The 72,089-nt window shown below is 34.0% G+C and overlaps 3 protein-coding genes and 1 long non-coding RNA gene across 4 annotated transcripts; 2 read left to right on the top strand and 2 right to left on the bottom strand.

Annotated features, from left to right (window-relative positions):
• The first annotated feature begins 6,839 nt into the window (after positions 1–6,839).
• LOC105775506 (uncharacterized) lies at positions 6,840–9,186 on the top strand. Its single transcript, XM_012598015.2, has 3 exons — positions 6,840–7,319; positions 8,320–8,628; positions 9,127–9,186. The coding sequence occupies exons 1-3, from the start codon at positions 6,840–6,842 to the stop codon at positions 9,184–9,186; spliced, it is 849 nt and encodes a 282-aa protein (XP_012453469.2).
• Positions 9,187–9,543: 357 nt separating this feature from the next.
• On the top strand, positions 9,544–10,242 carry LOC128033978 (uncharacterized). The gene is made up of 3 exons (XM_052622478.1): positions 9,544–9,775; positions 9,869–9,951; positions 10,039–10,242. The coding sequence occupies exons 1-3, from the start codon at positions 9,544–9,546 to the stop codon at positions 10,240–10,242; spliced, it is 519 nt and encodes a 172-aa protein (XP_052478438.1).
• Positions 10,243–35,662: 25,420 nt separating this feature from the next.
• Positions 35,663–38,590, bottom strand: LOC105776587 (beta-amylase 1, chloroplastic). The gene is given in 5 exon segments (XM_012599317.2): positions 35,663–36,456; positions 36,459–36,654; positions 36,743–36,853; positions 36,952–37,162; positions 37,811–38,590. Coding segments are annotated over 5 exon segments (1,749 nt in total). The 5' UTR covers positions 38,434–38,590; the 3' UTR covers positions 35,663–35,848.
• Positions 38,591–50,059: 11,469 nt separating this feature from the next.
• On the bottom strand, positions 50,060–52,293 carry LOC128034129 (uncharacterized). The gene is made up of 3 exons (XR_008190240.1): positions 52,232–52,293; positions 51,678–51,762; positions 50,060–50,312 (listed from the first exon to the last, which is right to left on the bottom strand). It is a non-coding gene; the product is annotated as an uncharacterized LOC128034129 (long non-coding RNA).
• Between the last annotated feature and the right edge of the window lie 19,796 nt (positions 52,294–72,089).

Genomic DNA, 72,089 nt, shown 5'->3' with positions numbered 1-72,089 from the left:
CAATGGTCCATTTGCAACGGGTCCATCTGTATTTTATATTGTTTTAATTCAATTTTTATCATTGTTTTAATTTATACATTATATTTGGTTTTGGTTTCAATTGAATACATAATAGAACGACGCCATTTTGGAAGGATTAATTTGTACGCCAAAGAGGATTTGTGCGTTTAATTGCTGCAATAGTCCCTCTGATGTTAAACAGTTCTCAATTTGGTCGTTTGCACATTTGTTTCAAATTCGCCTCTGGGATTTTGTTTCAGTTCTAAATTAATCTATTGTTTTTTTAACTATTAAATTAATTGGTTTATTATTATTATTATTATTATTATTATTATATTTATTATTATTATATGTACATTATTATTTACATTAGGTTTTACTTATCTAGATTAAAATATATATATTAATTTTAAGATTTATTCATTTTATTTTCTCCTCATAATTCTTTCTTTAAAATTCATCTAAACATTTTATTCATTTTAGTTCTATTATTAAATTATTTCAAATCTTCACATTAATTACTTTTTTATTTTTAATGTAAAATTTTGTGTACATACTTTTTTTAATTCCAAATTTCTTTTCTCTGATTATTGTTTTTATGAGTTACATTTTATTTTTCTTTAGAATAATAGTTTTTAAATGTTGATGTTGATATTTGCATAATGTATGATTGAAATTATTGTTATACTTGGTTATGTTTATTTATTGTTCATTACTCATTGGTGTGCATTTTATATTCGAATTTTGCATGGTTCGTTGCCGCTTAATCACACTACATTTTTAAAAGAAACCGTGTTTCATTAAAAACATTAAAATCATCTTATTTCGTAAATTGACAAAATACTCGGTATTTGCGATTCTCGAGAGGATTGTTCCCTAACTTACTGGGCTTCGATTTTTTTTCTATGAATTTAGATAGCAAAGTATTTCTTTTGCAATAAAACCATACAAATTCTAAATAAAGTTTTTCGGGATTTCAAAATGTTGAATCCTAACTCACTGGATGTGAAATTTTGTTATCTCGAGTTAAGGATTTTAAAATAAAGGCAATATTCGGTATTTCGAAAGTTCGAGAAATTGAACCTTAACTTACTAGATTCTGATTTCTCGTTTGACCCAAATAACCAAATATCCTTCTCAAAAGGCATGAATTTTAAATTTTAAAAAGACAAACTTAATTTCGAAGATTGGACTGTTGCACCCTAACTCACTAAGTGTGACAATTTATTTCTTTGAAATGGGTATGTCTTATCATCCAATTCGATTATTCAAGTTTTCTTTTCAAAGGATCATATTTTAAAATCTTTTCAAAATTTCAACACTAAGACATTAAGCAATCAATTCGGTACCAATTTTTGGGCGTTGCGAGGGTGCTAACCCTTCCTCGTGCGCAACCGACTCCCGAACCTATTTTCTCAAAATTCGAAGACCAAAATCGTTATTTTAGTAAAACAATATATTTTAAAATCTCAGGGTGACCCGATCACACCTCAATAAAAGATCGGTGGTGACTCCAATTTTCATTTTCAAGTCGACTACTAATTTTTGTTTTCAAAAAAAATGGTTTCGACAGCTTGGCGACTCCGCTGGGGACCTTTGAGAGTCAAGCCGTAAAATTGATTTTTTTGTCTTATTGTTGAAAATTGAACATTTGATCTGAAAAATTATGATCCTCTCATTGCATTTGTTTGTGGTATGATTACTATAAATTGAGTTTTATATCTTGGCATTATATTGCATAAAGACTGTTTAGTCTTACCCTTTTAAGTGGGAGTGAGAAGCTACTCCTTCGTGAGCTTTTCACCTCCGTGCAGGATAGTGGATCACTTTCGGGATACATCCGTAGTTATGTCTTCGTGAGATTTTCATCTCCGTGCAGCAATAGGGAAATGTATTCCCCTGAACCGAACTCGGTCTGTATGAGCCTATAATGGGTGAAGATCGAGGAATCTGCAGGTTTGGGTACCTTGACTTTAGAACCAAACCACATATAGAGGACCTAGGAGCCTAACTTAAGTAGAATTATCCCAAACTTTAGTGATTACCCAGATAGGTGCTTGATTTTTCTTGTACTTGCTTTGAATTTTGTCCATGTGTTATACTGACTTGTTTGTGTTTTGTTGGTATTTTTTGCATGTCACTGCATATTTCAAAGAGTGTTGATTTAAGTTCGGTTACTAAATTAGAAAATTTTCATGGAAAATGAATTTCTTGATAAAGTGGAAGACAATGCCATTGTTTGTATATGGTCAGAGAAAGTGCAATTGGAAAAAGGAGACAGTTTAACTAAGGGGTATGTGTCAGAGCTGGGGGATTACACTCGTATTTGTGTGACGCAAAATAGTCTTCAAGAGTTAAATGAGATATGGGATCGGTGGAATGATGAGACTAAGTAGTTGTTTTACTCTAATTATAGGGACTTGCCATATTTATTCAATATTAGGGTGGATGAACAATTGTTTCGGCATATTCCAGAGCCACATATGTCCTAGCTTTTTGGAATAAATTGATGAACATTACGGGGATGAGTGAGCAGTGGATCATGGCCAAGATCAAATAGAAGGGTGAGTGTAAATGTATTCCATGGAAGAATTTGCGAGACTTAATTCTAGCACATCCAGATGGGAAAAAGAAAGTTGATGTGTTTGCCTTGAGTATTTATGGGTTGGTGATTTTCCCTAGGGCGTTAGGGCATGTTGATGAAGCGGTTTCAGATCTTTTTGATCGACTGGATAAAGGGGTCACGCCTGTTCCTGCAATTTTGGCTAAAACGTTTAGATCCTTAAACGCATGTAGACAAGCTGGCGAAGGCAGATTTATAGGATGTGCACAGTTGCTGTTAACCTGGTTCCATAGTCATTTCTGGAAGGTGGATAAAATTTCGTACCGAGTTTTCTCCGAACATTACTCCCCATTAAAAGAGATAGTGGCCACGCCAAGAAAGGATGACATATCAGAGGAAAATTGGATGGCAATTCTTCAAAATCTCCAATAAGAGGATGTTGAGTGGAGAGCTCATTGGTTGATTCCTGATAGAATTCTTTACCGATACGGGAGCTTTGATTGGGTTCCGTTGCTTGGAATTTGGGGAGCCGTTGGGTATGCACCTTTGCTTGTATTAAGACAATACAGTTCAAGACAGTTTGTACCGGTAACACATGGGTTAGCTCAGTGTGAGTTCTTGTACCTAGGAGATAATTATAAGAAGAAATTAAAGGAAATTTCTCAGGCTTGGAATCAGGCTCGTAGGATGAAAATGCTAGTTGTGGGCCCAGTGACGACACCTGAGTACGGTGAGTGTCGAAGCAAGAAAATTAATGATAATATTCCAGAGTTAAATTCAGAAGATGTTCGATCAATGGAAGAATACTTACAAGTGATCCCATCAGAGCTGGAAATTATAAAACAAGATTTCGAAAGGAAGAATTTAGAGCTTGAAAAGAAGATAGAGTGGTTGGAAAAAGAAAAGATACATTTGAGGTTAGATGTTGACGTTCAAAAGTTAGAGGCTGAAAAATTAAGGAAAGGAAATAATAAAGCAGAGGAGGAATTAGATAGTTTAAAGACGGATTACAAGAAGTTACGACTATCGATGAGAACTGCTAGGCTGGGAAAGACTTCAGAGTAGTGGCGACAAGAGATCCAGGAAGAAAGAAACAAATTCGATCGGTGGGAAAGAAAATTTCAAGAGACCCAAGTACAGAAAGAGACTTTAGAATGACAGGTGTTAGAAACCCAAAGCCATCAAGAAGAACTAAAAGCTAGAATAGCAGAACTCGAGGGATCGCTTACTCTGTACAGAAGTCATAATTCTGTGGTAGAATTAAAGGCAAGTTTGAGCAAGATCGAGGAAATGAAGAAGAGGATAGAAGAATTAGAGTGTACATTACAAAGCTGTGAGCACCGGATTGAATTCCTTGAAGAAAATAAGGAGTGTTGGAAGGAACAACTTTATTACTCGCAGAATCAAATTGGGAACAGAGATTACATTATGGGCAAGGCTGTGGCTCAGATTCGGGAGGTAGCTGATCATTTGCAAACATTGGCAATTCAAGTTGAAGTATTAAGCGTAAAGTATGAGCTGGAATCAGATCAGGTCAAGAGTTAGCTTTGTTGTTGAAGGAAGTTAAAACTTTGAGCATTAGGGCAAAGCCATATTTGTAATCCATTTTATGTAAAGAATTTTGTTTATCAATAAAGTTTTCTAAAAGAAATTGGATCAGAATCGACACCCTTTTGCATTCATTTCATGCATGTGCATTATATAACATCATATGCATTCAAGATTATTAACAGGTTTTAATTGGTTAAAATTACGCCTCAGTTAATCTGGAAACCAACAAAAACTTACCAACCAAGCACCGTTACAGTACCCGTGCAAAGTCAAAAATTATGGATCAAAGATTGGAAAACCTTGAGCGACTTCAATAGGAAATGCAGGCTTAACTACAGATGCAAATGAAGGAGCAATTGGAAAAAAATTAATAGGATATGACAGAAAGGATGCTAGAGTCTCAAAATGATATAATGGCTAAGTTGACACAGTTACTGACTAGTGGAGTAAATAATGGGAAGGGTCCTATGGTTAATGATGAAGAAGAAGACAAGGATGGACCTCTATATCCTCCAGGATTTACGCCTTCGTATGTGCAAATTTAGGCTAAGGTGCATCCGCGCAGATCCTCTGTTTCAATTAGGCCTCAGCAGTTTCAAGCTGGTGTTGAAAGGTCGATGAACTTCCAGGCTGGATCAGGTTCTAACCCTGGGGATAACCCAATTAATCTTGCTATCTTGGATTTCGATGAAGTAGCGGAGAAGGATAAAGTAAAGGAAGAATTTCCAAAACAGTTTGAGGAGAAGTGGAAATGGATTGAAGAGAAATTTACGGCAATGGAGAGCACTGAAAGCTATCATGGAATAGATGCTAAAGATCTGAGTTTGGTCCCGGATTTGGTGCTTCCTTATAAGTTCAAGATGCCAGAATTTGAGAAATATAGTGGGACCAGTTGCCCTGAAGCCTATATTACCATGTTCTGTGGGAGAATGACTGGGTATATTAACAATGATCAGCTATTAATACATTGTTTCCAGGATAGCCTCACTTGGGCGACATCTAAATGGTACAATCAGTTGAGTCAAACCAAAATTGGTACTTTGAGGGATTTGGCACAGCCTTTTATGAGGCACTACAGTCATGTATCAGAAATGATGCCTGATAGAATCACCTTGCAAAATTTAGAAAAGAAATTGAATGAAAGTTTTAGACAGTATGCACAGAGGTGGAGAGAGATTGCGGTTCAAGTTCAGCCGCCACTCTTAGAAAAAGAAATGGCGATGTTCTTTATCAATACATTGAAGGCCCCGTTCATTACACACATGTTGGGAAGTGCTTCAAAGAATTTCTCAGATATAATCATGAACAGTGAAATGGTTGAAAACGCTATCAGAAGTGGAAGAATAGATGGTGGGGAGAATAATAGAAGGTCAGTCCCAAAGAAAAGAGAAAACGAAGTGAACAATGTAAGCGCATACAACAAGTCAATTACAGTAAATCAACCAAGGAAGGTGGTTGCTAATCAACAAGGCTCATCGAAACAAGAATTAGGAGTGAGGCAAAATACTGAGAAGCCCCAGTTCATGCCAATCCCAATGGCATATAAGGAGCTGTATCAGAATTTATTTAATGCACATGTTGTTGCTCCTCATTACTTGAACCCTTTACAACCCCCGTATCCCAAATGGTATGATGTAAATGCACAATGTGACTATCATGCGAGAATTACGGGGAACTCAATAGAGAATTGCACTACCTTCAAGAAAGTAGTTGAAAGACTCATCAGTGTGGGTGTTGTCAAATTGGATGACTCATCTAGCATAGAAAATCCGTTACCCAATCATAATGATAAGGGAGTGGATATGATGAGGGAAAATATAGGAGAAGGAGTCAAAACCGACATTGCTGAAGTAAAAACTCCATTAAAATGGGTCTAGAAAGAGATGGCAAGAAGAGGCTTAGTCATTACGTGTTCCGAGAAAGATTGGGAGAATGAAAATTATTGTGAATTCCATCATGAAACGGGACACGAAATCCAGAGATGTGAAGAATTCAGAGCTTTGGTCCAAAACATGATGGATAACAAAGAGATGAAGTTCTATGAAGAAGTAGAAGAAAAAAGAAGTATATGCGCATCGGACTCGACAAAAAAGACCCCGAAAATAAATCATCCTATGGTCATTATTTCACGCCCTAAGAATAATGAGGCTAGGGTTCAAGTAACACCAAAAATTGTAATTCAAAAACCATCAAATTTCTCTTATAAGGATAGTAAAATGGTCCCGTGGAATTATGGATGCAATGTGGCAATCTCGGGAAAAGAAGCTGCTGTCAATGTTGTAAAAGGAAATCAGGAAATGAGTTCTTATACGCTTAATAGGAAGCGTTATGATACCCAAACAGAATTGCTAAGAGAAAAAACTTTGATGGTAGAACTGAGGAAGGAGAAGGCAGTTGAATCTGAGCCATTGGTTAATGAGCCAATAAAAGAAGAAGAAGCAAAAGAGTTCTTAAAATTCTTGAAACACAGTGAATACAGTGTTGTGGAGCAATTACACAAACAGTCAGCTCGCATATCTGTATTAGTTTTGCTCTTAAGCTCAGAAGTACATCAAAGTACATTGATGAAAGTATTAAATGAAACATATGTGGCCAATGATATTTTTGTCAATAAGCTGGATCGCTTGGTCAATAATATAAGTGGCGGTAATTTTATCTTTTTCAATGATGATGTAATACCGTCTGGAGGAAGGGGCTCCACTATAGCTTTGCACATTACTACTTGATGCAAAAGTACACACTGCCGGAGGTTTTGATTGATAATGGATCAGCACTGAACGTATTGCTTTTATCCACTCTCAATCGACTACCTGTGGACAGTTCGCATATGAAAACATGCCAGAATATAGTAAGGGCATTTGATGGAATAGAAAGGAGGGTTATGGGAAGAATTGAAATACCATTAATGATTGACCCAACTACTTATGAGGTGGACTTCCTGGTAATGGATATTAAGCCTTCCTACAACTGTTTATTGGGGAGACCGTGGATACACTCGGCAAGGGTAGTACCTTCATCGCTACATCAGAAGGTGAAGTTAGTATCAGAAAGTCGATTGGTAACAATAAGTGCGGAAGAGGATATCATCGCGACGGTAACTAGTGATGCACCTTATGTGGAGACCAATGATGAGGCAGTTGAATGCTCTTTTCGGTCCTTAGAGTTTTTGAACGCAACGTTTATTGCTGAAGGAAACAAAATTTTGGTACCAAAAATATCCAAGACCACAAAAATGGGTCTATAATTGATGGTAGGAAGAGGAGCCTTGCTAGGGAAAGGATTGGGAAAACATCTTCAGGGAAGAATTGAGGCACTAATGCTGAGGGACAAGTTTGATCGTTTTGGTTTAGGTTACAAGCCAAATATGAAACAGAAGAGGAAAGAAGTAAAAAAAAGACAAGAGAGAAGAAGGGCACTGTTGAGTGGAGATGAAGCCAAATGGGAGCCTTTGACTTTTCCCCACATATCTAAAACCTTTATGTCGGGAGGGTTTATTTATCCTGAACGAAGGGTGTTCAGAAAAGAAAGTATTGAAGAAATGTTGGAAAATGTTCATATCAATGCCATAGAAACAACTGAATGAAGGACCTTATTGGAGATCCGCCCTTACGAACCTGGGAGTGAGCTAAACAGTTGGACTACGGAAGAAATCCCTGTAGTCTTTAGAGCTTATTCAAAGTAATATTCAGAACATTCTTGTTGTTTTTAGCCTAAAAATGATAGGAAATCCTTTGTGAAACAGGCTCAATTCTGAATATCATTATTCTAATAAAATAATTTTGGCATTCATTTCGAGCAATTATTATTTTATTCTTTTCATGCAAGTAAATATCTTTTTCATTTCCCTGAGATTTTCTTCCAAATTATTCTTTCATTACATTTATAACCTTATAATTATCCATAAATTTATATATAGTCTTTGGTGTACCCCCCATAGGTCCTCAAATATCAATGACATGAGTGATGTTGCTTCAAATATGAAGTCTCATTTTGAGCAAGACATGTGTTTAGAGGGATCTCATGACTTGTTGAGAATGGTGGAATAAGAGGATAAACAAATCTTACCTCATAAGGAATCATTAGAAATTGTGAGCCTAGAGGAAGGAAAAGAGGTAAAAATTGGAACTGATATCACCGCAAAGACAAAACAAGATCTCATTGAGTTACTCCGAGAATTCAAAGATGTTTTTGCATGGTCATACCAGGATATGCCCAGGCTAAGTACTAGCATTGTGGTGCATCGTCTTCCTATAAAAGAAGATTGTAAACTAGTTCAGCAGAAGCTCAGGAGAATGAGACCCGATATCGTGCTAAAAATAAAAGAAGAAGTCAAAAAGCAGTTCGATGTCGGATTCTTACAAGAGGTCAAATATTCAGAATGGGTAGCAAACATCGTTCTTGTTCCTAAAAAGGATGGGAAGGTACGAATGTGCGTGGATTACAGGGTCTTGAACAAGGCTAGTCCAAAAGACAATTTTCTGTTGCCTCACATTGATACTTTGGTAGATAATACGGTAGGCTACTCATTATTTTCTTTCATGGATGGCTTTTCTAGATACAATCAAATAAAGATGCATCCTGAAGATATGGGGGAAACCACATTCATTACCTTATGGACAACATTTTGTTACAAAGTAATGCCCTTTGAATTGAAGAATGCGGTGGCAACGTATCAAAGTGTCATGGTGACCTTGTTTCATGACATGATGCATAAGGAAATTGAAGTCTATGTTGATGATATGATCGCAAAATCTAGAACTGAAGAAGAACATGTTCGAGTCTTAAGAAATTATTCTTAAGATTGAGAAAATTTCAGCTCAAGCTTAACCCAAAAAAAATGCACATTTGGAGCCAGATCAGGGAAGTTGCTAGGTTTCATAGTCAGTAGGAAGGAGATTGAGGTTGACCCAGATAAAGTTAAGGAAATATGAGACTTACCTCCACGACGCACTCAGAAGGAAGTCCGAGGTTTCCTAGGAAGACTGAATTACATTGCTCGGTTCATATCACAGCTGACTGAGAAATATGATCCAGTGTTCCGTCTTCTGAAGAAACATAATCCAGTTGAATGAGACGAGGAATGTCAGAGGGATTTTGACAAGATAAAGCAATACCTGGCTAATACTCTGGTGCTCTCACCGCCTAGTCCAGATAGGCCCTTGATACTGTATTTAACGGTGTTTGATAATTCCATGGGATGTGTATTGGGTCAATACGATGAGACAGGAAGGAAGGAAAGGGTAATATATTATCTCAGCAAGAAATTCACTGATTGTGAAATGAGCTACTCATCTATTGAGAAGTTGTGTTGTGCATTGATTTGGACAACTCGAAGACTAAGGCAGTACATGTTGTATCATACGACTTGGTTGATTTCAAAGTTGGATCCTTTAAAGTATATGATGGAATCAACAGCTTTAAATGGGAGAATGGCTAGATGGCAGATTCTGCTTTCTGAATTTGACATAGTATATGTAAGTCAAAAGGCCATAAAGGGAAGTGCAATAGCTGATTTTCTAGCCAGTAGAGCCTTGGAGGACTATGAGTGTTTGAACTTCGATTTTCCAAATGAGGATTTGATGTATGTGGCAAACACTGAAGAAAATCCCCAAATTGGTCACATATGGAAGCTAAATTTTAATGGAACTTCAAATGTTATGGGTAATGGAATTGGGGCAGTCTTGGTATCCCGAAGTGGAGATCATTATCCTATTGCTATCAAGTTGGACTTTGATTGCACAAACAATATGGCAGAATATGAAGCATGTATTATGGGCATTCGTGCAGCTATTGAACATAAAATCAAAGTGCTAAAAGTATATGGGGATTCCGCATTGGTGATATACCAACTCAAAAGAGAATAGGAAACTAGGGACCCTAAGTTGATCAGTTATAGAAAGTTGGTTCTTGAATTGATTGATGAGTTTGACGACATTTCTTTCTGTTACCTCCCACGAGACGAAAAGCAGATGGCTGATGCGTTAGTTACTCTAGCTTCGATGATTCAAGTGAACAGGTTAGAGGTCATGAAGCCTATTCAGATGAGCATCTATGAGACTCCGGCTCATTGTTACAGTATTGAGGAGGAGGGAAAGGATGATCATCCTTGGTATCAGAGTATCCTATAATATGTAAAGAATCGGGAGTACCCTAATCAAGTGACAGAGAATGACAGGAGAACATTGAGAAGAATAGCCATTGAATATGTCTTGGATGGGGAAGTGCTATACAAAAGAGGGAAGGATCAAGTACTACTAAGATGTGTGGATGCCGTAGAGGCTAGAAAGATCCTGGAAGAAGTCCATGAGGGCATTTGCGAAACGCATGCAAATGGTTTCACGATGGCCAGACAGATCATGAGATTTGGATACTATTGGTCCACCATGGAAGGAGATTGCATTAATTATGCCAAGAAGTGTCATAAATGTCAAATTTATGGAGACAAAATATATGTACCTCTTTCACCTCTTCACGTTATAATTGCTCCGTGGCCGTTCTCCATGTGGGGCATAGATGTTATTGGGCCAATATTGCCGAAGGCTTCAAATGGGCATCGTTTCATCTTCGTGGTCACTGATTACTTTACCAAGTGGGTGGAAGCTGTTTCATATGCAAATGTCACGAAGTCGGTGATTAGGAAATTCTTGAAAAAGGAGATCATTTGTCGATATGGAATGCCTGAAAGGATCATATCCGATAATGCGTTGAATTTGAATAATAGCACAATAGCGGAGGTTTGCAGTCAATTTAAGATCAGACATCATAACTCGTCGCCATATCGCCCAAACATGAATGGTGCAGTGGAGGCGGCCAATAAAAATATTAAGAAATTTATGGGAAAAATGACTGAAACTTACAAGGATTGGCATGAGAAGTTACCATTTTCTCTCTTGGCCTATCAAACATCTGTTAGGATCTCTACTGGGGCAACACATTTTTCTGTAGTTTATGGGATGGAAGCCGTTTTACCCATTAAGATAGAAATTTCTTCCCTCTAGGTATTGGCTGAATTAAAATTGGATGAAGGAGAATGGGTTCAATCTCGATATGATCAGTTGAACTTAATAGAAGGGAAAAGGTTAAAAGCCATTCAGCATGGTCATATGTATCAAAAACGAATGATGCGAGCCTATAATAAAAAGGTTCGTCCCAGAGAATTTCATGAAGGGAATCTGGTGTTGAAGAAAATTCTTCCTATACAAAAAAATTTTAGAGGAAAATGGATGCCAAATTAGGAAGGTCTTTATGTTGTAAAGAAAGCCTTTTCTGGAGGAGCTTTGATTCTAAGTGAGATGGATGGTAAAAACTTGCCAAATCCTGTAAACTCAGATTCAGTCAAGAAATACTTCACTTGAAGGAGAAGGGACCAAGGTCAAAACCTGCAAAAGGCGCTTTGATTCCTAAAAAAAAAAAACCAAGGTAAAAACCCACAAAGGGCGCTTTGAGTCCAAAAAAATAAAAAAAACCAAAAATAAAAAAGAAAATGGAGAGACCAAGGTGAAAACCCGCAAAGGGCGCCTTGAGACCAAAGGGGATTTTTGTTGAAAACTCGAAAAGGGCAGCTCAAATATTGATCAGAATTGGGGCATGAGGTGATTAGAGCAAACTGAATTTTGATTAGATTGGGTCTTGTGGTGATCTTGCTATACTTGAATTAACAGGAAAGGGTAGGCGACATCTTCGGGCATCGACAAATTACTGTAGGTCTCCTAAACACATGTCAAACTCAGAATGGTCTTCAAAAAGTTTGTACAGAGAAGTTCAAGCTGCGATTGAGTCCACTAAATGGCCCTATTTTGGCCATTTAGTGTTTATATTAAATTTGTTGTTCTTGGAATACTTTATTCTTTTTCAAGTTACACATTCCCAATCAATTTCTTTATTATCTTTCTTTACTATTTTTGATAATTTATTCCTTTCGAGTTATGCTCAGAACCAACTTTATTCTTATCCATTGTTATGACCTTTTTGCAAGCATGTTGCATTGGAATAATGATTAATGGACTAATAAAACTTTCACAAGGGAAGTTTTGCATATTACTTTAGAAGTTTCTAAATAATACAGGAACCTGAAACATGACTATTGTTTAGAACGCACCAAGTTTAAAGGTTTGAAATCTGAAAAGGAAGAGTTTAAATTAGGACTTTCTCTTTGGATTATGTTGTCAAAAACATTGATTGAACAAAATGACAAGATGTCGTGTTGACGACAAAGCTTAAATAAACAAGCAAGCAATGATCACCAGGCAATAAGAAGAGGTTTCCTCGGAGAATAAAGCCTTCATTTGTGCATGAGCCTTGGGTACGACACCCTGGGAATGGTGTAAGGGACAAGATAGATTTAGATTTTGTATCCTTGAATTGTGATAGGAGAGGATTGAGGAAAAACCATATAGTTCTACCCTTTGGTTATAACGAGAGAAAGATGGTAGAAATTTTGCATCCCAGTGGATTGAACTTGGAGGTTTACAGTGGGGGCAATCTAACTAGGTGATTCTTCAGAAAAGTCAGCCGAGCAAGAAGGCGTTGTAACACGTCACTGATAAAACCTTAATAAACTTTAAGTAATGGCTACCTAAGCGGGATCATTCTCGACAAAATAAATAAATAAAATTATGCATTCATTCAAATGTCATTCATACATGTGTAGTTAGGAGCATTTGATTCATTCTGATCATGACATCCTAATCACTAGGCATAATTAAGTTCATAAAATGAATTATATAGGTCATGTTCCTCAGAGAGCAGATCGATGAAACCACAAATCCTATCTCCCTGAAGTAGCAGTGGAGTGCATTGAAGATAACCAGCCTTATCTCCCTGAGCAGCAGTGGAATAGGTTAAAGATAGCAGATCTTGTCTTCCAAGACTAGCAATAAGTAGATCAAGATACCACCTTATCTCCCGAAAGCAAAGAAGGAGTAGGTTGAAAATTATAGATCTTATCTCCCTAAGCAGTATTGGAGCAGATCAAAGACGACAAATTTTATCTTCTCAAGGCAGTAGGGAAGCCGATTTAGGCCACCAACCTTATCTCCCTAAGCAGCAGTGGAGGAGGTTGAAAATTACAGATCTTATCTCCCTAAGCAGTAGTGGAGCAGATCAAAGATGGCAAATTTTATCTTCCCAAGGCAGTAAGGAAGCAGATTTAAGCCACCAGCTTTATCTCCCTGAGCAGCAGTGGAGTAGGTTGAAAATTACAGATCTTATCTCCCTAAGCAGTAGTGGAGCAGATCAAAGACAGCGAATTTTATCTTCCCAAGGTAGTAGGGAAGCAGATTTAAGTCACTAGCCTTATCTCCCTGAGTAGCAGTAGAGTAGGTTGAAAATTATAGATCTTATCTCCCTAAGCAATAGTGGAGCAGATCGAAGGCGGCAAATCTTATCTTCCAAAGACAGTAGGGAAGCAGATTTAAGCCACTAGCCTTATCTCCCTAAGCAACAGTAGAGTAGGTCGAAGATTGTAGATCTTGTGTTCCTGTACTGGTAGTGAAGCAGATCGGAAGCACCAGCCTTATCTCCCTGAGCAGCAGCGGAGCAGGTTGAAAATAGCAGATCTTTCCTTCTTGTATTGGTAATGAAGCAGATCGAAGCCAATAATCCTATCTCCCTGAAGTTGCAGTGGAGCGGATTTAAATAATAAGTCTTATCTCCCTGAGGTTGCAGCGGAGCAAACCGAGAAAGTAAGTTTTATTCCCCTGAAGTTGTGTTGGGGCAGACTGAAGATGGCAAATCTTATCGCCCTGAAGTTGCAATAGAGTGGATTAGAATATAGATCTTATCTCCCTGAGGTTCTAGTGGAGTGGATTGAAGCACTAGTTCCTATACCTCTGAAGATGCAGTAGGATGGAATGAGGCTACTTGAAGAAGAAGAAGAAGAGCACCAAGATCCAATTCGAACGGGCAAAAATTGGCCATTTCTAAAGTCTTTGCTCCGTTCTCGTTACACGACAACGAGCAAAGAGGGGCACCTGTAATACCCAATTTTAGCCCGAGCCCATGTAGATTAAATAAACAAATAAATAAAAAAACAACGAATAAAATAAAATTCAGTCCATTGCCCATTTATATACAAATAAATCAAAATTACCTTAGCCCAAACCCAATACAATAGAAAACCCACTAAACCTAACCCGAATTACAATACACCCCAGCCCAATAACCAAAACCAGCCCAGATTGTTTTCATTTTCAGAAACTTTAAGGGTTCTAGAGTCTCAGCCGCCACATGAAGAAACCAGATTCTGCCGCGCGTGGATGCCAAAAGTCATCGAGCCTCTGCCACGCGCCTCCAGTTGTACTTGCAACTAACAAACAAGCATAGGCCAACAAACACAAAAAAAATGAAAAAACGAAATAACAAAATGAAAGATAACATATTGTATTTCAGTATTTTATTTTATTTTTTATTTTATGATTATAAAATGCCAAGCAAGGCACTGTAAAAAGGATTCACGGATTGAATACAAAAAATAAAAATTCAGAGAAAACAAAAAGATTCGAAAGGTGAATAAACTCTTTGCTTTTCTTCATTTTTTTTCTTTCTTCTCTTTTTTATTCAAACGCAGTAAAAGAGAAGGGGTTAGAAAGCTTATCTAGACGTCGGACTTCGCTCGCTTCATCAAAATCGAAGTTTGAGAGGGGGTGAGTAGTTTTGCGGCAGAAGGAAAAGGGCCTAGGGTTCCTTCTTTTTTAATTTTTGTTTTAAAAATGATAAAAGTTACTAATTAGGGTTTAATATGGCATTCATACACGTTGAGAAACGATGTTGTTTGAGGCTAATTGAGTTGACCTCAAAACGTCGTAGTGAGCTCAGACCCGCGCGGTGACCCAATCCGATGGAAGAATCCGCGCGTTTTGTCTCAATGGTCCATTTGCGCAACAGGTCCATCTGTATTTTATATTGTTTTAATTCAATTTTATCATTATTTTAATTTATACATTATATTTGGTTTTGGTTTCAATTGAATACATAATAGAACGACGCCGTTTTGGAAGGATTAATCTGTACGCCAAAAAGGATTTGTGCGTTTAATTGCTACAATAGTCCCTTTGATGTTAAACAGTTCTTAATTTGGTCGTTTACACATTTGTTTCAAATTCGCCCTTGAGATTTTGTTTTAGTTCTAAATTAATCTATTGTTTTGCTTTTTTTACTATTAAATTAATTGGTTTATTATTATTATTATTATTATTATTATTATTATTATTATTATTATTATTATTATTATTATATGTACATTATTATATACATTAGGTTTTACTTATCTAGATTAAAATATATATATTAATTTTAAGATTTATTCATTTTATTTTCTCCTCGTAATTCTTTCTTTAAAATTCATCTAAACATTTTATTCATTTTAGTTCTATTATTAAATTATTTCAAATCTTCACATTAATTACTTATTTTTATTTTTTAATGTAAAATTTTGTGTACATACTTTTTTTAATTCCAAGTTTCTTTTCTCTCATTATTGTTTTTTATGAGTTACATTTTATTTTTCTTTAGAATAATAATTTTAAATGTTGATGTTGATATTTGCATAATGTATGATTGAAATTATTGTTATACTTGGTTATGTTTATTTATTGTTCATTACTCATTGGTGTGCATTTTATATTCGAATTTTACATGGTTCGTTGCCGCTTAATCACACTACATTTTTAAAAGAAACCGTGTTTCATTAAAAACATTAAAATCATCTTATTTCGTAAATTGACAAAATACTCGGTATTTGTGATTCTCGAGAGGATTGTGCCCTAACTTACTGGGCTTCAATTTTTTTCAATGAATTTAGATAGCCAAGTATTTCTTTTGCAATAAAACCATACAAATTCTAAATAAAGTTTTTCGGGATTTCAAAATGTTGAATCCTAACTCACTGGATATGACATTTTGTTATCTCGAGTTAGGGATTTTAAAATAAAGGCAATATTCAGTGTTTCAGAATTTCAAGAAATTGAACCCTAACTTACTTGATTCTGATTTCTCGTTTGACCCAAATAACCAAATATCATTCTCAAAAGGCATGAATTTTAAATTTTAAAAAGACAAACTTAATTTCGAAGATTGGACTGTTGCACCCTAACTCACTGAGTGTGACAATTTATTTCTTTGAAATGGGTATGTCTTATCATCCAATTCGATTATTCAAGTTTTTTTTTTCAAAGGATCGTATTTTAAAATCTTTTCAAATTTTCAACACTAAGACATTAAGCAATCAATTCGGTACCAATTTTTGGGTGTTGCGAGGGTGCTAACCCTTCCTCGTGCGCAACTGACTCCCGAACCTATTTTCTCAAAATTTAAAGACCAAAATCGTTATTTTAGTAAATCAATATATTTTAAAATCTCAAGGTGACCCGATCGCACCTCAATAAAAGATCGGTGGCGACTCTAGTTTTCGTTTTCAAGTCGACTACTAATTTTTGTTTTCAAAAAAATGGTTTCGACAATTTTCATCACCAATATCATCCGATTATAATTAACTACTTATTTAAAAAATAAATTGAGAACAATTATGAGAGAGCACAAACCGAATTTGTTGCTCATTGTTCGTTGTTTATCTTTCCATTGTACTACGAAATTCCAACATCCATTTCAACTTAGTTCAAGTTAAAGTGTAAAACCATTATTAGATCTTCAAAAATTCAAATATATGTACATTCAAATTAAACTTATTTTACATATTTTTCAATTAAATCCTTATTTCGCTAATATCCGAATTTTTATATTTTATAACTTACTTGATTAAATTTATATCTGATTTCGTAAAAATACTATAGGGACCTCATACTATCATTAATCACTATCAACCCTCAAAGTCCTTAATAGTTTAAACATAACCAATAAACTTTAACTTAATTTAACAACATTTTAAGTTAATCCATTTAATTTTTCAACATGTATATAATATAATCAAGTTCACATTATCAAGTATTTCATAATTTCATATTCAATTATCTTTAGTAATTAAAAAATCCAACAATTAGGCTATTTATATCAAGCTTTCTACATGGAATTTCTATAAAAAGAAAATTGAAGAAAACCCTTACCTATTTTGTTGGATATGGCCAGCCATGGTTGTTGAAAGCCATTTCTTTCTTTTTCTAATTTCGGTCATATGAAGAAGAAAGGATGATCCTCCCTCTCATTAAGGGATAATAATGTTAATGGCTAGATTTAGGCGGTGCCACACTGCCACTAACATGAATTGGCCCATGGTTTGATTAAAGGATAATAATCTCCTTGGTATAGTGGCACTTTTACGGACTTGATTGAAATCCCAATTTTTCAACATAGTTGTTGTAATATTTTTATATTCTATTTAATTAATTATTAAATAATTTTATTTCTAAATTTTATATTTGACTCTATATTACTCAATTAAATTCTATCTGATTAGCTCAAATTAAATAAATTTAATCTCAAAATCGAATTTTTCAACAAAATTAGATAGTTGACATCACAACTTCCTTAGCATGTGCTCGACAACTTCGCATGTGGAAGAGTTTGAGAGATGAATTGGATTTTTCTGAATTCTATCATTATTGGGGTAAATCCCAGGAAGGCTGACGTACTGCAGTTCATTCATGACATTGAAGCTGAAGATCCTTGACAACTTCCTTTGGATTTTTGCCAAAATGGGGGGTAAGCAGCAGCTGAGGGGAGCAGTACTAAAGTTTTTATGATTTTATTTTCTGTGTTTGATGGTTGTTGAAATTACAACTTTATTTATTATTTGATTTGGACTGTAAGTTTTATTTTTGGTTTGGACTTTCATGAACTTTCATAAAGTTGGTTTAGTAAGTTTTATTTTGTAAGGGAGATAAAACAATGTTATGTTGTTTCTTTCTTTTTTGGCCTGATTATCCCTCAAGAAGGTTTGCTATTGATTCTATTTTGTTAAAAATGCCAACAAGTCTATGGCTTAAATTGTGATCACAAGGCTAACCATAACTTCTGCCACAACTTGAATTTTGGCTACCGTGTTTGTATTCCATCCTATTCTTGTAAATTTGCAGCAATGTCTTGTATTTTAAGTCGAAATTTTTGTCATTTGAAGTCTAATTTTTCTAGACCCAATTTCAAGGACACCATGTGTAATTTCTAAAGAGAAGATGAAGAGTGTGACGCCAAATTCAAATACGGAGATAACTTTATCAATACATGATGAATCAAGACTTCCTTGGTAAAAAGTTTGGAGTATACTATTATTTATAAACTTGCTCAATTGATGAGCTAATATTTTATGCACCAAAAAGATGCTTAAGATGATTCTTATAAATATTTGTTAAGTCATTGATAAGTCAAAACCTAGATTAGATTGTATAAAAGTGAGGCAGCAACTTGAGAGAAATGAGTTGGGTTTAAATTTTTATTTTTTTATTTTTGTATTGTAAAGGTTATAGTTGGGAGGTTATCTGTAACACCCCAAACCCGGCACAGATGTTAAGGCCAAATTTGGGAATGTTACAAAGAAGAATTGTAAGTTCAACCTTATCATGTTAAAAACCTCGTATAATTTGTTACTAAAAGGGTCCACTTATTTAAAAACATGTTACTATACTCAATAGTGAAAACCATCGATTGTTTACTCTTTTAAATAAAACAATATTTTGCAGCAAAATTTTTAAAAGCCATTATATTTTAAAAACCACGTATGTTTTCTCAAAAACGATTGATTGCGTAAAACTGTTGTTTTCGTAAATTGTTTTGTCGGACGTCATAGGAAAATTCAAAACAAATCCAAAATTTAAAACCCAATAGTCCAGAGAGTCCCTAAATTTAAAAACTCTCAAAATCCAGAAATTTAAGTAAACTTTTTAAGTAAATGAGGTTTACGAACATGTGATCACAACTGAGCCTCCGTCGCACCGACCCACCTAAGCCTAAGGGTTACCTGAACAGAACAGACAAACAGAAAGTGATTTTTGAAAACTCAGTGTGTAACTTTAAGGAAACATAAATTCAAATTTTATTACATAACAGAACAGATACTGTAACGCCCCAAAAACCCAAGTATTTATTTTTGCATGTTTGTAACACAAATATATGTCTGCTTTAGTGGTTATGTGTTCTGGGAGTGTTTGAGAAGTCTTAGATTCAAGCTTTGGCTTGGGAATTTTTTTTTTAAAAATTGAATAAACCCCTATCTCTAGCCAATAGACTTAAAAATAAATGTAGATAAAATATGTCCGAATGGGCCTGTTGGTCTGCTGAATAAGTGGAGTGTTGGTTGTGTTTGAGGTCCTGAGTTCAAATCCCTACGCAAATAAGGGATTTATTTTGCTACTGTGTTGTGGGAGGTGTTGGAGTTTTACTGAAACATTGAAGTGGTTGAGGAGAATTCAAATTTAGTGGTTGAAAGGAGGTGTGATCAGGTGAGGAGATTTAATGAGGGATTTTAAGAGAAAATCAAAGGAAGTGAGGGGAGAGGGAGTGTTGTGCCGAATTGGGACTCTGAGGCACTCATGAATTCGGTTAGGGGGTGTTCTGCTCATTTTCGGTTCTACTTTGTTTCCTAGTTCTCTCTGTCGATTTGGTGTGTTGCTCAAATACCTTTCTTTTGCTGCCAATTTTCTACCTTTCATCCCTATCGATTCATTCTTATTCTGCTAATTTATTCTTCTCAATTTCTTTCTTTTCCAGAAAGCCGTTGTCGAATATTGCTTGGTGTACGATTGCTTATCTTTTATTCTTTTGGCTTTGTCCCTTCTCACATAGACGTTTTCCTTTCTCCTTTACAGATTCTTTTCTTCTTCTCCTTCCCTTTTTGTGTGTCTCTTCCTTTCCTTATTGCTGCTGTTTTTAGCATTCCTGCTCTCTGCCGAATTGTGGTCACCCTGGTCTCTTTCTTTTTGGTTTTATTTCTAATCGATCATCCCTTTCACGTAGATCTACATTTTGGTATTAACCAAGGAGATAGTGATCTTTCTTTTCCAACGATTTGAGGGTGTAGGGCCTCGATTGCTCAAACAAGGTAAGTGGTTGTCAGCCAAGTAGATAAGTAATTTAAATAAGGTTCGTTTTAAATTCGATTGGCATGCGATTAATCGAGTGGTTGTGGTTGAATATAGGTTTTGGAGTGCTCGTGGACGATGTGCACTTTTTCATAACAAGGTGTGTAACCATTACCCAAATCATAAACCTGCCAAAAGCCAAAAAATATGACAATTGACGCTACACGAGCATGCGCTCGCTCATGTGGTAATTTGAACATATAAAATGTGGGCGTTAAACTGTTGAAGCCACCATGAGCAATTCGTGGTTTTTGGCCGTTATGGGCCATAATAGGCCAAAATAGGTCATGTGGGCCCAATGGGCTTGTGCATCCACACGAGTAAATCACATGAACGTGTGGAGATTATTGGGCCAAATTGTGTGATTTTCATGACCAAAACCCATTTTTGGGCTATGTGGGCCACACGGGCGTGTGGACCCACATGGGCCCGCATTATGGGCCTTGGGCTCATTTTCACTATTTGACTGTTAAGGTTGCACGGGTCGCCTGAGACTACTGTGGACCTACTGATGGGTCGATAAGTATACCTAGACCCTAAACTGTTTAAAGGCAACTTGGGTTTTCAATAAACGGAAATTAATATAGAACGGGTTTTTCAATGAAATTATGTTTTCGGAGAACACTTTAATGTGATATCGCCAGATTCGGCCATAACGTCTAGGCTGGGTTTGGGGTGTTACAGATACAGACATAAATCCTCCACAGAATCATATTATCAACAGAATCATACAGATACAGATATGCATAGTCCTAACCCCATCCTCTACACACCAACTTCAACCATCCGAACACACCACGTAGGATATAAAACATCCACCCAGCCCCACACACCACATAGTGTCTATACGACACTTTTCAGAATAATCGCAGCCGTGCTGCCAGTATATTGGTGAGATATCGCCTCACAGAATACTTCAACCACATATCTCATATCCCACCCTACAGTCAGATATAATATATTACCATATGATACAGAATTATCAGATACCAGATACCAGATACCAGGATTATTATATCAAACATGCTCATAAAACAAATAATAGACATGCATTTACATAGTAGATCATACATTTTGCATTACATTACATGCATTTAGGTATTGCTTATGCTATATACCATACAAACAGTTTATCAAATCTCATGCTTTAAGGCTTATCTAAGCTCATATCGACCCTAAAAAAGGCCCAAAGTCGACCGGAACAACGTGTATGGCCCTAGGGAAAAATTTTAAAATTTGGGCTCACATGCTCGTGTGGCCCATACGCCCAAATGACCCTGTCAGTGTGGCCCACACGGCCTGGCTCACGGTCCACACGCCCAAATCGGCCTAGGCCATATGGCCCATACAGCCACACACACCCATCACACGGCCGTATGTCATACACGGCCAACCACATGGCCAAGCACACGGCTGTGTGTAGACTTGATCATGGGTCAGGCCACCCGGCCCGGCTAAAAGGCCCGCCTGAAATGTGGAGGGTTTGGGCAAAAATATAGGCCCAAAAAATAGGCTTGGACAGAAAAATAAGGTCGGGCCTCGGGTAAGGCCTTTTTTGCCCAGGTCATGCCCGAGCCGAATTCACTAAAGGACAAAAAAATCTGCTCTTTTTTTTTGTTTTTGAATGTTATTTTCTTGTTGTTTTCTCCTAATTTTGCTACCATTTTACTATTATGTTACAACTATTTTGTTGTTATTGTTTGGATATTGTATAAAACTTATTTTATTGTTAATTTTGTTATTATTTTAAAGGCATTTGTTAATTTTGTTATTATTTTATAGGCATTTTCTTATTAAGTTGCATTTATCTTAGTGTTATTTAAGTCTACATTTTTTTAAATTTATTTTTAATTTTTTGGGAAATATTTATTTTGATGTTTTTAGTATTTTTAATGTACTATATATATTAAAAATTATATAAAAATAATATAAGAAATTAATACGAGCGAGCCGAGTCGAGTCTGGGTTTTATCATTTTTATTCGGGTCAGGCTTGGGCAAAACTTTATGCCCATTTTTTGGGGTCGAGCGGGGCCCAGGCCTAGTAAATGGGCCTAAATTTTTAGTTGGGCCTGGCCCAGCCCATGAGCACCTCTAGCCGTGTGGTCTCGACAGGCCAAATTTTTGGCTTTCGCCGATCGACACTTTCTCACGTTCCCGTTACACACTTGGCTCAGTTTTGATGCTCAAACTCCCACAAGATAACCAGAACCTAAAACATCAATTGAAAATTACTAAATCAATAGTTGAAACAATTTATAGAACTAAAACCCTGATTCACTGAAGTGTTCACCTTTAGACGAATCAACGTTTCCCAAAACCTAACTCATCGAAGGATTAAGCACTTCTTGTAATTCCCCTAAACAGTCAATCAAAACTAACGTTTAAGCCATCATTCGAGTAACTGCAATCAAACTTTTCATAACAGAATTTTCTGAAACGAACAACAAGAATAAAAACGCTACTTACGAATTACCCAACTGCAGACCAATCACCCTCCAAAGTCCGTTCGAAGAACGCAAGGTCAATGAACCCAAACCAAAAAAAGAAAAAGAAAGGGAAAAGGAAGCAAAATTAAACCAAAATACAAAGGGAATTTTCTCTATCTCTCATTCCTCCCAAAATCAAGAACATATATACATGGTAAAATACAAAGATAGAAACCAAAATATTATCTCCTAAACTTTAGCATCTAATCTCCTAATTAAACCAAAATATTATCTCCTAAACTTTAGCATCTAATCTCCTAATTAAAAGAAAAGAGATATACACAAAAACTACCATACATATTTACAAAATTAATTCCAATACCCCCCTCAAGTTGGAGCATGAAGATCACGGATGCCCAACTTGCAAAGGAGAGAACGAAAAGATGTCTGACTAATAGCCTTGGTAAATATATCCGCAAGTTGTGACATTGTTGGAACATAGGTAGGTTTCACATTGCCTTGGAGAATTTCATCCCGAACAAAATGACAATCCACCTCGATATGTTTGGTACGCTCATGGAAGACCGGATTGTGAGATATATGAAGAGCAACTTGACTATCACAAGCAAGCGTTATTGAGTGCAGATGAGAGACTCCAAGACTACCTAATAATCCCTTTAACCACTTGAGTTCACATGTGGTCACAGCCATGGATCGATATTCGGCTTCTGCGGAGGATCGAGACACCGTGTGTTGTTTTTTTGTCTTCCAAGATACCGGAGAAGTGCTCAAGAAAATCAACCATCCTGTGAGTGATCGTCTTGTCAACGGATAACCAGCCCAATCCGCATCGCACCAACCGTACAACCGCAGATCACTTTTGCTACTCAAAAACACTCCTTGACCCGGAGTTCCTTTCAAGAAACGAACAACTCGAAGCGCTGCATTCCAATGATCAATGCGTGGTTGTTGCATGAATTGAGATAAAATATGAACACTGTATGCAAGCTCCGGTCTTGTGAAGCATAAATAAATAAGTCGTCCAACCAAACGACGATACGTTCTGGATCATTTAAAAAAGAACCTGTAGCAAGAGCTAACTTATGATTCTGCTCAATAGGAATACTTGCTGGTTTGGCTCCTAAAAGTCCAACTTCCGAGATGATGTCAAGAATGTATTTGCGTTGATTAAAAACAATCCCCTCTGGAGAACGCGCAACTTCCACCCCAAGAAAATATTTTAAGGGTCTTAAATCCTTCATATGAAAACAATCACTAAGATAAGATTTAAAAGACTCAATAGCTTCATGATTATTACCTAAGATAATCAAATGATCAACGGAGCCATCAGAGTGATGTTTTATTTTATACACCCATTTGCATCCGAGTGCCTTTTTCCCTTTTCGGAAGATCCTCAATCTCCCAAGTTCTTTGCTTTTCTAAAGCCTCAATTTCACTAGACATGGCATCACGCCATTTTTTGCTTCTAGCAGCTTCAGAATAAGATTTTGGCTCTCGTTCTGCGGTAATGGCTGCAAGAAAATTCTAATGTTGCACAGAAAATTTATCACAGTTCACATAATGCGCTATAGGATAGGGCTTACCTTGCGAATGCCGTGGAGGGGAGAATTTCAGGGATGGACTTTTCTTCTGAATGGTGTGTATGACAAAGTCCCGCAACCGAACTGAAGACTACTTTAAACGCCGTCCACGTCCCAACTTTTCCTCACCACTTCGAGTATCAATTTCGCTACTTTCATTTTTAGCCTGCTGCTCATCTACGTCAGTAGCTTGACTATCATTTGAAACCGCTACCTCATTCCATGCCTCGTCAAGTCCTTCACTTTGAGGGAGTGCAATTGTGTCGATCATGGACTGATTTGCAAAAGTCAGAGTAAAAGGAAATTGATCTTCAAAGAAAACAACATCTCTAGAGACAAAGAATTCCAGTTTTCTAAGTCATATAAACGCCAACCTTTCTTCCCATAAGGATAACCCATGAACACAAATTTTCTACTTCGGCTGGCAAACTTATCCCTAGTCTTACAAAGGCCAGTAACACAAAGATCCAAAAATTCTTAGGTGACCAAAATCGGTTGTCGACCATAGAGAGTCTCATATGGCGTCTTTCCATTTAAACCCGAACAGGAGTTCGATTAATTAGGTAACTGCGGTCAAAATGCACTCACCCCGAACTTGATAGGAAGCGATCCTTGAAATCTAAGAGCACGCGCAACATTTAAGATGTGCCTATGCTTTCTTCGACTCTCCCATTTTGTTGTGGAGTGCTTAGTACATGAAGATTGGAAAATAATACCATGTTCCACAAAATAATTCTCCATGCAAGTAAATTCTTTCCGTTGTCACTACGCACCATCTTTACTTGTTTATCAAATTGTCGATTGATCATAGTGAAGAAATTTTAAACATTGAAGGTACTTGATTTATTGTTGATCAAGAAAATCCACACACCTTGAAAAATCATCAACTATTGTCGAAAATATGATGCTCCACAAGTAGACAAAGTGTTATAAGGACCCCATAAATCACAATGTATTAATTCAAAAATATCAACTGCACGATGTTCACTTAAAGAAAAAACTTCTCTAGTTTGTTTTGCTCGGAGGCACACATCACAACATTTATTCAAAATCTCATCCCTACTATCTCTATCTACCTTCGAAACAAGTTTAGTCATCTGCATAGATGAATGACCTAACCGCTTGTGCCACATTTCTAACGAGTTACAGGCAGTCACCCTCATTGCCTTGATCCTTGGAATTTCCCGAAAGTAGTAGAGTCCATCCCTTTGTTCACCCGCTCCAATCAGTATCCTCGAGGTACGGTCCTGTATAACACATAATTCTTCAGTGAACTGGATAAAGCAAGAATCATTTTCCATAAGTTGTGACACAGAGATAAGATTGCATGTCAAATTCGGCACAAATAGAACATTTCACAACAATAATTCTCCTCCAAGAGCAACAGATCCTTCCAAAGTAGCCACAGATTCACTCCCATCCGGTAACCCAATGGGACAATTAGGAATTTTATGAATATTATGTAAAAATTTTAGATTACCCGTCATATGATTTGATGCTCCTGTGTCAATAATCCAAGATAATTTCTTACCTGTCATCTTCTCAGTCGTAGTTGATCTCATACCTTTTAAGGTTTGCAGCAAAACTTGCCACTGTTTATTGCTAAGCCCAGGCAAAGTGTTTGCTTCCGTATCATCAGTGCTAGCATTTGAAGATGATACTCCCCCTGTGTGGGTCCAGACAGCATTAGCTCACTGCCCCCCTCGTCCTCGACCGTTTGATTAACGTTGGCCTGAATTCTTGCCACAACTTCCACCCTTCACAGTTCCTCGGGGTCGATCTCCCCACTATTCAGGATACCCAATAATAGTAAAACAATTATCAATATCATGTCCGGGTTGTTTGTAATGGGAACAAACCCCCCTTCTCCTTACTTTCTCCACTGCCTCGACTTTGCACCGCCATAGCCATCACATCGGAGCGATCTTCCATCTCACGAGATATGGTCTTCACTCGTTCTTCTTGAATAACCATTGAATAAGCCTTGCTCAAGGATGGCAATAGATCGTTGGCCAAGATGTTGGATCTAACCGTGCTATATGTTCCATCCAATCCCATCAGGAAGTGGTGAACTTTTTCCTCTTCTCGTCGCTTTTCCAACTTGGCTAATAGTTGACAAGTACAATTCCCGCATTTACAAGTCGGCAATTGATCAAAAATCACCAATTCATCCCATATCAGTTTCAATTTTCCAAAATAATTGACAATAGTCAATCCTTTTTGCTTGCATTCTACAAGATCAGATCTGAGTTGTTGGATTCTTGGACCATTGGCCATTGAAAATCTCTCTCGGATATCATCTCACAAATCCTTAGCCACCTTGACATGAGATATGGTGGATCGAAGAGTTGGTTCAATGGTATTTCGAATCCACGAAACTAGCAACGAGTTAATGGTCCACCAATCTTCAACGTTGTCTGATGTATCATCTGGTTTTTTAATCGATCCGTCAATAAATCTGAACTTCTTCCTAGCACGCAACGCCGTTCAGAAAGAACGAGCCCATTCTTCATAGTTTTTCCCTTTCAATTGTACTTGAGTGATTGCAAGTCCAGGATTATCAAGCGAGGTTATATTGTACGGAGAAATTGTTTTTCGCACAACCGCCCCTTCACCGAATTTGTGACCGGAATGACCTTTCCCACCAGCCATTAGCAAAACTTTACACATTCAAAACCTACTCTAATACCATGAAAAAATAACAAGAATTGTGGGAATTTTCTCTGTCTCTCATTCCTCCCAAAATCAAGAACATATATACATGGTAAAATACAAAGATAGAAACCAAAATATTATCTCCTAAACTTTAGCATCTAATCTCCTAATTAAACCAAAATATTATCTCCTAAACTTTAGCATCTAATCTCCTAATTAAAAGAAAAGAGATATACTCAAAAACTACCATACATATTTACAGAATTAATTACAATAAAAATAAGAGAGACAAGAAGAAGAAGAAGAAATGTACATGGGAGTTGAGTGAAGAACATGAAACTGGAAGGAATTTTGGAATAAAACAAAATTAAAATAAAATTAACACTATCCCAACTCCCCCACTAACCAACCACAATCCCACAGAATCTAACCCACTACCTCATCCAACTAGTTTAGAGTATCAGTTCCATCCAACTTTTACTACACAACTGGCACACACTCATAGAAGCAAAAATTAACATTCTTTGCTCACACAAAGGGTTCAAACACAAGACCGTAGGGCAGGCTAACACATTACCACCTGAACTAGCAGACTCATTCTAATATGAGTTGCCCGGAAGTAAAATATAAGGCAAACCACTAAAGATAAGGCTAGGATCAAAAATAGCATATTTTCCAAAAGTGGGACTTAAACCCAAGACCTTAAGTACTCACTCAAATCACTTAACCACTAAAATAAATACTCATTTATGACAAAATTCATAAAAACAAAGTTAAATAAATCGGGGCATTACATTATCTGAGTAAGGCCCCATATACATAAGTCTGAGTTGCGTAAACATTTTTTGTGTTTATCTTTTTCATACAGTTGTGCCCATATCTCTTTCCATAGCCCCAGAGGCAAATCCAAGGGGGCTGGTAGAGGCCCCAACCTCCCCTAAAATGGAAAATTAAGCCCCTTAAAATTTTAAATTTGTAATGGTAAAATTGCACTTTAGCTCCCAGAAATGATTAAAAATTGATTTAACCCTTTAAAAATTATTAAGATATAAGATATTAAAATGGTAAATTTGTATTTGTATTATCATACAAATATACAATTTAATTTCAGCCCCTCTAAAAAATTTTCTAGCTTCGCCCCTACACAACCCCACTAGACAAACTATCAATAAAGTTATTTGGACATAGCTTTTAAGTAAAGTTATCTTTTGAAACAACAAGCCCTTATGCAAGGATGGATCCAGGGGGCGTGGGGGGTAGTCACCCCCTTGGAATTTTCAGATTTTTGAATTATATATATAAATTATCATGTATTTTAGATTTGGTGTCCACATTGTAAAACATTCGTCCCCTTGGCCAAATTATATTTCATATATTTCGCCCCTTAAGCCGTAAGATTATACTTTATATTAATAAAGTATTTTTCAGTTTTAATTATATAACTTTAATAATAATAATGTATGATGGGCCTTAAAAGACTAAACTTAAAGGCTCAATATGGACTTTAAAGCCAAATTCTACAATTAATTGATTTTGCTCATACTCATGCATATTAGGTTAGTGACTTTCTTGTATTTTGATGTAACGATCCGAAAGTCAATGGTGTTGGAAAAATCCGATTTCGGGACTCCGATTTCATAAATTGAAATCATAAATATTTTTATTAAATATTTATGGAGTTATATTCTTGGTGAATTGAATTTTGGAAAAATAATTTAATTTATTATTTATTATTATTTTAAACTTTTTTTATATATACTATTATCATACATTATTATTTAATTCTATAATGAATTATTTTATTTTCTTCCTATTAATCCAATATAATATATATTTTAACAACTTTTATTTTATAATATATTTTTAAAATCCACTTTTTATATATTTCATATGTAAAGATTATATGATAATATTCTTATACAATACTACTTTTGTATATATACACAATTTATATTAAATTATTTTCATTACATACATACATACATACATACATACATACATAATATACTATTGAATTCAAATTATATATTTTTACCTATTTTTCTATATATATATATATATATATATATATATATATATATACTTTATTTCTTTTAAATTCTCTATTTTTTATTTTACTTATTTCAACTCTTTACACATATTATAATATATATTATTATCTATTTTGAGTCTTTCATTCCATATGTATTATTTATTTAGACTAATATATATATGTATACCTTAATTTGTTATTTTGTATTTACATGTTATTTATATTCTTGCTATGTATTATTATGCCATGTATACAATTACGCTCTTATTTCTCGTTATCGTATCGTAAGCCAAATTCCAATGTATGTGATCATTATTACTTTTTTTTTCTTTATGTCAAGCCAATCAATTAAATACATTTTGAGTCGGCTTTATAATACTTTTCGAAGTTTCGAGAAATCGTGCCCTAACTTACGGGGTCTCGATTATCTTGTTAACTTAAAATGACCTTTTTTTATTTTCAAAAACATGTTTTCTTTAATAAAGTTAAAAGCAAACTACATGTTGTCTTTGGAACTTCGAGGGATCGTACCCTAACTTACGGGGTTTCGATTTTCTCGTCGAACTAAAAAGGCTAAACATTTCTTATTTTTCAAAATCGTTAAATTTCAATAAAGTTTTTGAAGGTTAGCTTATTTTTGAGGATTCAAATGTTGCATCCTAACTTACGGGGTACGACATTTTGTTTCCTCGAGATAAGAAAGTCTTTTACACTCATTCAAATTTATCCAAACGTTTTTTTTTCTTTGAAAAAATATGTCATTAATAAAAGGGGAATCATTTTTAATCTTTTAAAACTTTCGACATTCGACTTTAAGACATTAACTAGTGAATACGGTACCAATATTGGACGTTACGAGGGTGCTAATCCTTCCTCGTACATAACTGACTCCCAAATCCATTCTTTCTGAAATTCATAGACCAAAATCATTTTTAAGGTGATCCGGTCACACCTTAATAAAAGATCGGTGGCGACTCCAATTTTCATTTCCTTAAGTCTACTCTAATTTTTTTTTCAAAAAGTGGTTTCGACAAACTCTTTCCGTGTTTGCTACAACAATCGAACGAACATTTTTAGCAATGAAAATTGTGAATACATGACTTCGCAACAGAATGGAGGATGATTTTCTTTCAACTTACTTGGTGGCATACATCGAAAAAGAGATAGCTCGAGAATTTTCAACAGATTCTATCATTGATGAGTTTGATCTTATGAAAAAGCGAAGAGTACAATTTAGGATTCCTAGTATTGAGAAATAGGACTAAGGCCAAGTTTCTTAATTTAATTTTTGGAATTATAATGATATTTATGAAATTTTTTGTATGGTATATATTAGTTATTCTTTTTTGCATATTGGAAAGAAATGCTTAATTTTATATAGTGTGAGTTTTTTTTTTATTTTTTTTACAGTTAAATCATTCATGCTTTTTAAAAATATATATTAAATTGATTTATTTGATGAGAAGAACAAGTATCCAAGAAGAATTGGCACTTTTTTTACATTAAAAATAAAATGTCGTTTAAATTTAGAAGTTTCGTCTCCCTTAGAGTAAAATCCTGGATACATCCCTGCCCTCATGGAAGGGTATCTCATTAAAATATATATATATATCATTATGAAAGGAATATTATGGAAAAATACATCTATTTTATATCTATATAAAAGATCTTCCTATTAGTCATTTTCACTATTCTACTTGGAGGGTTGAAAGTTTTGTTGTATTTGGACAATATATTAAAGCCTTTTAAGGGAAAATGTTGTACACCACTTAAAACCATTGACGATTATTATTATTATTATTATTATTATTATTATTATTTGTTTCAATTTTCTTATTAATGTTTTCGAAATTACGGTGAAAAATGGAGCTGTAGCCATGGAAAATCAGATTTCTGATGACGTATCAACTATGACTATTTTCCATCTAAGGCAAAGATGGAAGATTTTGGGTAAGCAAGGTAAAGATGAGATTTGGGACTCCAAATGAAGATGGAAAACTGGATGTATGAAATTGAAGCCGGCGAGTAAATTCGTTTGTGAAGATCAAAAGTGAAATGGACTGCCATGAACATCAAATTGAAAGTAATCAAGCTTAGATAAGATATTGATACCATTAGTATTACTATTTTTGTTAAAAAATTCAATTAGGGGAAAATGTATATAACATGTGTTGTGAGATTTTTAGGGTTTGACATTATTATGGGAAGACAAAATGTCTCAAAATGACATCATGCTAGAAATAATATTATTAGATTATTTGTAATGATAATTGAATAACTTAATAGTATTAAACCTATATAAATATGCTCTTTAAAATCATTTCATTCTAACATTATTTTTGTATTAAGGATAAATCTCAAAATTGAACATGAATTTTCACCCAATTTGTAATGTTATACATGAAGTTTAATTTTGTGCAATTTTCACAAGCCACCAACATTATTGACAATATAGCAACATTTTACATTTACATAATGTATACACAAATAATTATACTAAATAAATTAATGTATTTATTTCTTTAAATGTATATAATTGAATCAAAATCTAAGTTTAGTGTATACATTTGAAACACAATCAAAATTTCATGAATATAATTGTATATTAGATCAAACTTCATGTATAATTTTAATATTTATTCCTATATTAATAATCCCATACTTTATAAATATGTCATAATTGTATAGTAAATTTTGTTTAAAATAAAATATAATTTATATATGTAGAAGGAAAAGTTTTGGACCAATAAGATTTACCTCTAATTAAATTAAGAGATAAAATAAAACATTTAAATCCTTTTATAGAGAATTCATTTTCTTTATAAATAATAAATAAAATAGCTTATGCCTTGTAGATCACTCAAATGAAGAGATTATATTCTATAAGAGCTATCTTTTACTTGTCTAGCTATACTATAAAAGAGGGTCACCTCCACGCATTCAACAAAACTTCACAAGTTCATAAATCTGAAAGTTTAGAAATCGAAGCCCGACGAAAAGGTTTTGAAAACTAGAAGTTCTCTCATAAATCTCTGAAGAAATCAAACAACTCAAAGAAATTATAAAGAATGTTGCATTAGTTCTAAAGAAAGCTACTCTTTGATCCTGTTGAAGTGGAATCATCCATCCACGCTCAAGTATAAATAACCCTTAGATTAAACCTCCTCTTAGTTCCTTGGCATCAACACAAAGGAGATAAATTTTCTCTTCAAGATCAAACTTTGATGACCATTGAAACAGACTCAACCATTCAAGATCAAATCTCGAAAACTCTTCGTTCCAAACTCTCTCTAAACTTATTTCTAAGATCAAGTCTTGAAAACTCTTAAAGAGGATTGAATTCATCCAAGATTAGTTCAAGACAACCTTTAAATCGAATCTCCATTAAAGAAAAAATCAAAGGATTTATCTAAAGATTATAACTCATAATTTGATAAATAAAATTCCTTGATTTCTTCCAAATTTTCAAATCTCATTGGCCTTGAAATTTTGTACAATATAAATATAGCAAATATGTAAATACATTATTATTTAATAGATATGAAAGTAAACTATATGCTCAAAAATGCTTTTTACTAGAAAACAAAACTTTTATTTTTTATTGGAAAAGCATTTTTTTAAATAGATTTTGGAAACAAAATCTCTTTAATTAATAATATTTTAATTGTCAACAAAATTACGAACAGCCAAAAGTAACACGAAATACATCGTCTACACCTAATTTAATTTGATCCATAAACTCTTCCATCATAATAAGTTAGTAACGCTTGGTGCAATGACAACATAATAAAAGTTCAAATTATCCCATGAGGCTTCTTGGAAACTGCATTGCCATTATTACTTTTCAGTAGGGCGAAGTCAGAACAATTTTTTAGGGGGCCGAATGAAATTTTAATTTTTTATAGTTTATATCTTTATAATTTTTAAAGGATTAAATCAAATTTTTATAATTTTAGAGGGCCAAAGTGCAATTTTACCTTTACTAATTTAAATTTTTAAAAAAATTTCGAGAGCCTAAATGATAATTTTTCATTTTAGGGGGACCGGGGCCCATGCCAGCCCCCCCTAGAATTGCCTCTGCTTTTCAGCCACTACTTTTATGTCTTGAAAACCTAATTTTTGTCACATAGTTAAGTTATCCTAATCCAATCAATATATCAAATATGAATAAAAAAAATGTCATTTTTTTAAATATTTATGAGATTAGGTAGGTTTTTTTTAAAAATTTTGTAGGATTATGTCGATTTTTGAAAACGTGTTAAACTGAACGCGTTTTTAACGTAAGTTGTAAGAAAACGTTGCCAGGTAGATGTGCTTTTCTATTCTGTCAACAAGACACTTTCAACTAGACGTGTTTTCTCATTATCTCTACTGAACCTGTTTAAAGTTTTTCTTTTAGAGTTTTTAGGAGGCACATTAGGGTTTGCGGGATAAAAGTTTAAGGTTTAGGACATTTTAATAGTGTTCGTGTTTGAGGGTTAAAACCCTCGAGTTTTTAGATTTACCAATTCAATTCCAATTCTTAATACCAATAAAATTATTTATTAAATTTGTTGGAGTGATATTTTAAATTTTTTTGTTAAATATATGGTGATCATGTAATAAAAAAACATTCCAATGAACGTAAATTTATTAGATAATTTTGAAAGCTATTGTAGAATTTTTTACAAAAAATTTTCCAGCACATCATGTAAAAATATTTTTTTATTAGAATAACATTTTGTTTAAAACTTCAATAAAATATATATTAAGGAAGGTGGAGATGAAAAATGTGCTAAATAGTGGTGAAGAAAAGAAGGAAAAAGGCAACCTCTTGAGCATTTAATTCATGTGACTTTATCACATTACCGTCCACAAAATTAAGAAAAAAAGGGGGGGGGGGGGGGGAGTAGCAAATGGTTAATCATGTGAAACCCTTTTTTTAATCCATGGAAAAAGTGTTTTTCATTTTCCTTTTTGAAGTCATGAAAGATGGCCATCTGACTCCAAAATGTAGACCTCTCTAGAACTCTTGCCAATGCTATAGAAAAGATCATGATTTGAGAAAAGTCGGTTCTTTGAGGGATAAATTTTCTCTACAATAATAGTGTTACCAATTTGGAGGATTAAAACGTGAAAGAAGAGGGAACATAACATGATTTGTTAAATAAAAAAAATGGGTAAAGTATCGTGAAAATATTTATATTAAGAGTTAAATTATATTTTGTCTCTTTTACTCAAAACATAAGTAAATTAACCGTTATACATTAGATTAAAGAACAAATTAATCCATTTGTGTCACTGTCTGATTAATTTGTTCTTTGATCAAACATATATTAATTAAGTAAAATATAATCTAACTCCTATTACAAGAGATTAAATTTGAGGTTTAATTTCTTTTGTAATTGAAAGATGGAAGAAATGGGATATATGTTTGATGGGAAACAAATCTGTTGTCATCATATAAAATGTAGAACTCTCTTAAGAGTATCTGATATTTAGACACTCCAATTTTGTTTGAAACCATGATTTTCCAATACCTCTTATGGTCACAGTTCAAAGAGAGTTCCTTTTGTTGAACTCGGATCTCAAACTTTCTTTCCAAAAATTTATCCTCCAAAGTATTCCACACTTCCTTTCGGTAATTTTGCATTCTAAAAAGCAATCAAATCCAACTATTTTAATTAATAAAAAAAGGTATTAGTACGGTGTGGTGTATTATTTTTTATTACAAGCAGTTTTAAAAAATTATCATATATTTTTTCTAAAAATAGTGTACCATATATATACTTTTTCTAAAAATAGTGTACCATATATTTTTACGTGGAACAAATACTCACCCTTCACTCCATATCCATTTTTATTCTTCATCTGTAAATAATTTGATTCTATTTTTTTTTAATAATTGAGGGTAAGAATGGAGTTGCTAGTAATTCAACCTAAGCTCTCCTGTCACGACATAAATGTTTTTGTCATTAGATTTAGAGGATGTTGACTAATTTGATTCTATTTTATAGTTATTTGAATATGTATCTGTATTTATCAATTTTATTATAAATATGATAAAAGTATCACAAAATCTCTTGTATTATACATTGGATTGCATTTTAGCCTTTCTACTAAATAAATGTGCAAATTGGCCGTTTTATGTTAGATGAGTGAGCAAAGCCACCTCTCTATTAAAATATGATATTTATATATAAGGTATAATAACAAATTCAATCATTAACTTTTACACATTTATTCAATTTGACTCATATTTTTTTATTGGAAGTAATTTTAAACTAACAAAACTAAAGGATCAAAAGACTTTAGTAACAAATTTTAAAAATCATTTACACTTTTAAAATTTAAAAATATTAAAAATCATAAAATTATAAACAAATTACAAAAATTAATTTTTTATATAAATTTTATAATTTTAAAATTATAAAACTAATAAGAAACTTTTAATATGTTCACACCAAATTTTTATAATTTTAAAATTAGAAACTTTTAATGCTTTAATAAAAATTTAATTCTAAATTTTAACAATTAATTTATAATTTTTAAAAATTTATGAGAGCTTAGAATTTTTTTTAATTTGCTAGCCAGGCAACTAGATTCGAAATTTTTAATTTACTTTCAATAAAAGAATAAATCAAATTAATTTACTTTCAATAAAAGAATAAATCAAATTATATAAATATATAAAATTGAAGACTAAATTTAAATATACAAATATATTTTAACAGTCGTTATAAACATTGTGATACTTTTACCATATTTATAAACGTAAAACCCTTTCTTTAAAAAATTCAAATCCTAATATCTTTTAAAAAAGGCAAATAAATAATCTAATGTATATCATCCTTGCTTAAAATTGGAAAGAGTTGGAACTAAATCGAATACCAAATTATACAACATGCATTTTTTCCCTAGCCACTGCATAGGAAAAAAATGTGAAAGGAAAAACTATATCATTTCAGAATCCTTGAGGAACTGTTATTAATACAAACTCTTTACTAAGCTACGCTAATGCATAAGGGCAACGGCGGCCTCCTGAATGAAAGGCTGCGTGACATGCACGAATTGTTCGGCTTCCCGCTCCACCTCTTCCCAACACCGACGAGCCCCTTTTCCCTCATTCATCTTCTTCACGAATGCAACAAACCGTCTCCAATTGTCCGGATGAAAGAGCGATGGGTTCATCCTCAAGTACGTAAATGCACACATCTCTCTATCAACTGCTGAGCCATCGACATTCAACGATGAAGCTCGTAAGATCTGCTCGTGGGCGTATTCATCATAACGGGGAAGTGCATTCTCCCCGGCAAGTGGAACATGTGCTGCTCCTGTTGCTAAAGCAACTTGCTTCACTAGCTTCTCAGGTGCACACAAGGCATCTTGGGGCTGCTCATGATCCCGCATCTCTATGCAAGTGAAGTTGAAAACGGCACCATGACGTGCTAGCATTTGTGCGATCGGGAGGTAACCATCTCGGAACCTTGTGTTATAGTACCCAGCTGTGAGTTCAGGAGCATGGGATCGGGTTCCGTAATGCCAGTGGATTCCCGCAACTTTCACAGAGATCTTCACACCTGCACCGTCAAAAATCGATGTTGCGGACGATAGAATTCTCGCCCGTGTTCTAACAGCATCTGAGAGTACCAGGTAAGGAAGAATTCACCATATGGAGTATTCCAACCACCACCTTCTTTCTTGAAAAAAGGCGTATCTTCTGGCCAATTGTTGTAGTGACCAGCATCAGTTGGGCCAGTGCTACCCCATTCTGGCTTACCCGCCGCTTCAGCCGCTGCTTTTAGGCTGCTAAGCATATACTGCATCAAATAACATCCGTATTATTAACACCAAAACAGAACCTAATCTGAAATAGAAACAAGAGAGAGCAGTGCAATGTCAGGGTACCTTATCATAACATTGGAAGGCTCCAATTCCAGGGAACTTCCATGTCCCATTCGCCTCCGGGTACGAAGGGTACCGAAGCTCACCTGCCGGACCCATTCCGACTTGGATTTCCTGTAGTGAAAAATAATGGTAATTCCTTAGCAGTTGAATTCTTCCAAGAGGATGAGACAAAATGGGATCAACAATTATTAGTAAATTAGAAGCATTACCACAATGGTATCACCAAGGAGGTGTTTGAAATTGTCCCTAAAGGCACGCATGAAATCAGCGTAACACTGAACAGGCGTACGGCCTTTCAAGACAGGAAGGGTATCGCAACCAAGTGAAAGGTATTCGTAGTTCCTTCTTCCCCATTGATCAGTGTATGCGAGGTCTGGGTCCTTCTCGATCTCCCCTGTAACCCACTTGGGCAAAGGAATACTGTACAAAAACAACCATATTTTTTCCTTTAAAAGAGTAGCTCCATAACATCAAATCAATACATCCCAGTATTTGATTCAATAAAGATTTAGATAAAAAATACAGGATTTGGACCACCGTATGGGGGCTTATGAAAATTTCCATACAAACCCCATATTCTCTGCCTGGAGAGATGGAGAGAAATGAAAGCTACCACCGTACCCCCGAGAAAATGGGTCCTTATCCTTCGTAAAAAAATGGTTCTGATTCATGAACTTTTAAAATAGGTTCTGAAAACTTATTTCCATATCTATCCTCAAATTTAACTTCTTTCGGTCCCCTTTTTACCCAACTTTTGTAAAAAGATGCAATGAAAGCTTACGTTATCCCTTCATCTAAAAAAATTTTTAAAAACGTTGGTTCATCTGATTGTCTCCGTCAAATTCAAAAATAAGCAAATGATTGACTTGTAATCAATAATTAATCAAACGTGTAAACTTTCTTTCTTCTTGATTTTCAAAAAGGGATCCCATCCCCACAAAAATTAATTTAAAATTACTATTTTTTTAAATAAAATTTTCATAAGCTGAGTAACGGGATCTTGAAGAAAAAGAAGGGTTTAAATTTTAAAAGTTAAACAGTAAAGAGAGGTAAGGAGGAGATACGAACGTGCAAGAGTCACCGACGTTGCCGCCACACTGATGGAATGACATGACAGCCTGGACTTTAAGGCCATGCTTCTTAGCCATCTCGAGAAGCTCGGCGTAGCCACCCCAATTATAAGCACCCGGCGCTTCCCTCTCCACCAGCCCCCACCAAACGTCAATCATTATCCCCTCCACTCCCGCGCTTTTCAGCGCGTGGAGACTCGCATTCATCGCCTTCTTTCTATTCACCGTATTCCCGTTCGTCACGCTATCCAACGGCATCATCACGTAAACCGGAACCCCTTTCTTCTCCTCTTTCTTCCCTCCCTCCTTCCACGCCACAGACGCCGATGACTCCTCAGCCGTCTCCAGCGGTGATAACGTCCCGAAAGCCTGGCAAGCGGCGGACAGAGACGGACTCATCATAGCCGGCCTGTTTTCCGCGCTTCGCGGCGTCAACGGTGGAGTTAATATTGGAGGGGACAGAGCTTCTCCTGGGGCGTTGCATCGGAGATTCGCCAATGGAACTTTCCGAACTCCCGACACATTAGCCGTCGCTGAGGATGATTGTTCTCCGGTGGTGACTTCAGCTGCAATTTGTGTCCCGGCTAGAGAACCAATCTGATGCGCCAAATTCAACGCCATTTTCTATTTATTCGAACTGTTCGCCTTTTCCGATTACCTGTCAGAGATGAGAAGAAAACAGGAAATGAATCGTACACCCTTTTCTTTCCTTTTTGTTTTGCGTAAATTTATTGAGTTGGGGAAGTTTCCCACTTTGAATGTGAGCTGAGGCTTGAAGGTGAGTATTTAAAAAAAATTGATGCTGGCCTGTCAATGGCCACCACCAAGTAAAAGAATTAATTTTTTTTTGTGTTGGCCTGTCAATAGCCACACCAAGTATAAAAATAAATTAATTTTTTTTTATGCTGACCTGCCAAATTTTTTTGATATTAGCCTGTCAATGGCCACCATAAAGTATAAAAAAATTAACTTTTTTTTTGTGTTAGCCTGTCAATGGCCACCACCAAGTACCCAAAAAAAATTAAAAAAATTTAGTGCTGGCCTGTCAATGGCCGGAACCAGAGTACGTGTTTTTAAAAAATTGGTCTTGGCTCACAATGGCCGGCACTGACTCGAGATTAAAAAATTGTTTTAGCCTTGTAATGGTCGGCACCAAACCTTATATATAGTGGGTGATTTAGGTTCTGATAGTGCAAATGGAATGAGAAAAAAAATTGAGAGAGCCATCAAAATGAGAGTGTTTTGTGGTATATCATCAAATGAGTTTTTTGTAGTGGATTGTAGATGGGATTTTTTCGTAGTGTACAACTGAATTTTAAGGTTTATGTTGTCATGTCCATCCTAAAGGTTATGCCATTAAGGGTTGAATGATTAATTGCACCATAGATGGTTAATCGAGTTGTCCAACGCAAATGGACATTATCTATGGTGTAATAGTGTTTATTCCGCAACTAGGTTGTGGTTGGAACCGGTTAGTAGAGTCTCAATGCAAAGGTTTCTTTTTAATTTTACTGATCGTTTCAGATATCCAATTATTCTGTACTGATGCAACGTAAACCTGATTCAAGCAGAAGACGATTAATTGTGAAGAAACTACTATTGAAAATAAATTGTATTAATTCTTAACAATGTTTGTATTTTTTTTATATCTGTAAATTTAATATAGTTGTTTAGAATTTAAGGTTTCATTTTTATATTTTCGTGTATTAATTTCTTAGAATTTTTTGTATCTGAAATTTAAATTAATCAGTAATATATAAAGTTTGAATTTAAAATTTTGTGTATTAATTTTACCCATCTGCTTGAATTTAAATTTAATATAGTGCATATTATTTTGTTTGAATTTTATATTGTTTTTGTATTAATATTGTAGAATGGTTGTATTTTATTGTGTATGTAAATTAAAATTGTCGATACTATTACGTATTCAATTTTTTTAAATATTTCAAAGTAATTTATTCAAACAAATAATTATTTTAGAGAAATTAAATTAATATTAAAAAATAGAATAATTTCATTATAAAAGAAATATTTACAGAATCAATTAAAAATAAAGTAAAAATTAATAGAAAAATTTTAAATTTTTCGCGATCTCGGTGACGTCCCTGGTGCCGGCGTGTAACGGTTCGGATGTCTCCGTCGGTGATGCCATGCACCTCGTTCAGGCGTTTGGTAATTGCTCGGTCCAGTCTCCGGTGTCTCGTCCGGTGTACTTAGAAAAGTAGAATAATCAAATACATCATAATCGGGAGTAAATGGGTATTGCGTGACCGGAGGTGCTGATGGAAAAATATCCTCAATGGTGGGTGTACGTGCTTCGGGATGGATCTCCGGATGGTATGAGGACGATTCGGATCGTGTCAAATGTTGAGGCTCGATGTCGTCACCAAAAATATCCTCGAATGATGGAGGAATTTCTCGCAGCGAATTCGGATCCAGGTTGTGTGATGATGAGCTGGATGCTTCATATTGTGGCTCGAGATCGGGGTTCAAGGTAGTATCGGACTCGATGTTATCGAATGGCGGAACTCGGTTACTACGCAATTATGTGTTCCTTGGTTGCCATCGAGAAGATTCCGGTTGCGCGTCTTTTTGGATCAGCATGTATTGACCTTGGAATATAAAAGGTTTCCCGTATGCCATATACCATGCTGCGTACTCGGGCGTAGGAGAGAACCGTCCCTCTAAGACATACAAAGGAGGGCGCCTCGAATGTCGCATATTCCATGGGAAAATATATGGTTCATGTTTTTGCGCCCAATTTAAAGCGTCTCAATCCGAACCCTTTTTGTCCATTCCGTGGACTTCTTTGAAGTCGACAGAAGGGTTCGGGATAGATTGTGCGCAACCGAACTGCCTCAAAACAGGCCTGACACCACAATTATCAGGCTTGATAAAAGTCATTTCGACTTTTTTTTTAGGCCATTCTCAGGCATATGCTTAGGTGATGCAGGCTAGGCCTGCAGATTAGTCATTTCTTTTCATTTTCATTTCATTTTAATTTTATTTCATTCCAATTTCATTTCAATTCCCATTTCAATTCCATTTCACTTAAATTATATTTTTTCAATTTAAATTTATTTTTTTCTCAATTCATATATATTATTTTAAATTTAAATTTAATTTTTCCTCATTTCATTTAAATTTTCTATTTTTCAACATAAATTTAATTTTTTTGTCATTTCTTTTAAATTATCTATCTTTCCATTAAATTTTTTCTCATTTTATTTAAATTAAAAGTGCCTCTCATTTCATTTAAATTTATCTTTCTTTCAAATTTAATTTAATTTTTTCTCATTTCATTTCAATGAAAATTTTACTCATTTAATTTAAATTTATCTTTCTTTCAATTTTCATTTAAATTTTGTACCATTTCATTTCAAACAAATTTTTTTTTCTCATTTCATTTAAATTATCAACCTTTCCATGTAATTTTTTTTCTCATACAATTTATCTAATTTTATTTCATTTACAATGTTTTTACAAGAACATGTGCTTAATAATATATCACTCGTCATCTTGGAGTCCAGCATTACGAGACGATTGACCGGAAACATAGACACGATGTGGGCATGTTGATCGGTTGTGTCCAGATGTTTGACACACAGTCCACAGTTTGGGTTCACCCGTCTCTCTGACATCCATGCCATTTCGAATCCTCGTCACCTGTGGTCGACCTTTAGGATGTCTGCAGAGACTACGGTCAGGCACCATCTCGAAAGGTGGAACTTCCCAGTTTGAGACATCGGGCATTACAGAAAATTCATTCCCCCATATACTAATGTGCGTTGAAACGTGTAGATCTCGTCTATGAATTGTTCAACATTTAAGTTTGCTCTCGCACACGCTGCATGAACATGTGCACATGGATATCGAAGAGTCTGAAATATCCCGCACTCGCGTCGTCTATTTCGTAGATCAACTGCGTACGACCTAGGTGGAAGACTCGAACGACGGCCGATGTACTCTTGAACTTGAAAAGTCTCCAAGTCGTAGGAATACAATTTAGCGTTCATTGTTTGTGCCCTTCAACTATTTTGCCGCCATGGCCTTTCAGATGGCCTCTACGTACACGTGCCCAGCCTCGATCTACTTAGCTTGTCTCAACCCCATCTTAGGCATTAATGTTGCCAACCTATAGAATGTTGCTGAGAACACAGCAGAAACCGGGAGATGGCGTGTGTGCCTCAATACAGAGTTGACCGCCTCTACCAGGTTGGTCGTCATCTACCCATACCGAAACCCCTTATCGTAACTTTGAGTCCATTGCTAGTTCTCCATGCTACCCAACCATGTCCGGAGATCTGTTGGTAAAGATGACATCTGAGATTCAAGCCTCGCGAACCTCTGCCTGAATCTTCGTGGTTCTAACTCATGAGCTGCATATTTAATTTGAAATCATCGTTTTAAAAATAACAACAAATTTGAAAAGTAATTTTTGAAATAAATACAAACAAAATACGATTTTAAAATAAAATACGAGTTGGTGGTGGCCATTGGCAGGCCAAAACCAAAAAAATTAATTTTTTAAAGCCTGACACAATTATCAAGCAATCATGAGTCCAAAATACGAGTTGGTGGTGGCCATTGACAAGCCAAAACCCCATTCTACTTTTCATTTCAGGTCATTTTGGTGATTGTTTTTTAACCTAGGTCATTTTTGTAAATATTAATTTTTTTTAGGTCACTTTGGTAAAATAGCCTATTTATAGAAACGAAATTTAAAATGATTAATTCTAAAAACTCGTGTCCTTTTCCCTACGTGGCGAGAGGAGGGGCGATCCACGAGGTAACGGCTACGATTGCTGGACTCACATGAGAATGGACGGTTAGATTAAATAAGTGTCGTGAACGCGTTCTTTTGGAGTGAGGGACTAAAAAATATGTTAGCGAATGAGATAGAGGCATGTGTTTAGAAGGGAACATTTACGTGTCCGATCCTTTCGGCTTAAGACATAGGATAAAATGATTTAGTGTTTTGTTTGTAAGGCTACTTAGACGTCCACGCAAGGGGCAGGCAGGGGGACAGGTGGATGGTTTTGAGGGGCGGTAGGACGGCAGATAATGTCACATTCTGTTGGTTTAAGACACATAGGGTCCATAATATCGGGTGATTCAACATAAATCAACGGTAGAAACCGAATTTAAGGTCTGGCCTGATTTTATATGATTGGGAATTGGTGGCTCTGATTCACTTTTGATTCTTGTATGGACCACCCTTGAATCTTGAATACATTACGGGGATTGCTGCCAACTTCTTGCTTAAGATTTATGACGTGAAAACGACCTATACCCCATAATTTTGAACTTCATAGGAAACAACATAAATAAGATAGTAATTAAAATTTAGAATATTTGAGAATTAAATTTTTATATCGGTGTAATATTTTTTTAATTCACATAATCATCCTTTAACATTGCCAAAAAGAAGAAGAAGTTATTTTATCCTTTTTATCCTTTTATTTAACTTTTCACCCTTTCTAATATGAGACTAAGCTAGAAAATTTTTAGAGAGGAGAAATTAAATTATAATTTTTATGACAATGAAAATACAATTTTATTATTTTAATAGTTTATATTTTAATAATTTTTAAAGGATTAAATCAAATTTTTATCATTTTAGGGACCAAAGTATAATTTTACCATTATTAATTTAAATAAAAATTTTAAAATTTTAAAGAGCCTAAGTAGAAAATTTTCCATTTTAGGGGGTCAACGCCTCTGCCAGCCCCTAGCTACTGTTCTAACCTCTAAATTTGTATTTCTTTTATCAAGTCACCTCAAAATAGATTGAAAATTAATATTTGTAACTTTGCTGACGTAGCATGCACTTGGATTGGCACGTGGATGACATGTCAGCATTAAATTATATCACGTGGATGACATATTTATTATGAAATAAATTTTAGTATCTAGTTTTAAATTTGGTAGACAATATTGATAATATGTTTTTGTGTTTGATTGATAAGTTAGGTTTGTATTATATCACAGTTGATACGCGGTTTAAGAATGGGTGATCAAAAATGATTTTGGAGAGTCATAAAGAGAGAGGTCGAGTGGAGAGAATTATCCTCCTGTTAAGGTCTGAAGGGCAGCTTTAAGAAGATTGTTTGTAGACCCTAACCAACAATATTCTTATTTTGGAAGTTAGTTAATAGGATCTTTGACACTAGCTATGATGGTAAGTGACATTTTAGAATAACAAATATTATTATAATAACATTTTTTTTATCTTTTAATATTTTTATGTAAAATCCTTAAATAAATTAATTTAAACCACTTATCACTAATAATGATCCAAGTAGCACTTGTAAGATTATAGAGTTTGTGATATGGGAAACGTCGAGTCCAACCTATATTCACGAAGGCCCTATCGAGACGTTCCTTACCAAAAAACTAGACCTTCTACCACATTCCCAAATAAAAACAGGTTTTTTTACACAAATGGCCTTAAAATTTTAATTAATTATAAAAATGACTCATTTTCTAATTATACATGTAAATGACTCAAATTTACAATAAAAATTGGTGGAGCCAAAGAGTTTGCCACGTCAGCAAACTAAATAAAAAAATTCATTTTTTGGTGGAGTCGTAGAATAACGCCACATGTATAAATACTAGAGAAATATTACTATTTCTGAAAAATTGGGGGCTTTAAAAATAATCCTTTTTTGGTGGAGCCATAGACTTTGGCACCACCATTTTTGTATGTGTTAGTGTCATTTTTTTAATTTTAAAAGTATAAAAAATGTTTTCTTATTGGTGGAGTCATTCTAAATGGCGTCACCATTCTATTATTAGGGTTTTTTTAAATGTGTTTTTTTAAATTTAAAATTTTTAAAAAACAATATTTTATTTGGTAGAGCCATATAGAATGGCGCCACCAGTATACTATGTATAATATATTTTTAAATGTGTTATTTTTTATTTTAAATTTTTAAAGAAATAATATTTTATTTGGTTAGCCATATAGAATGGCGCCACTAGTGTACTATATGGTTTTTTTAATGTATTGTTTTTTCAATCTACAAATTTTAAAAATGATATTTTATTTTGGTGGAACCATTCTTTATGGCTCAACCACCTTGGTTGTCCTACATATATAGATATTGTTGAGGTTTTTTTGTAATAGTTGAACTGGAAGAGAAGAAAAAGAATTTGTTGTGTTTAGTAGGAGAGCTCAAAAATTCTGGTAAAGATGAATAACTCGGTGTTTTTGGTGAATGTGATGTTGGTTGTGTATTTCAAAGTCGACAGAGAGTAGGGTTGCGATTCAATAAAACTGTGAAGCTGGAAGAAATGAAAATGAAGATCAGTGCGAAAATAGTTATATGTTGTGGAAGGGCAATGTCCAAATTATTTTACAAGTTTCCAATCTCTATAGATCCATTGAAATTTTGTGAGATGCAACTATTAGATGATGATGACTTGGGCACTATGATGGAAATATGGTGGTTGACTGGGAGTGAAAACCTCCAACAGGTTGAGTAATTTGCTGAGTTAGCGGACTTAGAGCCCGTTGAAATTGTTAGTCCAATAAGTCAACATCGCATATTTGACTTTGATCTTAATGTCGGATGGATAGATTAGTTAGACTACAAAGGGACATTGCAAATGCCTGAAAATCTAAATTATGGTGGGAGTTTGTATAACAACCTACCATTGGTCCCTATCTACAATTACATCCGGAGGTGATAGGTATTGAGGTAGACGTTAGAGAAGGGACCAATAATGGTGAAGATTCTGATCAGGATGTTGAATATTTTAGTGACACCGATATTGATGAGGTTCCAAACGATATCAACGATGAAGGCCTAGAGGAGGTTGAAGATGCTCACGCCCTTTTTTCAGTAACTTGAGTCGTGGCATTGTTTTATGAAATGACATTGGGGTGACATGTTGAGTGTAGATACAGATGCAACGCATGCATCTGAGTTTCTTGAGTATGTCAATATAGTCACTGCTCACAGATTGACATCAAATTTCTAGTTGAAAGAATTGTTCATTGGGCAACGATTCAAGAACAAGGTAGATTGTGTGTTTTCCATCAAACAGTATAGCATGAAGTGTCGATTAATTACAAGGTCACTAAGTCTACTTTGACATTATATGTTGGGGAATGTTGGAGAGCTAGCGATAGGTGTAGCTGGCGAGTTCAGGCTGCATTTATACAGATGACTCAACAGTGGAAAATACGAAAATTAGAAGGATGTCATACATGCACTGTCGTACGTATGACTTAAGTCCACTGGAAATTAGATACCAAAAGTATCTGCATCATGCCACTAGTGAAAGAAAGCATAACCATTCTTGTGTCGACATTTGATTGCAGTACAAAGTGTAGTACAGGAAAGCATGGTGGGCGAAATAAATGGTCATGCAGCAATTGTACGGCGATTGGGATGAGTCATACAATAAACTTCAGGTGGATTTCAATGATGGTGTAGTACGTCCTAAGAACTGTTGTGGGCTTGCAAACGTTGCCTTACAGAGGCCTAAATGAACTACTTGAATTGGGAGAGAGTTTTTCACCGATTGTTCTAGACTTTCGATCCATATGTTAGGGCCTTCTCCTACTGCAAACCACTTGTGCAGGTTGATGGAACGTGGCTTTATGGAAAATACACGCAGATACTTCTGATTGCAGTTGCGCAAGGCGGTAACCGAAATGTACTACCGATTGTTTTCTCCATCGTGGAGTCAAAGAACTCCAAATCATGAGAATTTTTCATTAGGAACTTGTGGAGGCATGTTGTCAGGAAAAACAACATTTGCATTGTCTTCGACAGATCAAAGGGTCTTGTTGCTGCAATTCGGCAATACGAGTTCCATGGAGGTCCATCTACTGCATTCGCCACAACGTTGTCAACTTCCACAATGAGTATAAGAACAAAGACTAGCGCAAACAAATCGTGAACACGGGTAAAAATATCGTATTTAAATTTGTATATGTAAATAATTCAAATCCATTTACTAAAAGGGATGGTAACGTGTTTTATCAAAATACATACATAGGGTACGAGTTGGAACCACATCAATTCAGACATAAGCTGGCAAGGTTAGAGACTGATATGGAGGGGTTCGATCCTTCTCTCAGGTAATAGTTGGGTAGAATGGAGCCGTGGAAATGGGCTAAATGTTTTGATGATGGGTATCGATATGGTCATATGACGACCAACCTCTTTGAGGCCGTTAATTCCATCTTAAGGCATACACGTCACTTGCCAATTTCATCAATTTTTTTAGCTACGTTTTACAGGCTGGCAACCTTGATGCCAAAAATGGGGTTGAGACAAGCAAAGCAGTTGGAGGCAAGACACGTGCATGTCGAAGGTGTCAAGAATGTCATGAAAGAGAACACTCAGAGAGCAAGGTCAATGAATGCAGAACTATATTCCTAGAACTTGGAAAATTTCTAAGTGACAGAGTACATCGGTCTTCTAGGTGAAGTGTGTGTGTTTAGAGGTTGGTCATTTGGGTGGGGTCCATCATATGTTGGTCCTCTGGGTCGGACTCCTCCATAGTGTGACTTCCACATTTGTAGTCGCGATTCGGTACTATCATAAGTTGTCCACCATATAAATAAATATGCCATCAGGCCATGTACCATTTCATGTATTCAATTGAGGGACTGAAGTCAAACATGCAGGAGTGCATCTCAGGCTGCCTATCGTACTGGGCATTCCATAGTGCTATATAACGCTGATAGTCCACAGTCCAATCCGCTTTGTCATTTCCCCTCATAGTATTACCATGGACATCAGTAAATTGTTATGGATCGACCAGCACAAATTATCTACACCCAAACTATCACATAACTCGATCGACATTGTACCACTCAATGGTTGAAAAGTATAGCATCGACGTGTTAATGTACCACACATGGGCTTCGGCGTGAACCCACTGTGGAATAAGGGTCGCAACGTTTGGTGTGGAATACGATATCTACAGGAATTGCACAATATAACAGAATGGGTTAAGTCACATACTGCAAGTGGATAAGTTAAACCAATGTATATTACTTTCTCTCCAGCGGACGCCTCTATCATCTAGCGGTAAATGATTAATGTATTGCTTGCGCCAATTTCCAAATATGTTGCCCATCTGAAACCAAAACAAACATGTTAGCACTTAAACTTGGGAAAATATTATCCACACTTATGAGTCGTTAATTGTTAAATATAATTTTGTCTTTACCTATTTACAAGTGACCACGTATATGGTTGGTGCCTAACTATCACTAGAAACGGAATCTTGTACAAAACTCAAGATTGCAGTAGCCTTACACACTGGCCATGTTGCTTACCCCGTGTTTTGTTGCTCGACAAAGCTCACGGTACAATATAGCCAACACTGTTGATCCCCAGCTGTAAGTACCAGCACAATTTAAATCCTCCAATAGAGGCAAGTACTCTAAGTGGACCCTATTAGATGTGTTGTTCGGCATAAGTACCCCAGATCAGTTGCATATTATAGGCTCGAGCAGCGCACATCACCTTATGCTCAGTAGTAGTGCTTAATAACTCCTTGAAATTTGCTCTCAACCATGCCAATGTCAGGCACGTGAAGTTCTGTTCGCCATCACCAGGGGACCGTCCAAGCAATCTGTGGCAAACTACTTAAGATTCCAACACTTTGATTCGGCCCATGACCACATCACCGTCAACTCGTAACCCAAGTTGCATAGCGACGTCCTCCAATGTGATCGTGCACTCCCCGTATGATATAATGAAGGTGTGGGTCTCCGGCCACCACCGCTTAACCAAGGTGGATATTAGGTTTGCCCTTAGGTCGAACCTTCGGATCAATGTGACGTCCTCAAATCTCGCAAACTGTAAGTATGGCATGACCTACTTATCCGGATCGTACTTGGGAAAATGAAACCGTGACCTCAAAACTTGGTACCCATCCTGTATGGTAATTTTTTTTTATAAAAATATGATAAACCAAGTATCTATATAATTTAAACATAAAATTGTCAATGTTTTCAAATAATTCTCCAATCTATTTTCTTCTTCGTACCTACTCTGTACTATATATCTATTTGTTTAACTCATTAAAGAAATTAAATTTTGCTAATAAAAAATAAATAATTCAAATAAGATCCCAGAAAAAATTAAAGAAATTATATATTTTATTTTTAGCATAAAATAAATTTAAAAATTAATTACAGATAATATATAATTAAATAAATTTTATTTAAGTTAAATTAAATGAGTAATTTTATTTAAATTAAATTAAATAAAAATATAATTACACCACGTGTCACAATTTTAATGTCTTATTGTATTATATATATATGATTAGTTTAAGATTTATACCATCCCTGCTAGAAGAAAATGATTAATGAAATGTTATTAAAAGGAAAAAAATAAAACTTGTTTTAAGCGTTGCTATAAACTAATATAAGCTAATCTAGTGATAACTTATATGTTCCGCATTCCTTAAAATGTAATATAAGCTATTAAATTTTATTTGTATCCAATAAAATTTTCAATATTATAATATTTTAAATTAGATTTGCATATTAGCATCTATTTTCTAAGTAAAATAATATTTACATTTTATCCATTTCAACATAGTATTTCAAATTTAGTAAATACACAAATTTAAATCCTTCAAAATTCTAAGTTTCATCCTATTATTTAGTGATAAGTGTGAAAAATAGAATGTCGTTAATGACAATGTATCGCAAAGAAAAGATAAAGAAAAATAAAGAACACACATATTTTTAAGTGGAAACCTTTTCGGGAAAAAAACCACGGGTAGAGAAGAAGATAATTCACTATGTCGAAGTCAAATAATTACAAAAGAAGTAGACATGTCTATTTATATGCTTGTAAAACCATATTCTAATAGAAGAAGTGTAATAAGGTTGAAATACCTTATTCTAATTAATATCAAATAGATGAAGTGTAATAAGGTTGAAAAACCTTATTCTAAAATAAAATAAAAGAAGTGTAATTCTATATGGATTTTACTTTTATTTTATTTTACCACTGTTTTACTTTAACAAGGATTCGGGTCACTCAATTTTAACAATAAGTGCAGAAACAAAAGAATAACTCAACAATATATAATATTAGATGAAATACATATGTATATACCGTGGTAAGTGTAACACCCCTTACCCGTGTTCCTTGCAGGAACAGAGTATGAGATATTACTAGAACTCAACACTTATATTTTTTTTTTATAAAAATTTCGGCAGCATTTCTGCTTATTTTTACATAAAACCCCTTGCAAATTTTCAAAGACAATTTCAAACAACTTCAATATTTCCAACCAATTACAGTTATATGTTCAGACATAATTTATCCATTAATAAACACCAACATATTAAACCGAACAATACCGAATATAAACATATTTATACCAAATTACATAAAGTCATCTATACATGCCATGTTTCCAAAGTATTAATTGCAAAATACCCAAAAAGTTGATGATAGTGTGGATGATTATCTGACGTCGTCCAAGTTCCGAGCTGATTGATGTCACTATAATCAAGGGAAAATAAAAATGAGTAAGAATATAGCTTAGTAAGTAAACATATGACCAATAAATAAATTCCTCACATAATTTTAATCACACATAAATTTCATTGTTTGTTCAATTTCCAGCAAGCTGTTTTTCTGCGTCATGGTCACTAATTTATTTTTATCTGGAGCTACATCGCTCCAAATTAAGTTCTGTAAATTTTCCCCGAAACTAGATTCATATAAATTTCCACCATAAAATTTTCAGAATTTTTTATTTGGCCAATTAGTACAGTTTATTCTCTAAAGATTCCCCTGTTTTACTACTCAACAGTTCTGACCTCTCCTTACTAAAATTTACTTAACTCGCTGTATAGAATTCAAACAATGTTCTCGTTTGTTTATATTAAAAATAGACTAATTAAGGAATCCAAAAATATAAATTTCAGGCCATAATTATTTTTTACAATTTATGGTGATTTTTCAAATTTGGAACAAGGGATTTCTAAATCAATTCAACCCTGTCTCAATAAAATTCAAATATCCCCAAACATACAACTCTTTTGCTTGCTCTATTTCTTTCATATGAAAATAAACTCATCCAGCTTCAATTTCATATATTATTCAACCTCTAATTCATTTTCCACCATTTATGGTGATTTTTCAAATTTGCCCATCTGTTATTATTCAAAATAGTTTTGTATTTAAATTGTTCTTTTGTATTTTTGATATTTCCTCCCATCTTACATATGGGTTGATTAAGTATCAAACCCAATATTTCTCCCATAAACTTGCCCACCATATATAAATATTCACCTTTCCAATTTCCTCGTTGAACATTCGGAATGTTATCCTTTATCGGTGGATTCTGCACTTAGCAACTACCAATGAGTTGGAGAATCAGCACTTAGCAACCCCTTTCACATTTAAGATACGGTGGGATCAGCACTTAGCAACCACCAATGATTCGGGGAATCAACACTTAGAAACCCCTCGGGGGAATCAGCACTTAGCAACCCCCTTCACATTTAAGATACGGTGGAATCAGCACTTAGCAACCACCAATGAGTCGGGGAATCAGCACTTAGCAACCCCTTTCACATTTAAGATACGGTGGAATAAGCACTTAGCAACCACCAATGAATCGGGGAATCAACACTTAGCAACCCCTTGGGGGAATCAGCACTTAGCAACCCCCTTTATATTCAATGTAATCCAGCCTATTCCGAGTGTTCAACCGGAAACTGTGTTTTTCAACACTTTACCACCTTTCCCAACTTAACCACACTTTTAGAATATTTGCCAAATATTTATTCTATGTTCAAATAAATCTCAACATATATCAAATAATATAAAAAATATGCATTATTTCACATGTTTACTTACCTTGGTGCAAAATATCGTAATTTTGCAATTTACTCCACTATCTTCTCTTTTCCCCGTTTGAGGTAGTCTTCTCATCTTTCTTGATCTATAATAGCAAATTTAACTCATTTAATGTTCAAATTTAATAAAATAGTCCTCCACCCAAATTTTTGAAAAATTACAATTTTGCCCCCAAACTTTTGAATATTTACACTTTTGTCCCTAAGCTCAGAAATTAAATTTCATCTCTTATTCTCATGTTTTACAACATGCTGAACACTTTTCCCTTCTATGGAAACATCAAATTCTCACTCTAACACATGCTTTTGAACATTTACTATTTTTACCGATTATGTCAATTTACCCGTTTTCGTTTAAAATCGCTTAGCAAAAGTTGTTTAACATAATTTCTTGCTTCATATTCCACCATAAAACAGCAAAATAAACACTTTTCACCTATGGGTATTTTTCCAAATATAAACCCTAGGTTAAATTATTGCTAGAATAAGCTAAATTAAGCTACCAGGACTCCAAAAACGTAAAGAACATTAAAAACGGGGCTTGGAATCACTTACTATTGAGCTTGGAAGCTTAAAAACCCTAACTATGGCTTCCCCCTTGCTGATTTCGTTCATCATGGAGAAGATGAGCACATTTTGCCATCTTTTTCCCTTTTTAATTCTTTTTTATTACTAAATGACTAAAATGCCCCCATTTAAAAAAAATCTATTTCACCCATTTCTTATATCTATTTTTGTCCATAAATTATATAATGGTCTAATTACCACATAAGGACCATCAATTTATAATTTCATAACAATTAGACACTTCTAACATGTAGAACTCAACTTTTGCACTTTTTACAATTTAGTCCTTTTGACTAAATTGAGTGCCCAAATGTCGAAATTTTCGAACGAAATTTTAAAAATTTTTTTCCGTGAAATTTTAGATCATAAAAATATAATAATAATAATATTTTCCCTAGTCAGATTTGTGGTCCCGAAACCACTGTTCCGACTAGGCCCAGAATCGGGTTGTTACAGTGAGGCTCGCAAACAAAAGAATAACTCAACATATATATATACTGATTTACAGATAAATACATGCAAAAAAGGGCTAAAAACAACCGAATAGAGATCAATTTCATGCAACCAAAACACGTAGAGAAAAATAGCACTGAGCAAGAAAAACTAAGAAACCAAAATGATTTTTTATTTAATTTATAAATAATTTTACTATTTTGTTGATCCTCGATGAAGTGTGATCTGTGTTTACTCGAGAAGACATTCTGATATCTGCATAATTGTAATATATATATTAAATATAATTAATTATTACATTACAATAACTATTTTAAATATAATATATGAACATCAAAATTGCTATATATACCTTGCTTGTATTTATGAGCTTCAAAAACAATATAACTCTTTTTTTTTTCTCTTCTCTTCTCTTTTTCCTCTTCTTCTACAAAATTTTAAGGGAGGACCAAAGCCCCGCCTTTCTTTTTAAATGACTGGTCGTCTCTTCTATTCTCCCCTTCTATTTTTTTAATCCATTAATTATTAAATTGACCATGACTGATCACATCACGTTAGCAATGTGACTGATCAGTATATTTATTTTTTAACCTTTTCATTTTTTATTTCTCTTAAAAATTCTCTAGGTTATTTTTTTTTACAAATAAATCATTTCTAATTTCTTTTCCAGTCAATTCAATCCCCCACTTTCTTTTTTTTCTCATTTTTTCTAAACTTCCTTTATTTTTGGTCTTCTATTTCTTGATTTCTATTAAAATGTCCCTTGATTTTTATTGATTTCACATTACATAAATGATTTACATGAAAATTATTTTTTACAAAATACTGTGTCTTACAAAAAAAAATAATTAAATAATTTTGTTCAAGATCGACATCATTGTGTCTTACAAATTCAAAAATAAATTGTTACAATAAGAGCGACTTTCTTGGTTCTATTAAATTGTAGCCCGAATGCTGCCGATCTTGATGATCTGACCTGTGCGGTTCAATTTAGGATTCCTTAAAATCTTCAAGCATACCATTAACCTAGGGAATCCCGAATAATCCACCTGTTGACTGCATAACCAATTTGCACCGTTACCAAATAAAAAACAGGCATCCAAAAATAACCATTAAATTTACCGGTGTCGGAGTTCCACCGGATTATCGTTAAACAAAACATACCTTCAAATTAAAAAATTTACTAAATAAACAAAAACACAAAAACACTCATCATCTCTCTCTCATTCATCCTGTAACAAAATATAAGTAAATTATTTTATTTCTTCAACTCAGATTGATATGCCGTTGGGGGTTATATATACCAAATTGGTCACACCAAAAAGAATGACTCCACCAAATAAAGTATTATTTTTAAAAAAAATTCAATTAAAAAAACACATTAAAAAAAACTTTGGTAATAAAGTAGTGGAGCTAGTGGTGCCATTTAGAATGACTCCACCAATAAGAAAACATTTTTTATAGTTTTAAAATTAAAAAAAAATGACACTACACATACAAAAGTGGTGCCGCCAAACTCTTTGACCCCACCAAAAAAGAATTTTTTTAAAGCACCTCTCCATTTTTCAAAAATAGCAATATAGCTCCACCAAAAAAATTTATTTTTTATTGCGTTTGTTGACATGGCATGTTGGTGGCATCAAACTCTTTGGCTCCACCAATTTTTACTATAGATTTCAAATCATTTATGTATATAATCAGAAAAATAAGTTACTTTCGTAATTAATCAAATTTTTAGGATATTTTTATAAAAAAAAATCTCTATAAAGGGCACCTCCAAAGATTGCTGGCAGCAATGAAGTCACGACAACCATCAAACCAAGTAGTGGGATAGACCATCCCTCCCTTTTTTTCATTTACCAGTAGAAGATTATTAAAATCGCTGAAGCACATCGAGGGGAGAGAATTAAGAGAAGCCAAATGCCTAAGCAAGTTCCACGTAGCTCACTTCCTATTTAAAACCATCATCTAATTCAACAAGAGCATTGATGTGATTTGAGAAACACTGAAAATAGTAACATTATCAGAAGAATGCCACAAAATAGCAAATTCACCACTACGACCAAGGCAATCCACACATAAGCAATCAAATTGTAAAACAATACGTAATTCTTAAAATTTTGAATGAACAAGAGTCTCAAATAAAAATAAAATGTGGGTTTATTCAATCGGACAAGCTCTTTAAGAACAAGCACTACAGGAGGGTTACCTAACCCCTAACAGTTCCAAGCAATACAAATTATGGCTTCCGGCGGGCCTCTTTTAAGTGACTAACCGATACAGTAGAGTGGGCTAAATTAGAGCTACCTGAAACAACAACATTCTCAGTTACATTTCCTGAAAAACAAAGAGCTAGGGTCAGGTTTCTTAGAATCATCTCTAGGTTGTTATTTTGGCTCCTCAACCTCCATTACAAGGTTTTCATCAGCCTACTCCACAAAACCAAAGCGACCCATCATACTTACCCAACATCGGCCCATCAGTCAACAGCCCATTGGCTGTTGCCCGATGATCACCTAAGCCCAATTGAATTACCCCACTTTGCACATTAAACACCAACTGTTTGGGAATAATGCACCGATTATGTGTAACGACTCAAAAGTTAATGAAGTCAACAAACGCGATTTCGGGATCCCAATATCATAAACCAAATCCGTAAGTATTTATGAAATTATGTAGTAGGTGAATTGAATTTTAAATTGGTAATTTTATTGAATTAGTGATTAATTAAGATATAGGAACTACACTGTAAAAATGATAAAAGTTCAATTACTATAAATTTCTTAATTAAAAACTTAGATTTAGGACCAAAGTGGTAATTACCACAATGGAAACATAGTGGGCGGCAAGTGGATTGTTTTATGTATATATGTTATAAATGTTAATAAAATAATAATAATTAAAATAAAAACATAACATTAAAACTACACTTGGTTTAGTGAAAAGAGAGAGAAATGCATTTTCTTTTCTTTTCTTCATCCGAGCCGTAGGAAGGAGAAGAAGAAAGGGCGTCAGCCTTAAAAGGGTTTAAATTTCAACCACAAAATTGTTTAGTGCAATTTAGTTCTTTCCTTATAATTTTTATATTTTTGAGATCGTATGAGTTTAATCTAGCTAACCCATGTCTCAATTTGATAAACTGTTAAAGTTTTGAAAGTTGTTATACTTGAGAATTAAAAGTTTTAGGTATTAAATTGATAGATTTAAATATTAGAAGTGAAAATGACTAGTTTGTAAAGTTTAATTACTAGTTTTTGAACATAGGGACTAAAATGCATAAATTTTAAAATTGGTGTAATATTTCTGTAATTATTGATAATAGAGAGTTTTGAAAGGATGTAATTAAGACCAGTTTAAATCGAAACTCAAATTTGAAAGTTATGGCAATTTTGGTTTTAGGGATTAAATTGAATAAATTGCAAAACCTTAGGGGCATGAAAATAATAAAATTGAGCTGATACATGTATATAATATTTTGTTATAAGATTTGTGAAAGTGATAAATTGAATTGAACAATTGTATAGATTGGACATTGGCCTAAATCGAAAATAATCGGGGAAAAGGCAAAATTGTTGAATAGTTATTAGAGTTTCAACTTGTTTGCTGATTTAACCAGGTAAGTTAATATGGTATGATTATGTTAAAAAAATTATATTTGAATTATGAACTTGAGTATATTTGATAGTAATTTGATTTGTTTACAATTTGGTACAAAAGGAGAGATATAGACTAAATCGCAAAGAAATGATAAATTGGATGATACATTGAATATGATGAATTTTAATCTGAGATATTTAATGAACTGATATTCGGTTATGATTCATTGAATCGTATTGATATGAATTTGATGGATTGTTGAGATAGAGGATTAAATCGAATAATTTGCAAAATATGTTTGATCTTGTAATTGAATGTGATTTGGATAGAATTTGATATTATACCATTATTGAATTATTATTCATAGCTAAAAATGACGCAAGATCATTAAAACGAAAAGGAAAGGCGAGAGTCGATGATAAGTGACACGAGCTTTTGGTTTGTACTTCTATAATTTGAATTACTTCGGTTGTTTCATTTCTATTTTGTATTGCATGGTAAGATTAGGAAGTGAGATGAGTTTAATGAATTGAGTTCAATTATTATGATTTTGATTGGTTACTGAATATATAGGTAATACCCCGAAAATTTCTACAGTAAGAAAATAAGATAATATCTCGATATAGTAAAATAAGGAAATAAAGTGATAAAATGGTAATTTTGAGTTATGTCAACATTGGGAAGTATATTATGACATATTAATTCAAAAATGATTAAATCGCAAAAGAGAGAAAAGTTTTATTGCCCAAGAGTAAATACTCAAAATTTGAGGGTTAAAGTGTAAATATAGAAAATTTGAAGGACCAATAGTGCAAATATTTTAAGGATGGAATGATCTAGAAACTAAGGAAAAATGAATGAATTAGGACCAAATTGAATAAGCGAAAGAATTACGAGGACTAAATCATAATTTTATCAAATTAAATGATGACTCAATGATGAAATTTTAAAAGATCATAAAAGGCAAAATGATCAATTAGAAGAAAGAGAAATCTAGAAGATAATACGATATTGGAGATATTTTAGATTAAATAAATAAATAAATATTAGTTTACTAATATTTTATTATTTTATTATTATTTTATTTTGTATATATATAAGAAAAGGAAGATGAAGAATCACCATCCCCACCATTTTTCCCATGCACCAACGTGAGAAGAAGAGAGAAAGAAAGAAAGTTTTGCTTTATTTATAATTTGGTCCTTCCACCAAAAATTCACCATTTTCACTTAGAAATTAAAAGAATTTTCATATCCATCAAGAGAGAAAGATAACAAGGAGACTATGGGGAGCTAGAATATCAAGTTAGATTCAAGAAAGAGAAGCTGGAGGAGAGAGAAAATCAAGTTAAAAGTTGAAACTAATAGGACAAGGTAAGAACATCAAGATTTCAATATATTTTTAAGTTTGATATTATTGAAAAAGCATGGAAATGATGTTATAGTAGAGTTTTCTTAAATAAAGTCTTATGTTCTTGATATATTAGTGAAGATAAATAAGAGAAAGTGAAGAGAAATATTATAGAGAAAATGAATAAGGAAGTTATAAACTTAGTAATCAATATCTTGCATTAAAACAGTTTTGGACAGAAACAGTAGTCTAACTTTGAAAAATCACCAAAAATCGTGGGAATAAAATTAAAGGATGAATAAAATATGAAACTAAATATTATTGAGTGTAGTTTCTCATAGAAGAAACGGTGTAAGCAGTGGAATTGTAAATCATGAGATATAATAAATTTTGTGAGACAAGGTCAGAATGATTTCGGGTTCCCCTATTCTGACTTTGGAAAATCATCAAAAATTGGAGAAAAATAATTAGGGGCTTAAATTTACACGTTTAAAATATAATGAGTCTATTTTCAATAGAAACAAATGAAAAAATTATCCAAATCCCGTACGAGGAGATAATTAATTCTTAGTGAAGAAGGGTCAAAACTGTCAGACAACAGGTGGGTTTAGAATGCTAATTTTGTTGTATGATGTAGTATAATTAATTTCAATTATGAACAGTAATTGACATAAATTAATTGAAATTGTTTCGTAAATTTTGGCATTACTCTGTAACCCTATTCTAGAGATGGATACGGGTTTAAGGGTGTTACATATAGGATTAAATTGAATAGAACTAAAAATATGGTAACTTGGTGAAAATGCTAAATTGACTTTGAATTGGTTTGAATTATGTTAAATGGTATGATGAATTGATGATTTGGTGATGAATTGAAAATGATGGACATGAATCATGATAGTATATAAAAGAGCATGTAGCTAGTAGAGTTTTCATTATATTTTGATATGTTCGAATGTTGATTTTGGGAAGTTAATGACTGTATACATATATTAAAAAAATATGCAAGTATAGTTCGAATGGTTAATACTTTGTTTTTAATGACATGTTTGGAAATGGTTGAAATGTATATAAAACATATAAAATAGTTTTTGAAATATAGATTGGTATGAATCATGCTAGTAGGTGGTTGGTTGATTAGTTATATTGGTATGTGATGGATGGTTGAAAGAGAACAATGTTTAGAAAGTGTACATATAACTTCATATATGTATCTTAGATAGGGCTTGAGGTATGCAATTGAAATTGGAAGATAACATATATGGATTACTTATGAAATGAGAATTGGTTTTGGCATATGTTTGTATAATTGATAGGAAAGGTCTAATATTGGAGTTGTTGAATGGGATCAATAGTAAAAACATGAAATAGGAATGTGTGGAAAGTGTTATATCTATTAAATGTACCGTTCATTTGGTCAAGAATAGAGTAGAAGTAAGGTCATGTATTGTGTTATGTTGACTTGCAATTTTAGATATATGTGGATGTTGCAGAAAAAGTTAGTGATGTAGTGACATCGCTCAAGCGTCGTCATGACGAGAAGCTTACATTGCGACGTCGATTTCAAGTCGTCGAGACGAGTTTGAACTCTAGGTCACGACACGACGAAGAACCCTGTCACCATAACGAGACCAAGATAACGAGTCATGTCGTGACGAGGAACTCCCTCATGTCACTGCGTCGACCTTGAATTTTGAGTTCCTTCCAACTTAGTCCCAATTTGATCTCAGGTCAACTTTAGATCTTCCATAAGTTATGTAAGACCTAGATCTAATTCTGCTCTATGTTGAATGTATGCTTTGAATGGAACTGAATTATTAAATAATATGAATTGATTGTGATAGGTCATGGTTGACTCGAATACAAATAAAATGATTTAGGATGTTACTTAATATATATATACTTGTCAATGGGAAGTGAATATATGCATCACAAATAGTATGAAATTAAATTAGGAATGGGATGGTTGTATGTTGCATGTTACATATGTTAATTTACTTGTTTGAATCATAGATTTATCGCTGAGCATAATTACTCAATGTATGGTTTTGTAGATTTTCGAGCTAACAATATTTAGATCTTTGCATCTAGAGGGCGATCCCTGACTCGGTAACGCTTGTATTCCCGTTTCGATTTAAGGATGATATGGACCTTAACTGAGTCATTTTGGTTATAACTATGTGGTTATACTCATTGGCTTAAATATGTTGGTATTTGAGTATGGCTAATGGTCATGAATTGTAAATGGTTTAAAAATTAGTATGTTACGTTAAGATGCTAGTGATCTTGATGAGTTAATTATAATTGAACATGATTTTTAATTAGATGCAATAGTTAATTAGTTTATAGTATTTGAGCTTCTATGAACTCGAATTAAACTTGGAAATGATTATATATTAATTGGAACGATTGAATTAAGTGATATTAGAAGCGGTAAATCAGAGATAGGACTAATAAGGGTATGTTTTGATATTGATATGTTTAAAATGTTTATATAGAAAATGTAAATCTTGACAAATCCAAGTTATAAGTATATGGTAGATACGTGCATATAGATATAATTATATAATTAGAATAGAATTGTTAATGCTAATATTATATTTTTAAATTATAGAATTACCACTGAGTGCTTTACTCAACGTATGGTTTGTTTTCTTCATGCTCAGGTTAGATTTAATTCGAGATTATCGAGCATCGAAATTAGCATCCAATCTATAGTCGATGTAACATCCCAAAATCAAGCTTGGAATTTTCGGCCTTGCAAGTAAGTGTTCGCCAATGTTTCGGCGAACTAGGGTGTTTGCCAAAAGAGTAATAGCAAAGAGTTCACCAGTGTTTTAGTGTACAGTATACGCCAAAAGATGTGGTAAGGGGGCTCGAGAGATTCATTACAAGTGGGTTCACCAGGTAAGTTGTGAATCGGGTGTTCGCCAGTGTGTTTGGCGAACTAGTGTTCACTAGTCAAAGATTGAGTTAGACTCAAATTAGGAAATAATATATGGTGTATCTAAGAATACTTTATGTGCAAGTAACACCTTTTCTAAGTCAAGTAGGGTATCCTAAAGATTTCTAAGACACTTAGGTTTATAAATACGACCCTTACTTCATGAGAATTATCTTATTGAATATTCTACCATTAAATCTCTGTTCTGAGTCAAGTTCGTAGCATCCAAGGTAAGTCTCTCTCCTATTATGTGATTGTCCAGAAAGCTAGGTTCGCTTGAGTCTGTGAATTATATAATTATGGTCTATTTAAGTAATCTGTATATTTGTTTATATTGCGAACCAGTAGGACTATCCATCAGCAATGATAAAGGCAAAGCCAAACTTGTTTAGTTTCTCAATTTTCGGTGAGTGATCTGGATCGTCATAAGTATGTTAACTATCATGATTTTCAGTATGAATATTTAAGGTTCAATCTTGTATGCAAACTATGATGGTTTTCAAGACTTTGTTTTTAAACTAACTTCCAAAAGAAAGTTTTCGACAAAACCCTGTTTTTAAGTTTTGAAACTGTTTTCAAAACATGTTTTTAATCTTTATTTGAAAGACATGTTTTATGCAAGCTTTTAAATGAGTTGATGTTTTTAATTATATTTTATAAAACAATTTTAGAAATTGTGTTTTTACGATCTTTTGTGCAAGCTTTTTACAAGTGTTTTCAAGCAAGCTCCTTATGCAAGCTCTCTGTGATAAGTAAACTCCTCGTGCGAGCTCTCTGTGATAAAAATCCATGCGTGCTCCTTTGTGAGCCATGTTAGATATATTGGTATACCAAAGGACTGTAAGTACTCACTTCTCTGTTTTTGTGATTTTGGGCATTGAGGCCCTCAGACATGTAGAGAGATAAAGGAATGTCGAGCTATGCTCTATTCACTAGGACATGTTGGTTTGCAGGAGAGTGTATTGCCTCGTGCTGCATTAATGAGACATGTTATAAGGACTCTTTGAGTCATTCTGAGGCGTTATAAGGAGATTCACATATCCAACGAGATTAAGATAAGTGTGGGCATGAACATATTTTATGTTCCTCAACCATTCTGATAAGTCTGTTAAGTGCGAGAACATATTTTATGTTTCTCAGCCATTCTAATAAAATAAGCATGTGAACATGATTTCATGCTGAATGAGTTTTGTTTTCAAGAAAGCACAAGCTAAGTTTTTAAATATGATTTTCAGTAGCACATGCGAAATTGTTTTACAACTGTTCTTTTCTGATAAGATCTACGAACTAGATCTCGTAACCTCACTCGTGAATCTAGCACATGAAACGGTCTTATGACTAAGTTTTCTTTTTGTTTTTAAAAGCTCAATTTAAAAAAAATACCCAGTTGATTACTAATTATTCACTGAGTTCTCAATAAACTCATCCACTCCTCTCTTACTTCGCAGGTAAGTAGGTAGTGGATAACAGTGGCGAGGTAGATGACTTGGAGAGACTCACTCCTAACTAGATATTGGCGAACCTGGGAATATAGGCGATAGGGTTTATTTTATGAGGGCTTCAGAATTATTATAGTTTGATTCTATTATCCATATAGTTCCCTTAAAGTTTTAGTCATTCTGTTTTGCGAACTATAACTTAGAATTTTTTATTATCTTTTGTTATGAATAAAATCAAGATTATCTTTTGTTATGAATTGATAGAAGGGTTGCGCACGGACCAAGATCGAGTTGTCAAGTCACGGGAAACTCCTATGAACACGCTAAACGCTTGGATCTGAAATGAAATAGAAAATTAAACTTAGAATCAATTAGATCTGAAACGAAAATACCCAAACAATAAAGGATCAGCCAAGAATCAAAAACACTTATGAATAACTATTCTTGGAAGCCAAGAACACGAAATTGAATTCAAGAGAGACTCCAAACAGCCGAATCTGAAAAGAATAACACCAAAAACAGCAAATTAAATTCAAAGTCTAGCAAAACGAATTGAATTGGAGTTAGGATGATAGGACGGCAAGATCAATTGAAAAGGATGACTAATGAATGTTTCTTGCTGCCAAGAAAGGTGCCGATCAGATTCTTGAAGAGTGTAATGGCTGGAAACGTAACAAAAGAGATTAAAACAAGTTAATCAATAAATCGGCACAAGCAGAAAAATTTAAAAAGGAATAAACAACAAGAAAAATAAAGAAAAGTCCTAAGAAGCCTTGAAATCGAGAAAGATTTCACAACTCCCTTCAAACGGCTCTAATCTCCCCTCCAATGTAGGACAATGGCAAGAAGAAGGCTGAAGATGGCTCCCACAATAAAAAGATTGTTAAAACTACTTCCAAAGAAAACTCAAGAGAAAATTCTTGGAGAAAACTCAAAGAGAATTTTCACTCAACAAAATCTGATTTCAATGTATAATTCAATGTAATTGTGTATAAGGTGGCCGACCAAGCCTTATTATAGGCCTTCTATCTATTTTCCTAACCCTATTAGGAAAACTAAAAAAAAAACCTAATTATTAACTTCAAGGGAAATTCGGCCAAGACTTTTAATGGGCTTCTTAGGCTGAATTTTTTTACATAGGAATTTAATCATAAAGTCTAAAAATTAAACTAAATATTTAAAAAAAATAAAATTTTACAAATTGGGCCACTTTGACAAATTGGCCTGATTTTCAACTAAGTTTAATTTAAATTTCTTGATTGGGCTTGGAACATCTTATTGGGCTGTTTCTTCAAGCATTTGGGCTTGTAATCCGTTCTCTCCCGAAATTGGTTCGTTGATGCTCGTAACTGAGATCCAATGCGCCTTAGCTGCAAGATTCGGTTTCTTGGGCCAAGATTTCCAAGATTTGAAATCTTGATTTTCTTAATTTTTGAAATCGCTCAAAACAACAAGATTGCACCAAGATTCGGTTTCTTGAAAACAAGAAAGTGAATCTTGATTTTCTTTTTCCTTTGTATACGCATCTAAGGCCTTGCTAATGAAGTCTTGAATGATTCCATTTAGTTTCATACGCATTTGCCTGGCCTTTGACCTCGTTATTGGGCCTTGTGGTAATTTGAGCCCATCACGTTCTTGAGCTTGAGTTGGGTCTTTGTGACTCGTATCATGAATAAAATCGATGTTTTTTATGCATGAATGTTACGTTGATTTGCTATTAAGATATGCGATTCAAATTTATTACTAAGTATCGTTTCCTGCAATCCCTATATGTTTGCAAGTTCAAAAATTACATGCATGTATAATCGAGATCCCTGTATGTTTCCCTAATTTAGCGAACCCATGCATATATACAAACCCTGTAAGAGTATGAAACCTTTTGCATGTATAATTACTTATATGTGAAGCCTATTAGTATGTGAATTGTTGTAATGTGAACTTAAGTTTTAAATGAATGATGATTTAATCTGTATTGTGAACTTGTATGAATGAACCTAGTTTAAGTTGTTATTTGCGAATCTATATTGATTTGTGAACTTGTAATCTTCTACGAACTCATATTATTTGTGTTATGCGGACTTTTATTATATTTTTTTACCATATGTGCGAGCTTGAACTTGTTCATAGATGACATGCTAACCTACCCTTGTGGTTTTATAAGCTTGCATGTTTTCCGCTATGTGTGAATTATTTTCGTTGGTGTGTTTTAACTTAACACATTATTTGCTATTATTAAGTGGTATGTTGGAGGTTAGGTTCGGAGTTAACAGAGAGTCACTTCGGTGACTAATGTAGCTTGCCAGAGTCAAGTCGAACCTACTCGACCGAGTTTGGGGTGCTACAAATGAACTTAGCAATGTTTGTTGTTTCCAACTTTTATTTATATTTGGCATGTACCTAATAGGTTAGGTTTCATGGTTAGGTTTTGTGGTAGATGAATGATGTTATAATCAAATGTTGTATTTTTTATTCTAGTAGTAATATATATGGTTGATATGCATATGTATAAAAGTATATGCAAATTATAATTCTCATAGCCAATAAATATGTGAGATATATGATGGTTAATTTATTATACATTATTAGGTGCATATATATAAATGGAACTTAAATTTACTTTGGTAGGTTTAAGGAATGTATTTTTGTTTGATATTACCATTAAATTGTATATTTTTTGCAAATTGATCATAGTTGCTCAAAAAATGAATGTGACACACTGTAGCTCGGGCTCAGCGATCGGGTTGGATATGGGTGTTACATTATGTATACGTGATTTACTCACATCCCTTACTGATTTTTGAAAATTTTCCTAATTTGTTACCCTAGGATTCTCCCACTTTCCAAATTCAAGCTACCACTACATTGGCTACTGCCACTTACTCCGTTGGGCCTCAACTCGTATTTCTTCCGACCATCCACTTACCAACTCCTCCTCTGGTGAATCAAGTAGTTTTCAGCTTCTAGAGTCACTATGCCCGAGTAAGCCACACAAATAGCACAAAAGAGGAATTCTTCCATAACTGAAATTAACTTCAAAGAAAGACAACCCCAACTTGTGTATCTTCTTTTTCCTCATCGAAGCTTGACGAATATCCAACTAAACCAAGATCTGCATAAAATTGTTTAGAACATTCCATCGATTACTAGCATCATATTGTAAAATAGAACCCATAGCCAATTAGTCATTCCTTCAAAAGCAAAACCCAATGGGAGATCGTCTACTTAAACCCAAAAATTTTAAAAGAAAAAACTAACACCCTCTAAATTCTCTCATTGAGCCAATTTGTGGACTAAAAGGTAGTTATTAACCAACTACGAACCACTGAAAATCATCTTCTGCATATCCACAATATGGAAAAACTGAATCAAGTATAGACCATTCCTACCAATTAGTTTAATACTAGCACCACATATTGGTCATCGCAATAACTAGTGGGTTCTTTCCATAGCCAAAAAAATTATCACCATTTCCCGAGGAATTTTCCAATGGGACATAAATCATAATCTATATCAACAACATTAAGATCCTCTAGAACAACATCCATTTTTTCTTCCGTTTGTTCTTCAAGAGAAAAATTTTGAGTCCCACTCCATCATAAAAGAACAATAAACAACAAAAGGACTAAGCAGAAAGGAAAGTTTTTACTATGCAAAAAAAAAAAAAAACCATGCACTTAAGGCAAAATTAACTTGCACTCACCCAGAGAAAAAGGTAAGACTTACAAGTTTTAGAATAATACCTATCTTGATGATCAAGGCCCAATAACGAGGTCAAAAGTAAAGCAAATCAAGTCAAGATTGAACAAGACTGTCTAAGACTTCATCACGAATGCCCTACATGCACATATAAAGGAAAAGTAAAATCGAGATTCACTTTCTTATTTTCAAGAAAATCAATAAGTCGAATCTGTAACACCCCTAAACCTTCTCAGTCATCAGATTAGGGTCACGGGCATTACTAACCATTCAAAACATTTAATTTCATCACAAGTAATGGTGCAAGCTAAATATTAACATCACATGATACAGGAGCAATGTATGGTAATTTAATATTTCCATAGTCGTGTCTTATACAATTTAATAATGAATCATGCTATATCATACTAGTTCAGAGTAAAATTTAATCTTACAGTCCTTAATACCAGTTTACGGAACCTTAAAAAATAGTTTAAAAATATGTAGGGACTAATTTGAAACAATTCTAGAAGTTTAGGGTGAAATCTTAAAATGCCTAGAAATAGGGGACACACGGCTGTATGGAATGCCCCAGACCGTGTGACTTTCGAAGTTGGGACACATGGTAATGTAACTCACTAACTTGAGACACACAGCCGTGTCCCAGCCCGTGTGGAAACTACACTTATACTGTTATTCTACACGTTCGGGGCACACGTCCATATGTGTTGCCCGTGTGTGACACACGGTTGTGTGACAGACCGTGTCTCAGGCCGTGTGCACCTAAATGTACCTTAAAACTCAAGTTTACCGTTTCCTACTTACTTGGGCACTAAGCAACTCAATTACCAGTCATTTAACCTATTCAAAACACAATTAAACATATTCAAAACATGCCAAAACAACCATATTAAGTGCCTAACCAATGCACCTTCATTGATACCATATTTTATATCATTAAACACACTAGCAAAGCAATCAACTATTCAAATCTTTCCTTCATGCTAAATTTTACCATAATTGGACTAACACTTAGCTACTTAAGCTACTAAAATTTAAACTAACACATACCAAAATATTAAGCTAAGCTATTATACCAACATAGCCTCATTCACTACCATATTTACATATAATCATCATTTCACTAGAAAACCAAATATTATCACAATATAACAACCTCAAACAAAGACTTCCTAGATATGTGCCATTACAAAATGAAATATCACCACACTTGAGCTTGGTATTGAGGTTAGATGCTGAGTCGACGATAATTTAAAAAGTACCTAGCCTGCGCACGAAAAATAAAACCGCATGTTGAGTAAAACTCAGTGGTATTTCTATAATTCGAACAATATAAACTTGATATAAGTAATTAAAATGTAAGAATGCAACAAGTAACGCTATGTAGATATGTTTCAAATCAATAATATAAATTTGCTCATTTCTTATTGACATCTACTAGATTCCACATGTTTAGTACATGACAATGGCATTTGAATATTTCAACTCATGCAATGGCATGATTTATCTCTTTGATCCATACTTGAATTCATTTCAATATTCACATCTCATTTCATCAATTCATATTTCATTTCTCATCTCATATTCATTTTTAATCTTTGCCATTTCAATATCAAACACATAAATTTATTATTTAATTTCCCTTATTAACATGACTTAGACTCGAACGGATACACGGATCCAACGAACACACCAGTTTGGCACCTAGTGCCTCATCGGATAAATCCAAAGTAATAACTGCGCCCAGCGCTATAAAATTGACACCCAGTGCCTTATCAGTTAAATCGAAGCAAATTGGCACCCGGTGCCTCATCGACTCGAGGTCAAAGAAATCACTAACTCTTTCTATCCTATGGCATACCATCTATATCCGACTCATCCCGAAATGGTTAATAGAGTTTCATTTCACTTTTCAATACAACCAAGGTCTCAATTTCATATATACACATTATCACATCTAGTTAATTTAATATTCATATAATCAACATATTTCATAATATACAAAATCAGTCCATTTCAAATCAACTATGGATTCAATTCAATCCCAAAGTTCCAATGCACTCACCTCAAATGCTTACCATACGCAAACAATTAAATATGCAACAAACTGCTATTTAATTCGAATTATAGAAACACAAACAGTATACTCTGAGCTACTCAACGTCGACCTTGTTTTTCCCTTTCTTACTCGAGGATTCCGGAACGACGTTCGCTACGGAATAGAATAATTACGATAAATTAATATCATATCACTTAATTCACAAGAGTTTCAGTTTTTCTACTATATTTTGTTTATTATTCAATTTAGTCCCTAAATTGAGACTTATTTTAATCTCACCTTTAACCTCAAATTTTTATACAAATTTCACTTTGAGTTAATTTAACTCTTTATTTTCAATTCTACCCTTAATTTTTAATTTTTCTCAATTTAGTCCTTATTGCTCAAAATCAACAATTAATTCTACAATTTAGTCATTTTCCACTTCTAACTTAAGAATCTATCAATTTAACACATAGTACTTAAACTATTGAACAATATCAACATCTAAAATCTTAAACAATATTAAAAATTGTAATATGGGTCGGGTAGCTCTAAGTACCGGGATTCCAAAAACAAAAAATTACAAGAAAATGACTAAATTGCACGAACCAATTGAAGTTTGAAGCCTAAAACCCTTATCTGTCATCCAAGCTTCTTCTCCCTTTTTGTTTTCGAAATTGCATGTAAAAGAGAATGTTCTTTCTCTTTCGTGCCACTTTCTTCTTATATTACTTATTTTGTTTTAATTTCATTCATTATTATTATATTATAATATATACATTAGATTCATTTTATTTATTATTATAACATATACATATATATACATATAATAAACATAACATTAATTATTTTAACCCATGACCGTCCACTTTAAAAGAACAAAGGTATAATTGCTATTTCGGTCCCTATTTATTTATTTCAATCTATAATTCAACTTTTAACCCTTACGTGATTTAGTCCTTGTACCTTAATAACCCCTATATAAAAATATTTACGAGTTCGTTTTACGGAAATAGAGTTCTGAACATCACTTTCCGTCACCTCTGAATATCGGGTCGTTATAGAATCTTGGTCCAATTTCACTATTTTTTATTATTTCAATAATAAAGAAAATCAATGTAACACCCTCTCCCGTCTTGATCGCTCGGTCCAAGCTACAAGATGCTATAATCGTTGTTGGAGTAACTACCGTCAAATTCGCAATAAAACGATCATTCATTCATGTACTTATAAGTCAATAATATTGATGAACAATAAAAAATGAGTCTTGATCGAGCTTACGAAAGCTCTTCTATTCACCTGAGCACGAAATATGACCAAATTACAAAGTTTTCAAAATGTTTGGATCGACGTCATGACTTCGACTAGTGCTTGCCACGATGTGACAATTACAGTAGATCACGTCATGAAGACAAGCCCAAGCTCACCACGACAACACTCACTGTAATGACAATGTTGCGACGTCCAAAATTTGAGGTCGCAAAATGGCCCATCTTTTTTTTGTAAAAATGAACCATTTGGTGCCTATTTCAATGCCTTCAACCATACCTAACATTTTATGCTTTGATCCAAAAAAAGACATTTAATCACTTCTAACCAAAACCAATTTAATATAAGTTCAACCTATTACAATTTATCCATTTCAATATATTCAAACAAATATCATCCAAGCCAACTAGCCAAATACCAAACTTAACCATTCCAAGTTCATATTCAAACATGTCATTACACTTTACTTACCCAAACTTGAGCACCTTATGCTTACCTATGGCTTATAATCCTTAGACATAATCATCAACTATGAAATTTAAGCCACATTTTACAATCATGTATCAAATTACAAAGGTTAAAATATGTTTTCATCTCAATCACCTTTTTAGCCAAGTTACCATTCCGACTTCATTCATACCATTTCACATGCCATTTATACACTTTTTTAATATCATATCTTTAGCATAAAAACACATATAAATCTGACACCATTTGCAATCCAAAAACCATTTCAAACATGCTAATCAATGGTTAAAACAAACTTGCTATAAGTAAACATATTCACATATCATAATACACACTCCATGGCACCTATGCAACACACTTCGACTCAAAAACACCAAATAGCTACTGATTGGACGACAGAATAGTGTGAGTTTCCAATGATCCGGCTTGATGTGTTCCGCAAGGTAACAATCTACAAAGAAAGGAATAAATAATAGGGTAAACATATTGAATGCTTAGTAAATTCATAGGTATTCAGCAAAACTTACCTCATTTTACAGACAAATACAACAAGCTACTTAGCTTGGAAAAGTTTGCCTAAATATAACAAATTACATATCAATAAGGTGAGTTTAACATACAACCACTTAATATGGTAACTCAAACATATAGAAATTCAATTCACATAAAATCAAGATTACAATATCATCCTCATAATTGAAACAACATTCAATCATCCAGATATCAAACTCATATTATTCCATTGCCATTTTTCACTTTCCATTAACCATTTAGCTCGATGAACTCTAGTGAATAGAATTTAGATACATGGGTAACTACACCACACCAGATTGTTCATTTGAACAATAACTACACACCAGGGAATCGAAGTGCAAAGCCTATAGGCAATCACACATATAATCATATAACAATATGTCCCTCAACCACACCAGGGTCTCCCTAGAGACATATAAAACTCAGTGATCCGCAACAAATGCTGGATCCCAAAATAATCTATAATGATCTCCGTACAATCATATATCTCGTACAAGTATGCATATAAACCTATTGACATGTTAATTGTATCTTAACCTTTACTAAGTTCACATGGGCATCTTTAACACATATATCCATTTCATTACAATTTAGTCTATATCTCACTTTTTGTACCAATTCGTAAACAATTCAAATTATCACCAAACATACACGTAATTATAATTCAAATACATAACAATTTAAAATGTAATTATACCACAAGAACTTAACTAGTCAAATCAGCAAACAAATTGAATTTGTAAGGACTAATCGATAATTTTGGCTTTTCCCGATTATCACCGGTTTGATTCAATTCTCGATCTAAACAAGTTTTCAATTTAATTTATCAATACCGAACATTTTGCATCATTCCATGATATGCATGTACCTATTTAATTTCATTTTTTGAATGCCCCTTAAGTTTTTCATTTTATTCAATTTAGTCTCTAAAACTGAAATTATCATAACTTTCAATTTTAAGCTTTGGTTTCAAAATCAATCTCAATTACATCCTTTTAGGACCCTCTACTAGCTATTATTAAGAAATTTCTCATCAATTATACAATTTATTCACTTTGATCCTTTTGAACAAAACTAACAATTAAACTTTACAATCTAGTCCTTTTTCACGTCTAAGCTTAAAATCTATCAATTTAACACTTATTTTTTTTTCAAGAAATCAATCATGGAAACTTTAAAAAACTTTAACAGTTTTACAAATTAGTACATGGGCTAGCTAAATCGAGCTCCCACGACCTCAAAAACATAAAAATTATAAGAAAATGACTTGAAATTACTTGCCTAATAGTGAAAACTTTCAAGTGTTTTCTTCTTTTCTTAGAAGTGGTGGTTTGGTTGAAGAAAGAAGAACGAATGTGAATTTTTAACTTATGTTTAATATATATTTTTTAAATTGTGGGTTCATCCAATCTAAGGCTTCTTAAGACATCTTCTTCAACCGTATTCACTCTTTTTTCACGCTTTTTCTTTCTTCAATATACAATGTTGTTCGAATTTCTTTGTTCTTATCATAAATATTTTTTTGTTGATTTTAGATCTTGAAAGTCAATAAAAGAGCATTCTTCATTGTTTGTTCGTCAAGAAATCGCCAAAATCAAGAGATTTCTCTTTCATGCTTATTCCGATTCTTTATTCATCAAAACAACTTGCTTATGCTTGAATTACATCAAATTAAGAATTTGTTTTGTGTGATAATTTTCAAAACTTATTTGGGGAATCATTTAGAGTTGAGATCGATGTTTTTTTTTTCATTCAAGAGACCTTATCTACTTCATCTTGGACTCCCTTCTTGCAGCCCCTCTTTCCCTTGATTTTCTTTGTGGTTTTCTTCATTCTTCTAATCCATTTTATTAATTTGCTTTCTCTTTTATTTCAGATCTGATTTGACACCTTTCTTGGACATCAAGAATAGCTCCAAGGTCCTTCCAAAATCCTAAATCTTATGTTCTACTTGCTTTCCAAATATCTCTAATATTTTCATTCAACTTCATTGTTTCTTTAGCCTATTCCATTTCTAATTATTTGTTTCTTGTTTGGGCTATTTGACAAGGAAAC

The sequence above is a fragment of the Gossypium raimondii genome, chromosome 10 (genome assembly GCF_025698545.1).
Source record: "Gossypium raimondii isolate GPD5lz chromosome 10, ASM2569854v1, whole genome shotgun sequence".
In the NCBI taxonomy this organism is placed as follows: domain Eukaryota; kingdom Viridiplantae; phylum Streptophyta; class Magnoliopsida; order Malvales; family Malvaceae; genus Gossypium; species Gossypium raimondii.
Note: the sequence above shows the minus strand (reverse complement) of the source record. Positions and strands in the feature narration are given on the sequence as shown.

What these genes read in the sequence shown, in the direction of transcription:
- LOC128033978 (XM_052622478.1), top strand. Translation starts at nt 9,544, where the DNA reads ATGGCTAGATGGCAGATTCTGCTTTCTGAATTTGACATAGTATATGTA. An exon ending in TGGAACTTCAAATGTTATGG is followed by an intron (nt 9,776 to 9,868) that starts GTAATGGAATTG and finishes ACAATATGGCAG; the next exon opens with AATATGAAGCATGTATTATG. An exon ending in TATATGGGGATTCCGCATTG is followed by an intron (nt 9,952 to 10,038) that starts GTGATATACCAA and finishes TTGATTGATGAG; the next exon opens with TTTGACGACATTTCTTTCTG.
- LOC105775506 (XM_012598015.2), top strand. Translation starts at nt 6,840, where the DNA reads ATGCAAAAGTACACACTGCCGGAGGTTTTGATTGATAATGGATCAGCA. An exon ending in CTGAAGGAAACAAAATTTTG is followed by an intron (nt 7,320 to 8,319) that starts GTACCAAAAATA and finishes TGGTCATACCAG; the next exon opens with GATATGCCCAGGCTAAGTAC. An exon ending in ATACTTTGGTAGATAATACG is followed by an intron (nt 8,629 to 9,126) that starts GTAGGCTACTCA and finishes TTCATATCACAG; the next exon opens with CTGACTGAGAAATATGATCC.